This window comes from Muscardinus avellanarius (assembly GCF_963383645.1).
Source record: "Muscardinus avellanarius genome assembly, chromosome: 13".
Taxonomy (NCBI): Eukaryota; Metazoa; Chordata; class Mammalia; order Rodentia; family Gliridae; genus Muscardinus; species Muscardinus avellanarius.
Window position 1 is genome coordinate 79,731,148 of NC_137799.1, and position 68,895 is coordinate 79,800,042.

Consider the following 68,895-nt stretch of genomic DNA (forward strand, 5'->3'; position numbering starts at 1 on the left):
TCCATTTTACCTTGTGTAATACAAATCTGCATGGCATAGTATATTTCTGAAAAAAGCAATAGACATTATTAAGAAAATAGACACTATTTCTAAATTTTGTTAGGAATAAGAAGGCACCACGATTTGAGGTTGTGTCCTGTCATCACGGATAGTTGATTTCGAGTTGTTTATTTCAGTATTTGTTCTTATTAAATTTTTTTCCGGGTGATATCAGGTAAGACCATTATTGTGGCTTACGGACCACAAACAAGACACATTCATAGTAATATTTCATCATAGAGAGATCATTCACAGTATACGTTGACAATACAGATTCTTTTTCCACCTGCAACAATAATCAATGACAGTAATAATGACCATCATGATAATAGTAGTAGTACAAAAGAGCATATAGAACTCTTATTTCTTTTACACTTACCCTCCCATCCCTTTCTACTTTCTCCACAGCCTAGTCTATTTGTCATCTATCACAAGACTTTACCAAAGCTAATATTTTAATGATTAACTAACATTTACTGAAAACCTATTTTGCCAGAGATTATAGATTTACCATTATACACCATTATCCCTAAGCTTCTAATCCTGACAATTATGTACTACTATGTAATTCATTTTCTAGATAAGAAAACAGGAAGTAACCAAAAGTAAAGCCTGTAACTGTCAAACATCTACATTCTTGTTTAAGGTTTTGAAAGTTAAACTTCATTTCATTCTGTACTTACCTCTACCTGGAATCCATATTGCAGAACGACATTTTTAATATCTTCATAGCTCAATTCTATGGAAAGTTCATTTGCCAAATTTTCAAAGTGGTACAGCAGGGGACCTATGGTTTAAAAAGACCATGAATTAATTTTTTTGTGTGTGTGGTGCTGGGGATGGAACCTAGGGGCATTCTACCTCTGAGTCACACCCCAGCCCAATTTTTTATTCTTATTTTTAAACAGGGTCTCAATAAGTTGCCGAGGGCCTCACTAAGTGGCTGAGGCTGTCCAAGAACCTAGATACTCCTGTCTCAGCCTCTCAAGTACAGGATTACAAGTGTGTGCCAACACGCCCTGCTGAATGAATTACTTGAAAATAAGCATGCGCTAATAGCTATGTTAGGCTGAATTCCAAGTTAAGTAACTTGAGCACTGGATGAAGCAAGAAGAAAAAGAACCATTAGTTTGATAAAGAAATTTTATCTAAATCTCTGAACCGCTGGCCCACTAACATCTGAAAGCTAGGACCTGCTCAAGAGGACTGGGTCCCTTTGTGTGTATCTGACGGCCAATGTGATTATCTACATCGCGGCCTTCACCTGCACTCTCAGTTACTGAGGGAGTAGCTGGATCAGACAATATTAAATCCCCACATTTAAAAGTAGACTGTTAAACGGGTGTGGTGGTGCATGCTTGTAATCCCAGCATTCAGGAGGCTGAGACCAGAGGATCTTGGTTCATGGACAGCCTCAGCCACTTAGTAAGGCCCTTCACAACTCAGTGAGACCCTGTTTCAAAAATAAAAAGACTAAAATAGCCAGGCATGGTGGCGCACACTTGTAATCCCCGCGCTTGGGAGGCCGAGACAGGAGGATCGCACAGGTTCGAAGCCAGCCATGCTGGCTTAAGGAACCCTGTTTCCAAATAAAAAATATAAAATAGGTGTGTAAAATATAAAATATAAAATATAAAATAGGAAGTGTAGCCTGGAGGTAGAAGGGGTTCCAGGAACCCCAATACCACCACCAAAAAATAAAACCAAAAAACAACCCCAAAACTGATAGGTCTGGGGCTGTCACTCGGAGGTCAAATGCCCCTGGGTTCCATCCCCAGTACCACACAAAAGTTAAAACGACCTCTACTTCAATTGCTAACACAAATTATTTGAAAATTTAATCTGTTTCCTTGCACTTTCCTTGATGCATGCAGTAGAATACTACATAGTTTTACATCTGATACTTCATTAGGAACGTTTTCCTATTTTGTTCATCTTTTTTTTCTTTTCTTTTCTTTCTTTCTTTCTTTTTTTTTTTTTTTTTGTGTGGTGCTAGGGATTGAACCCAGGGGCATTCTACCTCCAAGCTACATCTAAGTTGCAGAGGGCCTCACTAAGTAGCTGAGGCTGCACAAGGACCCGGATCTTCCTGTGTCAGCTTCCCAAGTACTGGGATTATAAGTGTGCGCCAACACGCCTGGCTTTTGTTCATCTTTTCTTGGAAATGGTTTTGCCATGTGGCTGTCCTATGACTATTGATTCCACTGCCCTTAAAAATGAAGGTTCAGTCTAAGTTTTTGCTAAATACGTTTTTCATTAATCAGCCTTTATAGTCCTTTATTTTCCTCGGACAGACTTCTAATGATATTAACTTAACAAATATGTATAACAGTGAATGCAATTATGTAACAAGCCAGAGGGGAATATTTTAGGTTTTCTGGGCTACATATATCACTTATCTATATTTTCCTCCTAACTCTTTAAAAGTGTAAAAAACATTCATGGTTGGTAGGGCCATATAAAAATAATACATAAGGCCAAATCTGTAGCACAGATAGAACCATTCCTGTAAAGGCTCACTAGCTTTCCCTTAACCTGGAGGGTGCTAAAAATGACCTCAAATTCCCCTAATTAAACATTATATAGGATAATTTTTTACTTTTGTTTTTTGATGGTACTGGTGATGCAACCCTTGCAAAGCCTCATGCCAGGCAAGTGCACTATCACTGAGCTGTACTCCCAACCAAAGATTGTTTCTGTCTGCCTTTGAGACAAGCTTTCTGTACCAAGTTGGACCCCTCCTGGTCTGAAATTTAGGATCATTCTGCCTCAGTTTCAAGTGTAGCTTGGACTATAGGTTTGTACACTGTACCTGGTTTGCATTTTGTAAATCAATAACCCTCCCAACACTTTTTTAATGAAATTTGGATAATATTTTTCTAATTTTATTACCAGTATCGTTTGTCAGTATTGGAAGATAGACAGCAGTTAGGTTTCTCCTTATACCTGAATATACTGACAGCATAATCTAGGTATGCAGAGTAAAAACCAACCCAAGGGGCTGATACACTCCGAGTTTATATTTATAGAGAAAATTAGGTACCCAAATCTACTAGTTGAAGTCAAAACCATGGCAATGTTATGAGTTTACCAATATAGATAAATTTCATCACATCTCATGGCAGCCCATCTCCTCTGGCACCTGAACATTACTTTGTTCCCTCTTTTAAAATTGAATATTACATTAATTCACACACACATAACAGCCACTAAATATCCACTGTTTGCCTGGCTCTGTATTGAGTGACAAGCAAGCATTTGATCGTTGGTCTCAGCAAGCTCAGAGATGAAAGGGCATGGGGAACAGAGACATAAAAGAGAAGATCAGTAAAGACACTGTGCATAATCCTCAACAATTCAGGTTATCAATGCTAGATTGTGTGTGTGTGTGTGTGTGTGTATGTGTGTGTGTGGTACTGGGGGTGGAACCCAGGGGCTTTCTACCTCTGGGCTATACTCCTAGACCTAGCCTATACTTTATTTGGAATCAGGGTCTCACTAAGCAGCTGAGGCTGGCTTCGAACCTGTGTGATCCTCCTGTCTTAGCCTCCCAAACGCAGGGATTACAAGCATGCGCCACCATGCTCAGCACAATGCTAGATTTTTATGCAGAGAATCTGAGCAACACAGGTGTGCATGTTGGACTCTGGTGAAACAAGAGAATTGAAAGGCACATGGAAGGCCGCATACAACTCAAATCCCTAAGAAAGCTACTAGTATAGTAATCCAGGAAACAGGACTTATAACCCTAATCCAGGCAAGCACAATGAAGCTGGAGCAATGGTTCTCAACTGGGGCACACCTCCCCCAGGAGTACATTTTCCAATGTTAAACACATTTCGGGTTGTCATAACTGAGGTGCTATTGGAAGCTAGTAGATAGAGGCCAAGGATGCTGTTAGCCACCTTACAATGTATAGGACAGATCCCCCTGCAGCCCCATTGAAAGATAATTCAGCCTTGATTGTCAGCAGTGTCACAATGGAGAAGCTGCGATAGAAAGAGGTTTAAGAGATAAGACTTTTAGTCGAGCGTGGTGGGGCACACTTGTAATCCCCATGCTTGGGAGGCTGAGATGGGAGGATCGCACAGGTTCAAAGCCAGCCTCAGCTACTTAGTGAGGCTCTCAGCAACTTAGTGAGACCCTGTTTTCAAAGAAAATATAAAATAGGTCTGGGAGTATAACCCAGAGGTAGAAAGCCTCTGGGTTCCACCCAAAATAAATAAATAAATAAATAAATAAATAAATAAATAAATAAATAAGACATTTAGACAGACTGGATGAAGACAGAGAGGAAGAGGAGTGCTAAGGACTGAACATTTGCTAACCTGAACCTGCTGCCCCCAGTTCATATGTGGAAGCCCTAATCCCTAGTGAGGTTGTACTTGGAGTTAGGATCTTTAAGGAAATAATTAAATGAAGTCATAAAAGTGAGGCTGTGACCATTAGAATTGTTTCCTTGTAAGAAGAGACAGCAGAGAACTACCTTGTGCTTTCTCCTTCCCCCATGCCCTATCAAAGAGAGGTGATAAAAGACATCACAGCAGCAAGAAGGCAGCAGCCTGCAATCAAAGGGGAGCGCCCTCACAACACATCAACCCCGGTGGCACCTCAATCATGGAATTCGTTTCCAGAGAGGCCTGAGGATAAACTTCTGCTGTATAAATTGCCAACCTGTAGTATCTTATTATGGCAGCCCAAGCTAGTGAAAGGCAAAGAAGCCAGGTGAGGTGATACATGCCTCTAAATCTAGTACTTGGGAGGCTGAAATAGGAGGAATACAAGTTTGAGGACAACCTCAGCAAATACTGCTTCTCAAGTTACCTATCAAGACTGTTTCAACATAAAAACTTAAAAAAAAAAAATGGGTGTGGGGGTACAGCTTATTGGTCAAGTGTCACAGGGTACCAGCCCCAGTACCAAGGGGCTTTTTACCTTCGGGCTATACTCCCATACCTATATTTTATTTGGAAACAGGGTCTCATTAAGTTGCTGAGAGCCTCACTAAGTAGCTGAGGCTGGCTTCGAACCTGCGCGATCCTCCTGTCTCAGCCTCCCAAGCGCAGGGATTACAAGTGTGTGCCACCATGCCAGGAAATACACTTTTTTTTTTTTTTTGCCTAAATAAAATATATTTCTATTCTTTTTTAACTTAAGGTATTCAGAAAAGTTTTTATACCTACTCCTTTTCTCAGAATGTGAATGTACTGGGGAGAAGGATTCCATGGGAGAAAAATCTTTCCCCAAATACTTCACTAAGAAAAATCAAAGACCACAATACTTTCTTCCTAACAGAACTGTCTCCATGGAGTGGGAAATGGAGAAGATAAAGGAATGAATCCCCAGTCATCACATTAAACATTAGCATGCTCTTAGGAATGTATGATGCTGTGAGACTGATTGACTGAACACACAATGGCTTCCACTTCTCCGGAGAAACCACCACCCCCGTGTGATCTAGAGAAAACCATGGGCATTTAAAAGATGCACAGCATAATTCTAACTCTCATGAACATTTGGTACTGTGAAGTTCCCAACTGTAAGAAGTACGAATACTCAAATTAATGTGTAAAATATTAATAAATACTGAAACACTTACCAAGATTTATCCAAATTCCACCCGGCTTGAGTATTTTCCATATTGTATCAATATAATCAATAACATTGTGGGCTGTGTCTATGAAAAAACAGGTGGCAATACAGTCCCAGGTATCTAATAAAAAACAAATCAAATCACTGCATTTGTTATTTTGTCTTTTCTTTTAATTCAGTTTCTGCTTACAGAGTATTAATATTTCACTTAACTCAGAGATACAGAAACTAAATTATTATTGTTTTTCTCAGTATTGAAAATTGTACCCAGGACCTTGTGGTAGAGCTATATCTCCAGCCCTTTACATATTTATATTTTGAGACTCATCTGGCTAAATTGCCTAGGCTGGTCTCAAACTTGGAATCTTCCTGCCTCTGCCTCCCATGTTTCTGAGATTATAGGTATATACCACTGTGCCTAGACAAAACCTAAACTCCTTTGGTAAACAATATATAACCAAGGTAACCAAATAAACTGTCATGTAAGATACTCTGTAGCTGATAAAGGCTTTATCAATAAATTATATTCCTAGCATCACCACCAAATATTAAACTCTTTTAGTCAACACTATATATTATAAAAGTAACCAAATTATCAGTCATGAGAGATACTCTTGCTCATAAAGGCTTTATCAATAATTTGATAGTCATTTTGAAAATCACTTGTGATAACACATCACTACCAAATGATATTAATAACTTTTATCTCTCCCCTCCCCTCCCTTCTCCCTCTGCCTCTCTTTCCTTCTCTCTTTCCTTCCTTCCTTCCTTTTGTGGTGCTAGGGATCAAAACCAGGGACTTGTACATGCTAGGAAATACTCTACCACTGAGTCATACCCAACCCTGGCTTTCACCTAAAATCTACTCCAACCTCTAGCAAAATAATAGGCATTACATTTTAAATTCTATTTAAACCAGTGCTAACCAGTGCCACTTTAGAAAGCAGCAGACACCTACTGCCAATTTGAGAACTAAATGACATCAAAACACCCACCATAACTTGGGATAATCATCAAAGAAAAGGAGGGCCAGAAGCAGTAAGAGGGTCGGCACTGTGCAGAAAACACTATCTCCCTCTTGGAGGCTGTGCCCTGGCACAGGGAGAGGGCTGGACTAAAGGTGATGTCAATACTAGTGCTTGTGCAGCAAAGGCACCTGGCCCCAGCAAAGGCACCTGCATCCTTTGCTCTCCAGCTCTGCTCCAAAGAGAGCCACCTGTATTTGCTTAAGTGAAGCTTTCCATTATTTCACTCCTGTTTTGAAACTAGTTTACTCCTTAACTTTTACCCAACAGCTAACATTTTCCATCTCCCCTTTTCCAATAGATATTTTTTTTTTCTATATTGTTACTCCCTTGCTCCAATGGCTTCCTGTCTGAGAAAAAGTCTCCACTGTGGCAGACAAGTACATCTCACCAACCCTCTGTCCCCACCCCAGCAGATCCTGAGGCAGAAACACTCTACTCCCCAAGCCTCTTCCCTCGCCATCCCTTCCGCAAGCTTCCTCTAGAGTCCTGAATGCCTTACTCTTCAACCTTAAGGTTATCTGCTTGATATTCCTTTATTTTGTTTTGTTTTTAGTTTCTGCTCTTAGAAAGGCCTTCCCTGATGTGTCTAGATAAATCAGCAGCCCCTCTCAAGTCACCTGTATCCCCTGTACCCTACTTTCCTTTTCCTCACAATATATTTAATCATTTTTGTTTCTCTTCTAGAGTCTTTTTCTTCTGTGGACAGGGACTTTTGCCTTCATTATACACGTGAACTTTGTTTACTTGTTTATACTAACGGACACAAAACTAAATTTCTTGATTATAGATATATTTCTTTATATTTCCTATTATTATACCTTGTGTAGGGCCTTGAAAATATTCTAAATTGTTACTGACTTACACTTTATATTCTACCATCTGAATGACCACAACATTGGCTCCATTGGAGTTTAGAATAAAAGACAAACCCTTTAAAATGCTTGCTCTGAACTTACTGGATTCTGAATAAATCTCCTGAAAATCTCCTGCTGTCATAGAAAAGTTAGAACCAGGAGGAAGACTGTGGGGGTCAACGTCAGGGAAAAAGATGGGTCGAATCTGATCAGCTGATCTCCGGTTATTGCTAAACTGATGGATCCAGGGGTAAAGTTTATATTTATTAATTTCAGAACATCTGCAAAATAGGAGCATAAAATTCAGTATTAACTAAATATTTTTAACCAGAAAAATCTACTTTGAACACTAAGATATAGGTTTGAGTGAAGCTCATTAGAATTTAACAATGTAAACACTATGCCCCACTCAATTATCTGAAAATGTACAGATGTAGATGAGCAACCAATTATGGATTAAAAGACAAAAAAACTAAACTCAGAGATATAAAGGTGTTATTCACTCATTTATAAAAATGTATTTTTAAAATCCAAATACAAGTAAAAATAGCCCAACTAGTTTTTAAGAAAGAGTACTGGTGCTATAGATTTTAAGTATTGTGTACAATTTTGTCCCCCAGCACTAACCGCCTAAAACTCACTCTGCCACCTGAGAAGACATTGATTTAAACGAGGCAGCTACTGGTTTTTCTCTAACATGTCTTCTGGCTTTAATAACAACTCTTTCCCACTCTCTTCTCAGAGAGGGCACAAGTTCTCAGAGGTCTTACCAACTCAGCCACATGAGCATACCTGGCCATTTTTTAAGAACCAGATTAAGAAAAACAGTCACGACTGGCACTTTAATAAACTCTTATTCCACTAAGGAAACAAAGGAATGATGTTGTGCAGGAATAACAAGCAACCGTTCCTTCCCGGGGCATGCTCAGTCCTGAAGACCCTACAAAGCCATTCCCGCTTGGGAGGATGCCCAGTCACTTTCTAAAAACGCATTTACTCATTCAGTTTCAAGACTGTGTTAACTTATAAGCAACTGGTTAAAATAGTAACTTGTATAAGCATTTTGAATTTAACATAAATATGTATGCTCTACACCATAATCAAACTCTATATATTTATCTTCAAATTCAGAATTGTTTAAAAAATAGGTAGGTCAATCTGATTCTGAGAAATTACTATTTCCAGCAAAAAATAAATTAAATACCTGTTGAGTACAAAGTTGGAAGAAAAGAGCATAAAAAAACTCCATTCATTTCCTTGACAAGCATAACCTAGCATAGCTATTTCCCAGGCCAGTCTTCCTAGTCCAGCACCAGGTACCAGAATATTTACTTTAGAAGGATCCCTGAAATGAAATAAGGCAATTATGTCCAACCCCTCAAAGAAAAGTAAAAAGAAAAGAAAGACAAAATCCACATTAATGACTAAAAACTTAATTATTCAAGGATAAGCTCACAGTTTAGGGCTCTCATTTCTTACAAGTTGAATAAAACTCTGCTTTCTTAAAATTGAAAAATACTCCAAAATATAAATTTTTAAAAAAATAAGAGATCTAAGGACTTATAATATGTGACAAAAACTATCTTTCAGAAAGAAAGGAATCGTCTTATAACTGAAGACATGAAGGTACTCATATTCCTAACAGTTAGCTGTCTCCTGAACTATCTAAGGAAGAGAGATTATTACAAAGTGATCTCAATTATACATGAGTGTGAACAAAATTATTTCATCATGATACAGTAAAACAAAACATAACTTCTAAATTCTATAGGTAATATAATGATTTATGTAATTATGCACATTAAATATATTTCGATCTTAACGTGTCCAGTGTATCTTCAACAGATGGAACAGAAAGTGGGAAGGGGAGATTTTTCACAATTAAATGGGAAGCGGCCTTGTAACTGGGCATACACGATACAAATATATCACTCCAAACCAGAATGCACAACCAAACTGCTCTTTACGTGCTAGCACCACACTGCCGCCAGACATTTCTTTTGCTGGAACATCTGTCATTTCATTTACAAACCAGAAAAGACCTTATCAAAACAAGGCCTTTTCTCGGGAATTCTGGCAAATCAATATACTCTTGAAAAAAGTAAAATGGTAGTCTTACAAGAAACCAAAGGAACAAGTGTATCATGTCAATTAAAAAGGAATTTCACGATTGCACTTTCTATGTTTGGTTCATAAATCAAATCCAATTCCCAAACCTACTCCTACTTATAATTCCACCTTTTATCTGTGTGGTCTTTAAGTCTGACATGCACAAATAGCGGGTTTTTTGTTTTGTTCTGCTTTTTAGTACTAAGGGATTGAACCCAACAATAGCATTCAACCTCCCCGCTACACCCCCAGCCCCCTTTTAGAAGGTCTAAGTTGCCAAGGCTGGCCTCACATCTGCAATCCTCCATTTTAGCATCCCTAGTACTGGGATTATAGGCGAATGACACTGCCCCCGCCAGCACCAGGGTATTTTATTAGTAGCCCATATAATACTTTTTGTATATCCCACTCTGAAAAGAAATAAACAGCCCTAAGGAGGCTTTTGAATATTCAGATCTATAAACAGCACCATGGGAATTTGCCCAGGGTCATTAGTCTTATATAATCATAATAGAATGCTTCCCCCCCTCATTTTAGCTTATATAGTATGTGTGTGTGCGCACGTGCATGCATACACATATGCATGTACCTTAATTTTAATGAAGAGAATGAATACATGCTCTAATTTTTTTTCCGGTCTGCTTTATCCGTCATATGTTTTATACACACATAGATGTATGTGAAATTTTAAAAACTCCTAGCCGGGCGTGGTGGCGCACGCTTGTAATCCCAGTGCTTGGGAGGCTGAGACAGGAGGATCGCATGGGTTCAAAGCCAGCCTCAGCTACTTAGTGAGGCTCTCAGAAACTTAGTGAGACCCTGTTTCCAAATAAAATATAAAATAGGTCTGGGAGTGTAGCCCAGAGGTAGAAAGCCTCTGGGTTCCACCTCCAGTACCACAAAAAAAAAAAAAAAAAAAAAAAACCTCCTAGATTTTTAGGACTCAGTACTGCTTCTTGTGGAAGAACTCACCACATCGACTACCTGCCTAGGCCTCGTTCTCATTTTCTACTCTACCAGATCCACCAAAGCCTTACTACTCTCCAATTACCTCGTTATCTTCTTAGCTCCTGTTTTCTCAATCAAAACACATGCATCTTGCTCCAACTTCTGAGTGGCTGTTCTCAGCTTAAGAGTTAAAAAGATATGGCTGGGTATGTAGTTCAGAGGTACAGCACTTGCCTAGCATAGATAAGGCCCTGGGTTCAATTTCCAGTACCACAATACAAACAACAAAAACCCAAAGTAATGCAAAGAAAAGTAAAAAGAAAATAAATCTATAATCTTCATTAAAAATCACTAGTAATCAATTTCTGAATAGTTGATGAACCAACTACCACACAGAAATTAGAAATCACATTAACCTTAAGGGAAAATTATGTAATAATTTTAATATATTTGTTACTCATGAAAAGTTAACTTTATGAACGCTATTATCAAAATTTTCACAGAATTCCATAGCACTCTACCCCTACCTTGTGGCAGAAATATATTAACAGCACTGTTAAATGGCTATCAGCCAGACACCATGGTTCATGCCTATAATCCCATATTTGGGAGGCTGAGACAGGAGAATTACAGATTGGAAGCCAGCCTCAGCAACTAGTGAGACCCTGTTTAAAAAAAAGGGGGGGGGGTTAGGGATGTGAAAAGGGGGGTTAGGAAGTAGAATGCTCCTAGGTTCAGGTTTCTTATTATCCAGCCATTGGATATAGAATATATCAAGGCACTACCTTAAGAATTACCTGACTACTATGATCTAAAAATTATTTGGATTATGATAAAAAGGATTCCAATGGCACATAAGGAGATATATTAAAACAAACCATCTCGAACTAAAAGAAAAAAAGAACTAAGCAAGAAACAGATGAGAGAATTTTCCCCAAAACCTTATTCTTAAATTGATTTCAAATTTCTTTTTTTTTTTTTTTTTTTTTTGGTGGTACTGGGGGTGGAACCCAGGGCTTTCTACTTCTAGGCTATACTCCCAGACCTATTTTATATTTTATTTGGCAACAGGGTCTCACTAAGTTGCTGAGAGCCTCACTAAGTAGCTGAGGCTGGCTTCGAACCCATGCGATCCTCCTGTCTCAGCCTCCTAAGCGTGGGGATTACAAGTGTGCGCCACCACGCCCGGCTGATTTCAAATTTCTTTATATAAGGAATAGTAACAACAAAATGGAGAGTTCCTCTCTAATTATGTGTATGAAATTCAGGCACTCTAGCAATTCCTGCTATGAATCTCGAAGATGACGAGGGCATTTCTATGAAGGTATTTCTGTGGGAAAAAATAAATGGAGATTTGAATATACACCTTAGGTGGGCATGGTGGCACATGCCTGTAATCCCGGTACTTGGGAAGTTGAGGCAGGAAAATTGCAGATTTGAAGCCAGCCTCAGCAATTTTGTGAGGATGTCAGTAATTTAGTGAAACCCTGTTTCCAAATAAAAAATAAGAGGGGCTGGGAGAGTGGCTCAGAGGTAGAATGCTCCGAGGTTCATTCTCCAGCACCACAATAATAACCTAAGTACAGACCTTAATGATGAGTTCATTTAAAACCAGGCTGAAACTTCAAAAGCCAGGCAGAGAGGCATACAGTATATGGCTCAGAAACCGAATGCTGCCTACTTAAGATTCTCAGCAAAAAGAAGTAAACAAGTTAATACAGTTCAAACATGGTAATGCAGTACAAATATGACGCCTTTAATAAATAGGGAATCTTTCAGCAGTTACTTCAAGAAGAGAATGAAGAAAAGGCATATCCATAAGGATGGAAGAACACGATGTATATGTCTGAGGTCATGGATTGTGTCTGTAGCGCCCCAAGTTTCTTACCAATAGCGAACGTTGTTCTTTTGTTTCCCCATTACTGGGATAAAACTCAGGGGTGCTCAGAGTTTGAGCTATCACTGAACTACATCCCCAGTCCCTTTTAAGACAAGGGTCTTAGTCTCAATCTGGCCTCAAACGTAAAATCCTCCTGCCTCAGCCTCCCAAATTTCTGGGATTACAGGTATGGGCCAACCCTCTTGGCTAAATATTGTTTTGTTTTTTTGGCAGGTCTGGGGATGGAACCCAGGGGCATTTGACCACCAAGTTATATCCCCTGTCCTATTTTTTTTATTCTTTATTTTGAAACAGGGTCTCACTAAGTAGCTGAGGCTGTCCACGAACCGCGATCCTCCAGTCTCAGCCTCCCAAATGCTGGGATTCTAAGCGTGCACCACCAGCCCGGCCTAAACACTGTTCTTGATACAGGTTTACTTTATATACAGAATGACCTTTATAATTAGAATAGATTAGAAAACACCAACATCAAAAACATCAACACACTTGTGATACCAAAATTTGGGAGGCTGAAACCAGACCACAGATAGCCTCAGCTACTTAGTGAGGCCCTTTGCAACTCAATGACACCCTGTTTCAAAATATAGAATAAAAAATGGGGCATGGGGTGTAGCTAGAAGGTCAAATGCCTCTGGGTTCCATTCCAAGACCCGCAAAACAAAACAAAACAAAAAAACAAACAAAAAAAAAAGCAAAGAAACACCAACATCAAATACTGTTTTGTTCTATCAAGATGGTGACACTTAGCTGGGCATGGTGGCGCACACTTGTAATCCCAGCATTTGGGAGGCTGAGACTGGAGGATCGTGGCTTGCGGACAGCCTCAGTCACTTAGTGAGGCCCTTTGAAACTTAGACCCTGTTTCAAAAATGTAAAGAGTAAAAACTGGGGACAAGGGTGTAGCTCTGAGGTCAAATGCCTCTGGGTTCAATGCCCAGACCTGGGGGGGGAAAAATGATGACACTTGGCTGCCCCCTGGTGGTAAGAATATACGCATTTTTAAGCACCCAAAGTGGGTTTTGTGAATCACAGCTACCACCTACCTGTGACTACTACGAAAACACCTAAAATGTACAAATTGAGATGTGTTGTAAGTGAAAAATAAAAGATTTTAAAGAGTTGATATACAAAGATATTAAAATATATTTCAGGCTGGGCGTGATGGCGCACACTTGTAATCCCAGCATTTGGAAGGCTGGGACAGAAGGATCACAGTTCTTGGACAGCTTCTGCTAGTGAGGCCCTTTGCAACTCAGTGAGATCCCATTTCAAAATAAAGAATAAAAATAGGGCTGGGGGTGGAGCTCAAAGGTAGAATGCCCCTGGGTTCCACATCCCCTGTACCGAAAAAAAAAAAAAAAAATATATATATATATATATATATATATATATATCATTAATAATCTTTTACATTGATTATATGTTGAAATAACAGGATATATTGTGATAAGTACATTATTAATTTCACTTATTTCTATTACATCTTTTAATGTAGCTACCAGAAAATATAAAATTACATACGTGCCTTGCACTTGTGGGCTGCATTATGCTTCTGTTGAATAGTGGGGATCTGTATTCCACTGAGCTCTGGCTAGCTCAGTGACAGATCACAGGCATGCTCAAGGCCCTGCTTCAATCAGTCCCCAGCACTGCCGCCCCTACCCCATTACACTTAGCAAAACACAACTGTGAAATGGTACTGTGACCGTTAAAAAAAACTCTAAAACTAGCTAGGGGTGGTGGTGCACGCTTGTAATCCCCACACTTGGGAAAACAAACAAACAACAAAAAACCCTCTAAAACCATGTCAAAGGGGTGTTTTGTCTTGGGTGTCACTGTGCCCAGGTCTTGAATCCCAGGCCCAAGTGATTTTTCCTCAGCCTCCCTTGTAGCTGGGATTACTGGCATGTATCTTGGCACCTAGGTCCTAACAATGTAGTATTTTGTTTTGTTTTTGGAAGCTCAAGAACTGAGGTCCTCATGCGTGTGTGCACTCTACCGCTGACCCCTATACTGTATTAGTGTGTGTGTGTATGTGTGTGTGTGTGTGTGTGTGTGTGTGTGGTACTGGAGGTGGAACCCAGAGGCTTTCTACCTCTGGGCTATACTCCCAGACCTATTTTTTTAATATTTTATTTGGAAACAGGGTCTCACTAAGTTGCTGAGAGCTTCACTAAGTAGCTGAGGCTGGCTTGAAATCTGTGCGATCCTCCTGTCTCAGCCTCCAAGTGTGGGGATTACAAGCGTGCACCACCACGCCCGGCTTTCTATACTGTATTTTTAAGGGATAAACATTTAGTCAGTTTAACAATGCAAGTTGATAAAAACAAAGGAAATGCATGTTAGTGGTTATTACAAAAGAAGTGGAACGTGGTGCTCTGAATAAGCTTCTTTCAAAAAATAAATCTGAAGCAGGGTGTGGAGGAACACACTTGCAATCCCAGCATTTGGAAGGCTGAGACAGGAGGTTTGTAGTTCGAGGGCAGCCTCAGCTACTTAGTGAGGCCCTTTGCAACTCAGTGAGACCCTGTTTCAAAATACAAAATAAAAAATTGCCGGGCGTGGTGGCGCAAACTTGTAATCCCCGCTCTTGGGAGGCTGAGACAGGAGGATTGTGCAGGTTCAAAGCCAGCCTCAGCTGACTTAAGAGACCCTGTTTCCAAATAAAATATAAAATAGGGCTGGGAGTGTAGCCCAGAGGTAGAAGGCCCCTGGGTTCCATCCCCAGTACCACCAAAAAAAAAAAAAAAGGGCTGGGGGTGTAGCTTGGAGGCAGAATGCCCTTGGGTTCCATCCCCAATACCACAAATAAATAATCTGAAGAAAATATGGTAAAATGTCAAGGTTCACTAGAGCTAGGTATTGGAACTGCTATTATACATCACTGAAAGTTAGTTATAAATCAGTAGTCTATTGCCTTCAAAACTACAGTCCCAACTTACCTCTTTACCGGTTCCCAAAAAAGAACTTATTTCAGGGCAACTTCTAGGACCTTCTCATCTTAGTCTTTAGAGCCTCTGCATACTTACAGAAGCTCAGTTTAAATTATTATCATTTTAATATAAATTTCTACCTCACCTATCATCCCCAAATATCCCAGGCACCCTTAAAACTCACTCCTCTGTGCCATCAGTGCTCCTTCATATACCTGCTCAAGTTATTTATTATTTATTTATTTTGCGGGTCCGAGGGTGGAACCCAGGGGCATTCAACCTCCAAGCTACACCCTCTGCCCTATTTTTTATTCTTTATTTTGAAACTGGGTCTCACTGAGTTGCAGAGAGCCTCACTAGGTAGCTGAGGCTGTCTGGAACCACGATCCTCGGGTCTCAGCCTCCCGAATGCTGGGATTACAAGCGTGCGCCACCACGCCAGGTTTACCTGCTCAACTTAATACCAAGTTCTTTGCTTTGTTTCTTTCATCTAATGCATGCATAAATCAGCAACTGTGTCCTGTAGGCCAGTCACTTGTTTTTGAAAATAAGATTTTATCGGAACATGACCATTCCACTACCTAAGCACCGGTTTTTGTTTATTTTTTGTTTTTCTTTTGTCATATTGTGTGTGTGATGAGGATCAAATCTAAAACCTCATACATGTGAGGCTAACACTCCATCACTGAGGATTCTCCACCCTTTATAAAAATTTTGAGAGAGGGTCTAAAAGTTGCCCAGGCTGGCCTCAGACTTGTCATCCTCCTAAGTAGCTGAGCTCATAGGCACACACTACGGAGCTCATTTAAGTACTATTTATGGTAGCATTTCCTGGCAACAGAGCACACTACCTGCACAACCTAAAATATGTATTATATGATGCTTTAAAAAGTTAGCCAACCTCCCATCTAATGCACCTTAAGCCTCTAGTCCTAGAAGAAAACAGAGCTTTCTTAATTCCACTACATGATGGTACTATAATTTACCAAAGCGCAATTAAAGACATTTAGATCATTGCTAATCTTTTGCTCTTATGTTAAAACTAATGCCATTGGCATCAATTTCCACATGTGTAGAATAGCTTTACTGAAAATGAACTACAAGAATGAAAACAGCACTTGCATCTTGACAAGTATTTGCTGAAGTGCCACCACAATGGCTTTTAATAATCTAATCTTCCACCAGCAACATGTTTACCTACATCTTCCCTAGAAGTTATCTTTCCAATCTTCACAATAAAGTATGTTAACAATGCCTTCTTAATGTGTTTTCATTTGCATTTTCTTGTGTGATTGAATGTCTTGCATTTTTTTCTGTGAAGTATTTATTGTTTTTCTACTGGGTTTTTAGTGTTGAATTGTTTTATCACTGGGTTTATTATCCTAGATTTATTAACAATTGAAAATTTGATCTAAAAAATACTTGTTTTCAGCTATGACTTTTAGGATGAGGGAGACATCTACTTTCAGCCTCTAAAATAATACTGCATTGCTTGCTTGGCAGTTTATACTTCCTCTATTTTTCTCTTTCCAAAAGGGTTCCTTTAAGCTGGGCGTGGTGACAGGAGGACCCAGGCTTGCAGACAGCCTCAGCTACTTAGTGAGGCCCTTTACAACTCATGTGAGACCCTGTTTCAAAGTAAGGAATAAAAAATAGGGCTGGGGGTAGAGCTTGAAGGTAAAATGCCCCTGGGTTCCATCCCTAGTACCACACACACAAAAAAAGAAAGGGTTCCATTTAGCTAACAGAATCCTCTCATAAATTATAATTTACATTCTTTATTTTAATCTAAGTAGAAAAAAAAATTAAAGCTCAGAATATTTTTTCCCTTAATGTTCAACTATGTAAAAGAAAAAAATTATTCAAGTCAACAGAGTATATTAGTGCTTCTTCTTGAGTACAAGGAAATGCCAAAACATAACAGAAACAAAATAGAACACCAAATTCTTTTGTTTCTATCTTTTTTGATACTGGAGATTGAACCCAGAGGTATTCTGCCTCTGAGCTATATCCTCAGCCCCCCCCCTTTTTTTTGCGGGTGTGGGGTTGGAACCCAGGGGCATTCGACCTCCAAGCTATACCCCCTGCCCTATTTTTTATTCTTTATTTTGAAACCAGGTCTCATTGAGTTGCACAGGGCCTCACTAAGTAGCTGAGGCTGTCTGCGAACTGTGATCCTTCGGTCTCAGCCTCCGGAATGGTCTCAGCCTCCGGAATGCTGGGATTACAAGCGTGCGCCACCACGCCTGGCTTCCTTTTTTTTTTTTTTTTTTTTTTTTAATTTTGAAACAGATTCTCACACTAAGTTGGTGAGGCTAACCTCAAACTGGTGATCCTTCTATCTCAGCCTCTCAAGTACCAGGATTATAGGTATGCACCACCATTGCCAGCTTCCAAATTCTTCTAATAAAGAATGGGCCAGCCGGGCGTGGTGGCGCATGATTGTAATCCCCCCCTCCCCACATGATTGTAATCCATCTCCTTGTTTGGGAGGCGAAGACAAGAAGATCACGAAGGTTCAAAGCCAACCTTGCTGGCTTAAGAGACCCTGTTTCCAAATAAAAATTAGGTCTGGGAATATAGCCCAGAGGTAGAAGGGTTCCAAACCCCAGTACCACCAAAAAAAAAAAAAAAAAAAAGGGGGGGGGCCAATAAAATTAAGATCTAAAAAAAAATTGTCAAAACTTTCAGGATTCATAAGAAAATGTGATTCATAATCACATGTGTTGATAACTCTCTCCAGACAAGCCAGGTACATAAGAGTCTATCTTTCCTTAGCATTTTATAGCATTAAATTCTTAAATGATTAGATACTTCAAAACTTGATACTATTTTGACTAATTCATTATTTTCAATGGGCAGAGTTCAAAATTAATTTTAAAAACAAACCAGAAGCTAATAACCACTGAAATACTTGGCATACAACACAATATATAGAGCATTTCCGTAACAAATAGACCCGAAGTCTTTGACTTCAAAGTTGCATGTACTTTTAAACTAGGCATATTAAAAATAGTAATAAACTGGAAAAACTAAAAGCAAGTATGTTTTCATAAGAAAAACTATCTTAAGATCACAAATATAGTTATATACATAATATGTATACATTATCTTTCATAGACGGGTCAGTTAGAAAAAGCCTTTGTGGGGCATGGTGGGACACATCTATAACTGCAGCAACTCAGGAGCCTGAGACAGGAGGATTCTGAAATCCAGGCCAGTCCAGGCAATTTAGCAAGACCTTGTCTCAAAAATAAAGCGGGCTTGAGTCCCCAGTACCAGATAACAGAAGAAAAGGGGCGGGGGGAGGCAAGGAAATAGCCTTTATTGAAATTTTAAAAAGATCAGAACACAGTCAAAAGGCTGGTTGACATAAATCTGAGTCAAATCCAGCCTGAGTATAAAAACGTCAAATTCCCATCTGTTCACTGTGGCACAAAGAATGTATCTGAGACCCAAAGTTGCCCAGGATTTATCAGAACCAGGCTAGACCTACTCTTTTTTTTTTTTTTGCAGGTCTGGTAGTGGAACCCAGAGGCATTCGACCTCTGAGCTACACCCCCTGCCCTATTTTTTTATTATTTTGAAACAGGATCCCACTAAGTTACAGAGGGCCTCACTAAGCAACTGAGGGTGTCCAGGAACCACGATCCTCTGATCCTCCGTCTCAGCCTTCTGAATGCTGGGATTACAAGCCTGTGCCAACACGCCTAGCTAATCTTATCTACTCTTAAGAAAGACATTTAAATCAAACAAGTACAACAAATGATGTAAAAAGAAATATGTAATTTTCACACTGGGATGGCAAAATTATATATTTTACTAGTGTGCTTCATTTAAAGTTTATGTACTCCCTCTCTACTTTTATGACAGTACTTTCAGAAATGGGAATTGGGTGGGTGGGAGGGAAACATCCCTTGAAATCTTTTAGATTTAGAATTCTGTGAACCGTTTTACCTATTAAAAAAAAAAGTTTAATTATTCTTTTATTTTGAAAATAATGGCCAGGTGTGGTGGTACATGCTTGTAATCCCTGCGCTTGGGAGGCTGAGACAGGAGGATCACACAGGTTTGAAGCCAGCCTCAGTTACTTAGGCTCTCAGCAACTTAGTGAGACTCTGTTTCCAAATAAAATATAAAATAGGTCTGGGAGTATACCCCGGAGGTAGAAAGCCCCTGAGTTCCAATCCCAGTACCACCAAATAAATAAATAAATAAAATAAAATTATGCCTTAGAGCCAGATGTGGTAGTGGACACCTATAATCCCAGCCCTTGGGGAGGCTGAGACAGGAGGATCCCACAGGTTCGAAGCCAGCCTCAGCTACTGAGTGAGGCTCTCAGCAACCTAGTGAGACCCTGTTTCCAAATAAAGTATAAAATAGGTCTGGGAGTATAGCCCAGAGGTAGAAAAGCCCCTGGGTTCCACCCCCAGTACCACAAAAAATAAAATAAAACCTAAGGAAAAATAATTTAACAGAAGAGAGTATATCATAACTATAGTAAATAACAGCCAGGCATGGTGGCACACAGTTTTTAAACCCAGTACTTGGGAGGCTATGACAGAAGAATCTCAGCTTTGTGGCCAGCCTCTGCAATGTGAGGCCCTCTGCAACTTCATGAGATCTTGTTTTGAAATAAATAGGGCTGGAGGAATAGTTCAGGTTAGGAATGCCCAGGGTTCAATTCTCTACCCCCCACACATAAAAGCTATATGATACTTAATGTACTACCACTGATTTTAAAAAACTATGAATATAGGAACTATGAGTAGGGCGCAGTGGTAGAGTACTTGTGAAGCATGTATGAGGCCCTGGATTGATTCCCACCAAGCTCCTCACAAAAATAACCTTTACTAGAATTTACTAAGCAAGAATAGCATTTAAGAACTGTGTACTTCTTATTATAAATTAAGCCATGAATTTCAAAACAATTCTTACTGAGGAAGATATCTTACAGAAAAGCATTAAAAGCAGATTGTCGTCAGCATCATATTTCATGGGCAAAAAGGCAATGATCACTCCTCACAAAGAGAATTCCTGGACCAGGTGGGTTCATGAGTAAATTCCACCAAATATTACAGAAGAATCAACACCAATCCTTCTCAATTTCAGAAAACTGAAGCAAGAACGTGTACTAATTTATTCTATGAGGTTGGTATTGCCTGATATCAAAATCAGATTAAAATCATAAGAAAAGAAAATTACAGGTCAATATTGCTTATAAAAATAAATGTAAAAATTCTAAATAATAGCAAATAAAAATCAACAAATTAAGCCAGGTGTGGTGGCGCATGCTTGTAATCCCAGTATTCGGGAGGCTGAGACCAGAGGATTGATTGGGGTTCATGAACAGCCTCAGCTACTTAGTGAGGGTCCTCTGCAACTCAGTGAGACCTGGTTTCAAAATAAAGAATAAAAATTAGGGCTGGGGGTGCAGCTTAGAGGTAGACTGCCTCTGAGTTCCATCTACAGTACCACACACACACAAAAAAAATCGACAAATTAAAAAAAAAAAAGATTAACCATAAACAAGTGGGATTTATTGGGTGATAGGGTGATACAAGGGTGGTTTAACATAACAAAATCAAGTAATGTAAGATGTCACTTTAAAAAAGTGGAAAAAAGCGGGACGTGGTGGTGCCCGCTTGTAATCCCCGTGCTTGGGAGACGGAGACAGGAGGATTGCGCAGGTTCGAAGCCAGCCATGTGCGCTGGCTTAGGACACCGTGTTTCCAAATAAAAATGTAAAAATAGGTCTGGGAGTGTAGCCTGGAGGTAGAAGGGCTTCCGGGAATGCCAGTACCACCAACAAAACAAAACAAAACAAAACAAACAAACAAACAAAATGAAAATCAATCAGGATAGAAGAAATTGTCCTACCTAGGCTGAGGTCAGCCTCAGCAAATAGTGAGACATTCAGCAACCTAGCAAGATCCTGTTTCAAAATAAAAAAAGTTTAGCCGGGCGTGGTGACGCACACTTGTAATCCCCGCGCTTGGGAGGTGGAGACAGGAGGATCGCGCAGGTTCGAAGCCAGCCTTGCTGACTTAGGAGACCCTGTTTCCAAATAAAATATTAAAAAATAGGTCTGGGAGTGTAGCCCAGAGGTAGAAGGGTTTCCAGGAACCCCAGTACCACCAAAGAACAACAACAAACACACACACACACACACAAAAAAAAAAAAAAAAAACAGGGTTGGGGGTAGCTCAGAGGTACAACACTCCTTGATTCAACCCCCAATACCCCCAACACACAAAGTAGTACTTGGACTCTCAACGCATAAAAGTATAGTCACCTTTTCAGCAGTTGACGAACTATTGTGTCCAAAGGAACAAAAACATTTTTTCTCAGCCAGGATAAGAGAAAATCCTTGCAAACACCATATTCAACAAGGGAGTAATACATGCAAAATAAAAAAAATCAAAATCAATGATCCCACTGTATGGAAGGCTGAATTCCAGGAAGGGACAGGAGAATGGCAGGTTCAAGATGAGCCTCAGCAATTTAGGAGAGATTTTGGAACCTAGTGAAACCCTGTTTCAAAACAAGAAATAAAATAAGCTGAGGGTGTAGCTCCTAGAGGTAGAATGTTTCTGGGTTCAATTTCCAGTACAAAGAAAAAAGCACTACAAGCATCCAGTCTCTTTACTAATACTGAATATAAAATGTAAAAACAAATCTGTGAACACAAAAAACTATAAATAAAAAGCTTGTCAAAGAGTATCATAAGCCCGGCATGGTGGCGCAGGCTTGTAAATCCCACGCTTGGGAGGCAGAGACAGGAGAATTGCACAGGTTCAAAGCTAGCCTTGCTGGCTTCAGAGACCCTGTTTCCAAATAAAAAATATAAAAAACAGGTGTCTGAGAGTGTAGCCCGGAGGTAGGAGGTTTCCAGAAACCCCAGTACCACCACCAAAAAAAAAAAAAGAGTATCACAGCCGGGCGTGGTGGCACACCCTTGTAATCCCAGCATTCGGGAGGCTGAGACTGGAGGATCATGGTTTGTGGACAGCCTCAGCTACTCAATGAGGCTCTTTGCAACCCAGTGAGACCCTGTTTCAAAATATAAAATAAAAAATAGGGCCGGGTGTGGTGGCGCACGCTTATAATCCCCACGCTTGGGAGGTGGAGACAGGAGAATCATACAGGTTCGAAGCTAGCCCTGCTGGCTTAAGAGACCCTGTTTCCAAATAGGTCTGGGAGTGTACCCCAAAGGTAGAAAGAAGGGTTTCCAGGAACCCCAGTACCATTAAAAAAAAAAAAAGGGCTGGGGGTGTAGCTCAGAGGTAGAATGCCCCTGGGTTATATCCCCAGTATTGGAAAAAAAAAAAAATACTATAAGCCAGATGTGGCAGAGAATGCCTTTAATCCCAACAACTCAAGACAGGAAGATTACAATTCAAGGCTGGCCTGAACAATTTAGGGAGGCCCTGTCTCAAAATAAAAGCGCGTGTGTGTAATACCCCTGGGTTCCATCACTAATACCCCACACAGAATATTCTTATCATAAATATTTCTAGTGGTTCAAGTATTTGAATTTGCCTAGCTTCTTAAATACTATGAATAAACTTCTTTCTAAATTATGTCTACAAGGCACAATATTTTAAAAAGGCAGTAAGTCATTAGCTGTACTACTTCTGAATCTTATACCTCAGTTTTTAAACACAGAAACATGAAAATATTTTATTTTCAGTTCTGGTAACATGGCCAGAATTATAAACTCAACTATGCTTCCAATGTTCCTTACTTACTCAACTATTTCTAAGTCTCACACCACTTCACTATAAATTTGAAAAATTATTTTAAAAAATCAGAAATCAATAGTGCCTTAATTATCATTAACAATAAAATAAAAGTAATGAAAACTAAGTGATATATAAATCACAAATATATAATGAGTCTATTACTCCTTCAACTGCTTATTCAGAAAGAAATTATAGCACAACATGTCAAAAATATTACTGACCACAAGCAGATATACTGTGGGTGATTTATTTAACTAAAAATAATCTACATACCATACAGGTATTCAAACAAAGTGAATTAGCAGCCATTACATGTTAAAAGCTGACTAATCAACAAAATGCCTTATTTCTACCCTTAACAGGTGACAAATACCAATACATTAATGGGTTCCTGTGGACACAATAGCTCATCAACTGCTCATCAATAGCTCATCAACTGTCAATGTTTGAAACATTGACAGTCCAAGTACTTTTCTGTGTGTGTGTGTGGTCCTGGGGATTGAATCAAAGCACATTCTACCTCTGAGTCACACCCCAATCCTTTTTTTTTTTAAACAAGGTCTTGCTAGGTTGCTGAGTCTCACTATTTGCTGAGGCTGTCCTCAAACCTGAGGACAAGTAATAGGATTACAAGCCTTCCAAGTACTGGGATTACAGGCAGGCACCATTTCGCCCAGCTCCAAGTACTTACTTCTTAATGTTGTAAAAATTTTATTACTCTGCTTCAGGAAGATGCTAAAGTCAATGTGCATGAAATAAAAGGTGAAATGCATATGAAATTTCAGAAACTATTTCCTTTCCTAGAAAATGACAATATTTTTACATATTTCTAGGTGCAAAGTTTATGGGCAAAATTTTCTTAATAACTGAAGCAGCTAATACATGCAAGCATATCAGAAATTTGAGGAAAAACTATTTGCTCAGTCTCTCACACTAGTGGCCTGAAAGATGATGGAAAATGCCTTTTTTTCCTGGCCGTTAATATGATGTACTTTGTTTCTGCTATTCATGTGCATGTCATGTCTGGCATTCAATTAAAAAATTATTAAACAAACTGGGTGTAGTGGCACATGCCTGTACTCCCAGTACTTGGGAGGCTGAAACAGGAGGATCACAGGTTCTTGAACAGCCTCAGCCACACAGTGAGACTCTTAGGAATCTAGAGATCCTTTTTCAAAACAAAAAATAAAAAGGGCTGGGGATATAACTTGGAGGTAAAAAGCTCCTGGGGTGACTCCTCTGGACCACACTCACACAATTAAAATGAATGAATGAACATATGAATAAAGGAACGGAGACATGCAAGAAAATGCTATGAGAATAAGCGTTCAAGAGAACATAAAAGAGTTGGGCATTGGCATAGTAAGAAAAAAGAGCTATCTGAAATGTAAGTGAGAGTATTATCAAACAGTTTAAAACATATATATGTTTAAATGGAGTTCCAGAAAAGATGACAGTAACATTTAGGCCAAGTGTGGTGGTACACACCTGTAATCTTATACTTGGGAGACTGAGAAAGATCATGGGTTTTTGAGTCCTTACATCAAATTAAAAAATAAAAAAAGGGCTGGGGTATAACTGAAAGAAAGAATGTCTTAGTTTCATTATAAAACAAAGAGAATATTTCAGGGTGGGGAAATAATGTAAAAAGACAATAGCAAACAATTTCTGAACTGATGCAGATCTACCCAAAACAAACACCAAGGAGCACGACTAACTCCAAGTAGGAGAAGTACAAAGAAAACTACATCTACGGTACTTCAGACTCAAACCACTGAAAAAGAGGTGTGGGAGAGCACAAACTGAAAAACAGTGGGGAGAACGAGAGTAACTGCTTACAGGGTATGGGGTTTCATTTTGGGTTGATGAAAATACTCTAACTGGAGAGGTGACAGATGCATAATACTATAATGCCACAAGGAATTTTTGTGACTATGTGTGGTGCTGGAGATTGAACCCAGGAGCATTCTACCTCTGGGCTACATCCTCAGCCCTATTTTTTATTTGGAAACAAAGTTGCTGAAGCTGACTTTGAACCTGTAACCCTGTCTCAGTCCCAAAACGCACCACCAAGCTTGGCTAAAAAGAACTGTTTTTGTTGGTGTTTTAACCCAGATACCTCTCTACTACTCTGCCATTCTACCGTGGAACTATACCCAGTCTTGAATTGCTTACTCTGTTTTAGTATTTTTAATTCTTTTTTTTTTTTTTTTTTTTTTTGCGGTACTGGGGATGGAACCCAGGGACATTCTACCTCCAAGTTCCACCCCCAGCCCTATTTTTATTCTTTATTTTGAAACAGGGTCTCACTGAGTTGCAAAGGACCTCACTAAGTAGTTGAGGCTGTCCGCGAACCCTGATTCTCCTGTCTCAGTCTCCTGAATGCTGGGATTACAATCGTGCTCCACCACCCCAGGCATGAATTGCTTTTTTTTTTTTTTTTTTTTTGCGGGTTTGGGGATGGAACCCAGGGGCATTTGACCTCCAAGTTATACCCCTGCCCTATTTTTTTATTCTTTATTTTTTTGAAATAGGGTCTCACTAAGTTGCAGAAGACCTAACTAAGTAGCTGAGGCTGTCCGCGAACTGCGATCCTCTGGTCTCAGCCTCCCGAATGCTGGGATTACAAGCGTGTGCCACCACACCCGGCTGAATTGCTTACTTTAAAATACTTTCATTATATGTATTTCATCTCAATTAAAAAAATAGAGAAAAGTCATGAATATATAATGCTCAAAACAAAAAAAAGTCTTTTAACATACAAAGATGTTTGTCTTCACTCCTGTAAGAGAAATGTATTTTTTTTCCCCAACTGTGGTTGGAACCTGGGGCTGTGGGTGTAGCTCGAGTTCTACATTTGAGCTACACCCACAGCCCCAGTGTGTGTGTGTGTGTGTGTGTGTGTGTGTGTGTGTGTGTGTGTGTGTGTTAGTTATTGGGGATGGAACCCAGGGGCATTCTAACTCCGAGCTACATCCTCAGCCCTATTTTTTATTCTTTATTTTGAAACAGGGTCTCACTGAGTTGCAAAGGGCCTCCCTTAGTAGTAGCAGAGGCTGTCTGTGAACTATGAGCCTACTTACTGTCTCAGCCTCCCAAATGGGATTACAAGCGTGCACCACCACGCCTGGCTCCCTATTTTTCATTCTTTACTTTGAAGCAGGTCTCACTGAGTTGCAAAGCACCTAAGTAGCTGAGGCTGTCTGCAAACCTGGATCCTGCTGTCTCAGCTGCCCAAATGCTGGGATTACAAGTGTGCGTCACCACACCCAACTGACAAATGCATTTTAAAATTATGCCAAGATTCAATTTTATACCCATCAACACTGGTAAAAGTTCAAAAGTTTAATATTTCTCAGGGCTATTAGTAAACATGCACTTTCATATGTTGCTATTAGAATGGCAAAATTTAAAACTCTTAAACGGAAATGTGCTAGTAATGTGGCAGAAGAATCTAACATGCCACCCCCAACTCCCCACGTCCTGCTGTCCATTCCTTTAAATACGTCACTTCCTTTTGAGGGATGTGGGACCCGTGACTTGCTGGTAAACAACACAGTATAGGAAAGGTGAGGAGATACTGCCCCTGGACTGCACGGATCTGTACAGAGCTTGACATGGAGGCTCACCCTGCTGGCTAGAAGAACTTAGTGGCTATGTTAGTAAAGTCTACAAGACGAGGGACCACAGCTGCCTCTAGGAGATAAACCAGGTTTCTAGCTGTCAGCCAGGGAGAAGCCAGGGCCTATCGTCCTACAGCCACACCGAAGAAAATGGAACAGCATGAGGGACCCTGAAAGCAGGTGTTTCCCCAGTCCAGCCTCCAGGTAAGAACACAACCCAGAAGATACTGGAATGCGGCCGTGTAAAGCCCTCCACAGCAGACCCAGGTTAGCCACCACTCCTGACCAGAGGAACTGAAATAACTGTGTCCTATTTTAAAAAGTTATGTTTGTCATAATTTGTTACATAGCTATAAGATAGCTAGAACACTACAAGCTATACACCCATTTTCTTCTGGATTTAGCAATCTCATTTCTGAAGATTTAAAAATATGCCACCAACAATATGAATACACATAAGATTACTAATTGTAGCATTATTTTTAATTGCAAGATATTGCCAAAGGTAGCAGATTATTTGAATAAACTATGGTACACCTAAATAAGAGTTACTCTGCATCTATTAAAAAAGAAAAGACAGGAAGATTTCCTTAGACTGAAATGTAGATAAAGTACAAAATAAGATATATAGCATGCTATTTTTTTTGCATATGATGCAAGGGGTAATTTAAACAAACAAACATGTTTTTTTTTGGGGGGGGGCAGAAAACAATGATACTAATTACTGAGCATGGGATGTAGAATGGCAAGAATGGAAGGAAAAGGGGATGGAATGGCAGTTCCTTCTGATTATCACTTGTTGGTTTTGTGTTGTCTAGTTGATCATCCATGAGTCAAAAAATAAAAAGTAAATCAATAAGGATGGAAGAAAACACAACAAACCTAGAACTAAAAGTAAACAAACAAACCTAAACATACTGAGTCTCAAAATAAAAGAAATATTTGGAGGGAATGGAGGCTAACGACCAAATTCTGAAGAATATTTTTACTATCTACATTTAGTCTAGGGGGAAAGCGGCTAGCAAATCCTGAACTCTGAGGAGGTTCCTTTTTCATGGTGGTATGTATGTAGCAATGGTAAAAACACGGTGTGTGCATTGTAGCAAATGTGTGAATGCACTGATGTTATTGGAAGCTAGGGTTCTCACTGAGGAAAGAGGCAGACAGATACAGAGATGGGGAAACAGAGGGGACACGCTTGGAGCTGCAAATGGCATCACTTATCAGTATAAATTCATGATGTGTGCATTTGAGTATGTGTACCTGTCCACTGGAAGGTCTTGAAACAAATGAAATCTTAGCAATAATGAACTGAGCTGGGCATGGTGGCACACGCTTGTTATCCCAGCACTTGGGAGACTGAGACCGGAGGATCGTGGTTCGCGGACAGCCTCAGCTACTTAGTGAAGCCCTCCGCAACTCAGTGAGACCTTGTTTCAAAATAAAGAATAAAAAATTGGGCAGGGGGTTTAGCTCAGAGGTCAAATGCCTCTAGATTCCATCCCCAGACTCGCCAAAAAATAAAAAATAAAAAAAATAAAGAACTGGCTTAATGTCAGATTTTGGTTTTTATATACCATTAGAATCAGATCCTTAGAGAAAGGGCGCTTTTTTTTTTTTTGGTATTAAACCCAGTGGCATTCCACCTCTGAACTATACCCTCAGTCCTTTTTATTTTAAAACAGTGTCTCACTACATTGCTGAAGCTGGCCTCAAACCTATGATACTACTGTCTCAGCCTCTCAAATACTGGGATCAAAGGCAAACACCATCATACCTGGCAGAAATAGCCAATGCTGTCACTAAAGTCCAGAAAATACAAGACAGGCCTGAAATATCTTATTGTTCCCTCTCCCCCCAAAATAAAATATTGGGGCATGACAGAAATACAAAAGAGTGAACTCAGAGGAATGCCTGCTGGCCACATCTGAGGCAATTTGAACAACAAAATAAAAAACACAAAGTAATGAATTATAATCCACAGAATACAACAGTTCTTGGTGAGAAATAAATGTACAGGAGGAAAAGAAAGGCTCTTTCTGACAGTACAATGAAGACTGCTAAATGTAAAGTTATGAAATTACCATTTCACAACCAGCACAGCATAGATTGGTCTATGCAAAAATTACCTAAGGAGAGCTGGGTGTGGTGGCACACACCAGCAATCCCAATACTGGGGAGGCTAAAACAAGATTGCAGGTTCACTGCCAGCCTCAGCAACTTAATGAGACACTTAGCAGCAACTTAGCAAGACCTCGTTTCAAAATAAAACATAAAAAATAGGAACATAAAAAATAGGGCTGGGGTGAAGCTCAGAGGTAGAATGCTCCTGGGTTCGCTCCTTCATATCTCTCTCTCTCTCTCTCTCTCTCTCTCTCTCTCTCTCTCTCTCTCTCTCTCTCTCTCTGTCTGTGTCTGTCTGTCTGTCTGTCTCTCTCTCTCTCTCTCTCTCTCTCTCTCTCTCTCTCACACACACACACACACACACACACACACACACACACACTAAATAAAAAATAAAAATTCGATCTAGTCTTACCAGAAACTTAGCTGAGAGAAATCACAACACTTTAAACAAGTAATACTATATGTCTCTGAATGTGAAATCTTTGAAAAAAAGAAAAGCACTTAATAAAATATAAAGCATGCTATCTTCTGTGTATGAAAAGGATACTTAAATAAATATTAAATAATATCTAAATATTCTTCAAAAATGCCAATATCCTGAAAGCCAAGGAACTGTTTCAAATGAAAGAATAAAACTAACAGTTAGATGTAATACAATATTCCAGACTAGATTGTAGATTGGATGGAAAAATAAATGTTATAAAAAACATTACCAGGATAACTTATAAACTTTGAATATACACTGTTAGATTCCATAAAAGTGTTTCAAGTTAAATTTCCTCAATTTGACAACTGCAAGAGAATATCCTTTCTGTCAGAAATAAACTCAGAGGTAGAGTGCCCCGAGTTCAACCCCCAGTACCACAATAAATAAATAAAAGAAAATTTCAGGCATTAAGCAGTAAAAAAGCTTAGTGTATGCAAACTAATCTTTCAAATGGCTTAGATAATAACTATGTGTATGTGTGGTTTTTAGATGTACATATAAGGCAGTGGAGGAAGGAAGGAGGTAGAAATCATAAAAATGTGGTAAGATCCTAAAAATTAACAAACGTAAGTAAAGAGTACATGGCACAATTCATGCAACTTAGCTGTAATTTTGAAGTTATTTCACAATAAAAAGCTACAAGAAAAAAGATTCACAGGAGGATTGCAGTTTGTGGACAGCCTCAGCTACTTAGTGAGGCCCTTTGCAATTTAGTGAAATCCTGTTTCAAAATAAAGAATAAAAAATAGGGCTGGAGGTGTAGCTTGGAGGTAGAATCATCTGGGTTCTATCTCTGGTATGAAAAAAAAAAGTTGTCAATCAACAAGGAAGAAGATGAAGAAAAGAAGCCTCTCTACAGAAATACTTAAATGAGAGACTAACTGCATCCAGCAGCTCTCTCCAAGGTATAGACTTTCTATAGAGGTTACAGAGGTTCTAATCTTGGAATCAATGGACCCAAAAGGGTGTGCATGTAATAGCTGAGTCTACGAGGGAATGGTAAAACAATACATCTTAACCTTAATCCTTGTATTTTTTTCAATTATGAATGCAAGCAACAAACAATAGTAATTTAGTAGTACCTGTGACTTTATCAACAGAAATCCTATTTATTTTCACTTCATACCAGTTGCTGATGTTTAAGATAATGCATACACTATTCAGTATTTTCATATTACAATAATTAAACTTGCTGTTACACTGTGTTTAATATAAAAATACTGTACTGTAAAATTTAAATGTAAAAAGCATGTCTTTTGATAACATCATTTCAAAGTAAATGGTTTATTTGTAACCTCATGCATTTTATTCTATTCATTTACAAATGCTATCCTTAAAAGCAGACATTGGACTTCAGACTACTCAAGAGTTCATGGCACAAAAAAGGAAAGAACGTCTCTTGCTGTACAATTATGTCATAAGGACAAGAACTTAAAGTTTGTTGCTTTTTGCTTTGCAAAAAAGTTTTACAGCAAATTATAAAAAGATGCACATCAGTGACAGTGATTTTTTTATTTGGTTCTTTATAAATAATTTCCCATAACTATTACAGAAATTATTTAAAATGTGAACTGCAACCTCACACAAAGCATCCAATAACAAACACAACACACACATGCAAACCATGAAGGCACAGAGCAACTATAAAAATGAACTGAAACTGTGAAATGTCTTTTAGAGAAAGTAAGTGCTTACACATCTTAAAGAATTCATTAAAAACAAGGTACTATTTACCATTTCTCTTTTGGAAAGTTTTTTAAAATCTCTTTAATGATTGGCTGGTAGCAGGCATCCCTTTCTGCTTTCCCAGTTTCACTCCAGTCTCTCACAAACTGTTTCAATGTGGATTTTAACTTATCCATGTCAAATGTAGATGCTGGCATAATCTTTCCATTCCCCTGTTTAAAAAACAGAACTCAAGTTAGTTTTGGAGAGTTGATTTTGAATATGGGTAAATGAGCATGCTACTAAGGGGCTATGTGGGTGGTTTAGTGGATAAATCACTAGCCTCTCACCTCAATGGGGTTCAAGTGCAGCTTGAGATCCTAAAGGAAAAGAATTTGGTGGTCTCACTTCTACCCTCAACAGCTTAAGGTTCATTAATCATAAAACCACCATATAATTAAGCAGTCTTTACTCAGGAGAGGACCAGAACTGAGCTGCTATGGAGAGCGAACATCCTATCCTCTAAGAGAGGGAAGAAAGTCCCTCCAGGTCATTGGTGGGGCAGCATGGAGAGGCTCACACTGGAGTGGCCCAACTGTATCTAGCCTGTGGATACAAAAAAAGGACTTCAGTTTCTATTACTGCCAGTCCCTTGAGATTTAAGTGAAAATAATTTCCTAAAGTCAAAAGTTAAAAGACCAACAGTTAAAAGACACTGAAAAAGTAAATAAGCTTAGCAAGGGAAATTACTTTTACATAGAAAAGTCATTTATAAAAATTAAAGTCACTAACATTTTATGCCAGAATATTTAAAACAGTATGTCAAAAACGCACCAAAACGCCAATAATTATCTTAGTATTTTTTAGAAAACCAAACAAAATCAGTCAACAAATCCAATCTCTGCCATACTGTTCTATTAAGCCAAATCAAATGACTCGACAGACCAGCGAAAGCTGTCTCTAAGTAGAGCAAATGGCCTGTGCAGGATTATAAAACTGAAATCCTGAAGACAGCCTAAAGACTTCAAAATACAGAGGTTAAATCTTAAAAGCAAATAGAATAAACTTTCACATACATCTTCTCCATATTCTTTATTTTCAAACATATGTATGCAATCATTCACAATGGTCAGTAGTATTTCTTGATTATGATCAATGCATTTCCGGATCTTGTCCAAGTGAAGAAGAAACTGAGGAAGTAGTTTCTGTTGATTATCTGGTAGTGATCGAAACTGTCTTTCTGTTCGGTTCACTCGCTCATGCATGCTGGTGCTAAAACAGAAAAGGCGTTGTTTTAAATTGGCAAAAGAGTTCTCATCAGAGGCCAACCTATTTTAAGAATGTCATTCTATATAATTATTCCCTTATTGCATTGGATACAATCTTGTGGCTTAAGGGATATCAATTTAGAAAGTCCTTTCTGTCTTTAGTTTATTAAAATCCTGAGAGCAAAAAAAAAGACAAATGATTTGTATACAATAAAAGTAAATATCTCTACCAATTAAAAGATAAAAAGAAGAAACAGAGGATTAATGTATAATACTTTTTATGATTTCTTTTTGTGTGTGTGGTACTAGGAATTGAACCCTGGGGCATTCTACCTCTAAGCTACATGCCCAGTCCTATTTTTTATTTTTATTTTTAAATAGAATCTCAGTAGGTGGATTAAGTCACTACAGGTTGAGGCTGTCCTTGAACCTGCAATCCTCCTTTGTCAGCCTCCCAAGTATAGGGATTACAGGCATGCGCCACCACGCCCAGCTATGAGCTCAATTTCTAAACTTAAAATTCTTGGCAAAACCATACGAATGTCTTAGATGTCTCCATCATTAAATAGTGAAATAATTTAGAATAGGCTCAGGATGTAATTCAGTGGTAGAACACATACATGCCTAGCAATGCACAAGTAATTCAGAATATACACAAATTGTGTTGTGAAACAAAATCAACCAAGTTAATTTTGAAAAACAAATAAGGTCTTATATACTACAAAAGTATTAAGCAAACAAAAAAACTAAAACTCCACAGGTTTCAAATGATAATATTCACAATTTGTATTCCCAAACATCCCAAATAAGTCTCATGGTCACTTTGGGACTACTTATTTATGAAACCAAAAAAGAGAACCTCATTTTGTCTAAGTATGAATTCACAATGAAATGCCATTTTTACATCAAAGCTGATGGGCAAAATTTAAAAGCCTAACTCTATCAAATGTCAATTAAAATATAGAGTAATTGGGACATTTATACACTAATGGTAGGTGCATAAATTAATAGAACCACTCCTGAAAATATTTCAGCATTTCCTGATAGTATTTGCCTTATGATAGAAAAATTATATTCCTAGACATATATCCAAGAAACTTGCAAATGGACACCATGAAACATAACCAAACATAACCAATCTTTACCACAGTACTCTTAGAAATAACAGAAAAAAATCTAGAAGCAACCCAAAGCTCCATCATCAGTAAATTAAATGAAAAATTACATTACAGTTATACAATAAAATGCAGTGAAACAAAGTACAGCTCACAGAGTAATATGGATAAAACTGAGAAATATTTGTCAAAAAAGCAAGTTCAAGAATACATAATGTACAATTTTATTTTATATAAAGCTAAACAATATATTGTTTAGGAATTGCACCTTTGTGGAAAAAACTATAAGGAAAGCAAGGGAAGTCAAGAAAGTCAGGACTGCTCTTTTCTTTGATGGGAAAAGGGATAGAATAGTGTTTTAAAAAAGAAAACAAAAAGTAAAACTGAGGGTTAGGTTCATGGATATTCACTGTATTATTCCTTACATTTTACATACACACATACGTGCGTGTGTGTCTTTTAAAATGTCTTTTACTCAAAAATGATGCCTTTTTCATTTGTTTACCTAAATCTTTTGCTCTATTCATACAATTTTCTCATTTTTATCTTCTTATGCCAAAGTATTCTCTAATTTCTGAACAGTAATAAAGAAGTTCAGAAGTTTTTGACAAAACTAGAATGTTTTCAGGAGCCTGTATGTGGTAGGGAGGACAGACACTTAGGGTAATATGAAGAGATCAATCAAGTTGTCAGTACTGCACCAAAATTTTTCCCCCTCTGGAGATAGTATATCAAATATTTAACATAGATTGGTCTGAAAATTCTCTATAAAATCCTATGAGATAGGTACTATTAAACTCCTCTGTCGGCTGGGCGTGGTGGCGCATGCTTGTAATCCCAGCATTCTGGAGGCTGAGACCAGAGGATCATAGTTCACGGACAGCCTCAGCTACTTAGTGAGGCCCTCTGCAACTCAGTGAGACCCGGTTTCAAAATAAAGAATAAAAAATAGGGCAGGGGATGTAGCTCGGAGGTCAAATGCCCCTGGATTCCATCCCCAGACCTGAAAAAAAAAAAAAAGCCTCCTCTGACTACTCCACAGAATTTCACTGAAAAAATGCAACAAATTGCTGCATGCAAAACATTTAGTTGTAGGAAAACACAGTAAGTCTATTAAAAAAAAAAAAAAAAAAAGAAGACATAGCTGGGCGTTGTGGCTCACGCTCGTAATCCCTGTGCTTGGGAGGCAGAGACAGGAGGATCGCGCAGGTTCGAAGCCAGCCGCACACGCTGGCTTAGGAGACCCTGTTTCCAAATAAAAAAATGTAAAAAATACGTCTGGGAGTGTAGCCCGGAGGTAGAAGGGCTTCCAGGAACCCAAGTACCACCAAAAAAAAAAAAAAAAAAAGAAAAAGAGAGACATATAATTTACATATGTTCACAGTAAAAATATGAAAATGCAGAAAAGAAAAAAAACATTCTGGGAAAGAAGCCTAATAACAGCTTCTAGATGGAAATGTATTTGTCATATTTCTTTCTGGTTGTTTTTGTGTGTTTGTTTTGTTTTTTTCCTTTTTGGTACTGGAGATTTAACTCAGTAACATTCTACCTCTGAGCTATATCCCTAGCCCTGTTTGATTTTTTATTTTTATTTTCATTTTTGAAGATTTAAAGAAGTTTATTAAAAGAAATACAGAGGATAGGTACAGCTCCATACCAGACTAGCATGGAGGGGTGACTCGAATGAATACACCCTGATTTTTTATTTTAAAACGGGGTCTCAATACATTGCTAAGGGTCTTGGTCAACTGCTGAAACTGGCCCAAACCTGTCTCCAAAGTACTGGCATTACAAGAGTGTGCCACCAAGACAATAACCTTTTTTGGAAAAACATGATTAATGAATTTTAATTGGGTATATTTATGGGGGTAAAGAGTGATGTTATTTGTGCTCAAAGTGGAATGATTAAGCCATGCTACTCTAATATATCTGCCACCTCATATTACCGTTTACTCCTCCTGTCTGAAGAAACATTGCATTCTCTGACCAGTATTCTCCAAACCCACTTAGTCTGTGGTAACCACCATTCTCTCTATTCCTGTAAAATTGTTGTGGGTTCCATATATAAGTGAGAGCATGAGGTATCTGTCTTTCCATTTCTGGCTTATTTCATCTATCACCTTTCTATTCAAAACTAGGTACACGGAGCAGATTACTTGGAAATGGTTAGGAATGCAGAATCTCAGGCCTTACCCAAGAAGGAGTTGGAATGTACCTTTTAGTCAAAACCCACAGGTGATTCCTATGCATATCAGAGTTCACAGACAAGATTATATAATCCTTTATCCTTATCAAAAGAATTTTCCCAGATTAGAAAAAAGTTCTGAAATACAACATGACTACAATGGCTATTAAGCAACCAAGATTTACTAAGCTATTCCCCAGCTATCAGGTATCTAGATTCTTTCACTTGTCTCAATGAAGAACTTTTGTGTCAAAATCTGCCTATATTTGCTGTGGTTTGATGTCCTAACCAAAATGCATGTTGAAATTTAACCCCATTGTAAGGTATAAAGAGGGTAAAAACTTAATCCAATTATAGTATTTGGAGGTGGGCCCTTTGGGAGGTCATTAAGGCTAAATGAGGCCATAATGGTGGAGCCCTAATCCAATGGGATTGTAGCTATGTAAGAAATGGAGTAGAGACTTGAGCTACAATGCTTAGTTCCTCCCACTCTACACTGCCTCCAGCCAGCTCTGTGGACTGACTCCCTGCCAGCAAGAAAGGCCTCACCAGGAATGAGCACATGATCATGGACCTGCGACAATGTGAACCAAATATGCCTCTTTTCCATATAACTTACTCAGCCTGAGTTACCCAGTTATAGCCAACAGAAAATGAAGAGAATATTTTAGAAAAAAAAAAAAACAAAAACAAAAACATAAACTTCCCAAAGTAGAAATACCAGTTCTGAAAGAATAAGTATTTTTAAGATTCCTTATATAAAATGATTTTCAGAAAGATTGTATCCATTTACATTCCTATGTAAAATGGGCTTAGTAAATTGGACTAACAACAGAGCTCCAAAATTTAAAATTCACACCAGACATGGTAATCCCAGTACTTGGGAGGCTGAGACAGGAGGACTGCGCAGTTTCAAAGCCAACCTCAGCTACTTAGTGGGGTTCTCAGCAACTTAATGAGACTCTGTTTCCAAATAAAATATAAAAAATAGGTTTGGGAGTGTAGCATGGAGGTAGAAAGCTCCTGGGTTACATTCCCAGTACCACACACACATAAAAAATTAAAATTCATCCTCCCTAGTATTCTTCAGCAACAAAATTCCCTACCTACCTCCCTCTTACCACATATCAAAAGGCATAACCAGGGCTGGGGATGTAGCTCAGTGGTACAGTGCTTGCTTAGCATGCACAAGGCCCTATTCAATCCCCAGTACCACACATAACCCAACTGTGCACATCCCCATCAAACTTGTACTTTTTAATACACCTAACACCGATGAAAGGCACAACATAAATCAACTCCTCAGAGACAAGGGAATCATCATTACCAAATCCCTCTTCTCTTAGCCCCACCATCAAAGAGCACAGGGTACTTTTTTTTTTTATTCTACTTCACAAAGTTACACAAAAATTATTACACTTCTAATACTTTACCAAAGGCCCCAAATGTCCCCTAAAGATTACTGAGAGGCCTGCTATTTAGGAAAACTGTTTCCTGATGTGTGCTGTCCCTAACATTCCTCCTCTCCACTCCCACCCCAACTTCTAATTTGATAATTCTTCTAAAATACAAGTCTCATCTTTGTCACTACTGAATCTCTGTGTTTCAGCATGTGTAAAAAGTAATCAATAAATGTTCAGTTATACTTCCAAGGCGCCACTTTCAGTTCTCCATGGAGACTACTTAATTCTACAGTTGCAGGGGAGTGGAGGGGAGTTATGCTGTCCATCACTGGTACACAAGTGATGCAACCAAAAGAGCAAGATGAGATGCAGCACAATCTTCACTCCTGATTACCTGATGGTGTGCAAAGCTGAGAGTAACATATACCAGGGACCCATTTAAAACAGGCTGTGTCTGGGCTAAACATGTAGCTCAGTGGTGAAGTACATGCTTTAGTACACATGAGACTCTGGGTGGCATCCTAATCAAAAGTAAGATCATAGTCTAACCCTTACTGTATTATTAAAATTGGGGCTAAGCCAGGCATGGTGGCACAACGCTTGTAATCCCCGCGCTTGGGAGGCTGAGACAGGAGGATCGCGCAGGTTCGAAGCCAGCCTCAGCTGGCTTAAGAGACCCTGTCTCCAAATAAAATATAAAATAGGTCTAGGAGTGTAGCCCAGAGGTAGAAGGACCCTGGGTTCCATCCCCAGTACCATGAAAAATTAAAATAAAATTGGGGCTAATCCCACCATCTTGGAAAGGCTTATTTTGTCTTCTTTGTAGCCCCTTACTGAAACACAGCCATGCTTCCTTACAAGGGCAGAGTTGAACAGCTGGAAAGAGCCTGCATGGCCCTGAGAGCCTAAAACACTTACTGCAGGGCCTCTGAAGAAACTTCTATCTACCATGCTTTAAAGGAATGTTTACAAATATCACACTCCTTGATCTGAACTAAGCAACAGAAGGCCATATCCATGAATCAGATATTTCTTGCCCTTATGACTTGTAGTCTAAATCTCCTATAGATTCACTAGGAGAAAGAAGTTAAAACCAAACCCTCCAAAATGTGGAAGTAACTGCTATGGGTCTATAATTAGATTGTCCATTAGAACTCATTTCAAGGACAAAAAGGCTTGCATCTACCCAGTCCCATAAAGTAGACACTAACTTGAACTGAGTACTTGAAATGTGGCTAATGAGACTGAGCAAATGAATTTTAAATGTTATAAAATTTTAATAGATTAAGCTTAAGCTTGGATGTGATTAGTGACTACAATACTGGACAGTGCAGGTCTAGAAGACCATAAAATGCTGAAATCCAGAGTGATTTTTGTTACACAGTGTTTTCCGTACCCCTTATCTCAGATATTTTTAAAAACATATTTTTGGTGTTATACTATTTTTATCCAGGTATCTGGACTTCCAGAGAGCACATGCAAAGGAAAAGAACTTAAAAATGAAATTTCCTCAATCCTACATTAAGTTACAAAAGAGAGGAATGTAGGAAATAGTATCACAACCACTAGTACATGGACACTGCTCCCTTTTCTGTATTTGGCCACACTTAAGGCTAGTCCTAGATCAAAATCCCCTCCCCATCAAGACCTATCCAATACCCAGTAATAAATATAATTCTAAATTGATTCTAATATATCAAAACTGGGTACAATTACATTTATCTAGTCTACTATATTCCCAAGGTGCTTCCCAATATTCTTTCTAGATTTTTCAATAGTAAAATGTACCATACTTTTCTGACTCAGCTATCTTATGTCAGCTGCTTCCCCTCACTGTACGGTTCTTCTAAGCACAATTCTTGGATCAAAATCAGTTCTCTGGTGTTCTGCTTTTCTCCCTTGGTTACTAATAAATCTGGAGAAATAACCCAACTACTAATTCCCTTTTGGGCTCCCAAAGTAATGCAGCCTATGGGTCCTACTCTCGGGTTTGTCTAGTAAATTATTTTATCAAGATCTCTGAACTTCAAAAACTTCTGTCAACAGCCAGACAGGTGTGGTGGTACACCCCTGTAATCCTAGCACTTGGAAGGTTGAGAGAGGAGAATCTCCGGTTTGAGGCCGGTTTTACCCACTTAGCAAGAACCTGTTTCAAAATTAAAAACGGCTGAGCGTGTAGCTCAGCTGTAAAGCCCAGTGCTTTGCTGACTCAAGGCCCAGGGTTCAACTCGAAGCATGACCCCACCACAAATGTATCAGATCCTAAACAACTTTTAGTTAGCACACTTCTAAACTCAGCACAGGTAATAAACCAGTGTAACCATCTGCTAGAAATTGAGACTATTTGGGTATAAGTTCTTTGCTACTATGTTTTACTTGGTAAAAACAGTGTTTCAACAATGTTTGCCTGGCACTGGTGACATAAAAAAGGCTCGGTCACTGCCCTTGAGGAGGTCACAGTAAAATAACAGGTTTATATACATTAACTACAATACAAACGTGATGAACATTAAAAAAAAGTTTGCGGCCTGGAGTGTTGGAACGCACTTCTGATTCCAGCATTTGGCGGGCTGAGATAGAATCAAAGGTTCAAGGGCAGACTTAGCTAGTTCGTGAGGCTCTCAACAACTTAGCGGAACCCTGTTTCCAAAACAAAACAAACAAAAAAAACCCGATATAACAGAACTTGGGGTGTAGCTCGGAAGTAAAATACCCTTGGGATCAATCCCGAGCATTCCACAAAAGTTTGCAGAAGCACAGCAGGACACCATGTAGGGTTTACCTCACAGGACCTATCTGTCCGTTCCAGCTCAAGATAGCTACTAGTGGACTCTCTTATCACTACATGAATAAGAGTATTATTTCTTTTAGATAGAAATAATACTGTGGGTCTCGTTCAGATCTTGGAGTTATAATTGTGCGACTAAGCTATCTTAACATTTATCTAGAAGAAAAGTTATTTAGGGATATATTATGAATGAGGAACATGCAGGTTCTCCCACCAAGCCTAGAAGAATTCCGTACAGATTCGCAGAATAAAAGAACATAAAGCTGTTTTTACACTACCTTATCTTCCTTACTAAACTGGCATATTTTGGAATATCGAGACCTTTGCCCACCAACTGGTGACTGGGAGACACCGCTCAGTCGCTCATTACAAAAGTGCAGGGACGCTCACAAGCACCGAAGGGGCGAAGTGGCAATGTGCTCTTAGAAGAACTGGCTAGTGTGGGGAGGCGGCTTCTCCGGTACAGCACGTGTCGGCGAGCTCGGGCTCTCCGCGTGTTCAGTTTGGAAGGCAAGGAGCGCAAAAACCAATCGCGCCCAGCACTGGACGACTTTATCACCATCCTCTTCCATCTGAAACTGCCGTCAGAGCGCTTCTCCTGCATCCCAAAGCCAGCCAGCCCTGGAAGGCGGGACGGCGGCACGCGCCCGGGTCCGGCGGCGCGGGCGGAGGCTCGCGGGCGGGGGCCGCCGCGGGCTCCTTACCCGTAGTAGCGGAAGGCATTAATGATCTTCCAGAAGTGCTCGCGCTCCAGCCGCTCCTCCTCCTCCTCCGTGATGCGCGCGGCGGGCGCCGCCGAAACCGCCGCGGCCGAGCCCAAGCGCCCGGCGGAGAACTGCACTTCCACCTCCTCGCCGCGGCCGCCGCCCTCGGGCAGCTGCGAGGCGGGCGGTGGAGGGCGCCGCCGCCGCTGCATCGCCGCCGCGGCCCTCGGCCTGGCCCGCTTGCGTCTCGCCGCGACTGAGAGCGTGGCGGCGGCCGCCCGGCCCCCCTCTAGACGGCGCCCGCCGCGGACATGCCCCCAGCTCGCGGCTCGCTCCGCCCCCGCCGCCCTCAGGCTTCCCTCCGCGCCCGGCGCCGCCAGGACTCCCGAACGCCCGGAACCTGCGCGCATGCGCCTGCGAGGCCGCGGCGAGGGCCGGGCCGCCCGCGCTCATTAGCGGCCGGCCCGGCGACGGCGCGCTGACGTCACGGCGGCGCCTCCGGGGGCGGGGCCTCGAGCCAGGTGGGGGAGGGGGGCTCCTGGCCGGGGCGGGGCTGGCACCGCGGGCACCTGTGAGCAGCCGCGTGCACGGGCCTGAAGAACCTGTGTGCGCCGGGTCCTGGGATAGGAGCGGGAACTCGGGCCAAGACCCAGCAAAGCGGAGGAGAGCTCAAAGAAAAAGTCCGAGTTTGATGCATTCGTTTAGGACTTTTAATTTCAGAAACTCTGAATGGAAGGTCTTGCATTCTCTTAAGTTTTAATTTGCCTCCGAAATGAATTTCTATTAACTACATAAAGATGGGGATTAGCACAATCATCTTTCCATGATTCCTTTCCTCTAGGAAAATTCCAACCCAGCAACATGCAACGCCCGCACCTGTAATCCCAACTACTGCGGAGGCTGAGGTAGAAGGATCAGATTCCAGGCCAGCCTGACAAACATAGACCCCCCCCCCTCAAAAAACAAAACAAATTCGACAGACCCTGTTTCAAACAATAAAATGGGGCTGGGGAGTATAGCTCAGCGGTAGGGCGCCCTGGGATCAGTCCCCAGGACCACAGAATGAATGAATGAATGAATGAATGAATGAATGAATGAATGAATAATAACAGGTACAGAAGTCCTAATCCTGGGCTGAATGGTGATGGTAGCAGGTGAGGGAAATGCAGAAAACTAATTCTCTGCAGTATCAGTGTTTGGCAATATCATAACATCGACCAGCATCTAACAGTGACCCTTAGAAATCCTAGACCCAACTTAACCTCTTCCTCTTCTCTGCCTACATTCCTTTACTTTCCCCCTCATTTATCTCAAAACTCGATGCTAAAATGACTGTCCTAACCTGCACTTAAGGTTATTTTTAGGAAATAACTCACTCCATTTAATTTAATCCACTACCTAGCGAATCAGTTACAAAATAATAGTACAAAAATATTGGCTTATTCAGAAGAGTTAACTATGCCCAGGGATCACAAAGTCTTTACTAAAAAGATATATTATTGAAAATAAAGTGGCTTAAGGAGGGCATGGTGGCACACACCTATAATCCCTGTACTTGGGAGGTTGAGAAGCAGGTTTGAGGCCAGCCTCAGCAATTTAACAAGACACTCAGCAAATTGGTGAGACACTGTTGAAAATTTAAAAAGAGCTGGGAGCGTAACTGGGAAGTAGAATGCCCCGTTTTCAACCCATAGTAGCAAAAAGAAAACACATTCACACACACAAGAAAAAGAAAATGTGGTTTCATATTTTCATGATTTAAACTAATAATTGAACTGAAGGCAATGCTAAAAACAATATTCTCTTTTATGCTGTTACATTTTATTTTTATTTTATTTTATTTTATTGGTGGTACTGGGAATGGAACCCAGGGTCCTTCTACCTCTGGGCTACACCCCCAGACCTATTTTATATTTTATTTGGAAACAGGGTCTCTTAAACCAGCTGAGGCTGGCTTCGAACCTGTGCCATCTTCCTGTCTCCGCCTCCCAAGCGCTGGGATTACAAGCATGCGCCACCACGCCTGGCTACATTTTAAAATAATATTTCTCTAAAACTTCAGTCTATCTCTTAATAGTACGAAGAGATAGACTACTACATGGTTCAGAACTCTAAAGGAACATGGGAGGGATTATACCTATGCTCCCTCTCCTGACACAACCCATGAATTCCTTGCCTGTTCTCCCATATTTTCTACCTAGTACCTATTTTTCTTAGAGATTAGTGTTTGGAAGCCATGTACAAATTATCATAATATTAACCATTACTAGGACTGTTTTCATTAGCATAGACAAATTGTACATGTTACGATTTGTGAAGTGTATTGACAGAGGCCAGAATGACTTGATAATCGAGGATGGATAATCTCTTAAATGTTTCTCAATCCTGGTAAATATAGTAAATATTTCAAATTAATTTCATATGCAGAGGCTTGCTTGACAGTTATAATTTGGAAAGTCTAAGGATGTGTGTGTGTGTGTGTGTGTGTGTGTGTGTGTGTGTGTGTGTTTTATTTTTGTTTTGTGGAACTGGAAGGTTGAACCCAAGGGCATTCTACTTCTGAGCTATACCCTAAGTCCTATTTTTATTTTTTATTTTGAAATTGGTCTCACTAAATTGCTAAGGCTGGCTTCAAACCTGTGATCCTCCTTTCTCAGGCCCTAAGTGCTGGGATTACAGGCGTGTGCCATCTTGTCCTGCTAGGATCTGTGTTAAGGTCTTCAACTTCAAATACAATTGTGATTTTACAGATGCAGAAACAAATATTAAGTGACCGTAGCGGGGCCACTCAGGAAGTCACTAGTACTGCACCCATCTGTTTCGATCGAACAGTATATACATAGCTCCTGGGCATACTACCTGCTAGCTACACTCCTAGCCCTTTTTATTTTTTTATTTTGAAACAGAGTCTCACTAAGTTGCTGAGTGTTTCCCTAAATTTTTAAGGCTGGCTTCAAACCTGCCTTCCACATTGTCTCAGCCTCCCAAACACGGGGATGACAGGCATGCACCACTGTACCAGGCTTCATACCTGTATCCTTTCTGTGTTGTCGCCTATGTTTTTATACTTTCTTACACTGAGCTGAAGACAACTAGAAGCTAGTGGAAGTATTGTCTTCTCCTTTTCACTTTGTTACTTAGTAACCCTATGGCCTGAAAGTTACTTGAAGCCTCTATTCATTATTTCTAAAAGTAGACATAATATTACCTTTCTTATAGGTTCATGGGAAGAAATGGATGAGGTAAAAAGTGAAAAATAAGCTGGGGATGATGGCCCAGTGCTGGAGAGGCTGAGGCAAGAGGGTCGTAGGTTCAACACCAGCCTCAGCAGTGTAGCTAGACTCTCAGCAACCTAGAAAGATCCTGTTTCAAAACAAAATTTAAAAAGGGTTGGGAATGTAGCTCTGAGCTAGAATGCCTCTGGATTTAATCCATAGGAAAGAAAAGAATTGAAAAGAAAAAAAAAGAAAAGAAAGGAAAGAGCCTAATATGTTGGCTCAGTAAATGTTAGTTTTCTATTCTCTTTTCAGCTCCCCTCCTCCTCCTCCTCCTCCTTCTGTGTGTGTGTGTGGGGGGGGGAGATTGAGCTCAGGGGCATTCTACTTCTTAGCTACACCCCCAGCCCTATTGTTAAAATTATTTATATTTTGAAACAGGTCTCCCTAGGTTGATTAGAGCCTCACCACTTGCAGAGGCTGTCCTCAAACCTGCCATCCTCCTGTCTCAGCCTTCCAAGCACTGAGATTATAGGTGTGCGCCATCATACCCAGCTATTTCAGACCTTCAAAATACATTTTAGTCTTGATTTTTGCTTTTTGGTACTAGGGATTGAACTCTGAGTCATACTACCTCTGAGCCATATCCCTGACCTTTTTAAATGTTAAAATAAGGTCTCACTGAGCTGCTGAGGGCCTCATTAAGCTGCTGAGGCTGATCTTGAACCTGTGAGCCTCCTGTCTCCGCCTCCCAAGTATTGGGATTTCAGGTCTGCACCGCCACACCCAGCTTTTGTTTTTAAATACTTTTCTTAGAATTTCTTTACCTAACTTCCTTGTAATAACTTTCCCCTATAGACATCTTTTGCAAACCATGGAACCACTTGGGCTAAAAGTTTTGGAAAGTTTTTATCAGGAAGTCAGTTTATCTACAGAAATAGCTGAAAAAGCACCATCATGCTGACTTTCATTATTCTGAAGAACTGTTAAATAATTAAAGCTTATACATTCACCTGGGCACAGTGGGCATATATGCCAGGTTTGAGGCTAGCCTCAGCAATTTAGCAAGACCCTCACCAACTTCGTGAGAATCTATTTCAAAATAAAATGGCTGGGGTTGTAGCTCAGAGGTAGAATGCCTGTGGGTTCAATCACCAGTATCACCCCCCATACACATACATACACACACACACACACACACACACACACACACACACACACACACAGCATAGAAACTAGTCTACATGCCCCTACACACAAATTAACACGTATCTCACCAGTGTATTCTGAATAAGGTAGATGGATTATATGAATGTCAACCTAGTGATTATAATACTGTACTTGAGAGAAACTAGATGAAGGGGATAAATGATTTCTATGAATTATTTCTCACAATTTCATACGAATCCAAAGTGATTTCAAAATAAAAATGTTGCTATTATTTGACTTTAGTGCTAGGGACAGAACCAGGCTCTGTAACTGAGCTAGACTCCCAGCTGTTTTTTGTTTTGTTCTGTTTTGCTTTTGGTGCGCTGGGGTTGAATCCAAGGGCATTCTGCCTCTGAGCTACATCCTCAGCCCTATTTTATTGCTGAGGGCCTCACTAAGTTTCTAAGGCTGGCCTAGAACCTGCAATCCTCCTGTCTCAGCCTCTCACACACAGGAATTATACCTGTTCTCCACCACTCCTAGCCTCAGTTCTTATTTATTTATTTGTTTATTTACTTGTTTATTTACCTGTTTATTTATTTATTGTGGTACTGGGGGTGGAACCCAGAGGCTATACTCCCAGACCTATTTTATACTTTATTTGGAAACAGGGTCTCACTAAGTTGCTGAGAGCCTCACTAAGTAGCTGAGGCTGGCTTCGAACCTGTGTGATCCTCCTGTCTCAGCCTCCCAGGCTCTGGGATCACAAGCGTGGGCCACCACGCCCGGCTGGCCTCATAAATTACATAAATTTGTAATTTCTACTTTATTCATGCAGGTTCATTATTACATTTAAACCCTGAAGTTTCTAAGTAAATTAAACACTTTTCCCATTTTTAAAAGACTTGAATTATGAAAAAATATCAAAGAATATTAGAAACAATAATAGAAGGAAATCTGTTATACTTAACTCTTCACCCAGTTTCAACAAATGTCTACAGTTTCTTAATCTTGTTACCAATGTCACCTTGTTTGTTCATTAACCTTCGTAGAGGTATTTCAGAGCAATTCCCATACAGTATGTTATTTTCCCCATTTTTCATTGTGCAGCTCTAAGAATTTTTTTTAAAGATAACCACGTAGAAAGGCATGATGGCACATGATCTCAGCACTTGGGAAGATGAGACAGGAGGATCCCAGATTTACAACCAGTCTCAGCAACTTAGGGAGGGCCTATGAAACTTAGTGAGACCCTGTTTCAAAATAAAATAATAAAATAGGGCTGGAGGTGTAGCTCAGAGGTAGAATGCCCCTGGATTCCATTCCCATACCACAATAAATAAATAAATAAATAAATAAATAAATAAATAAATACATAAAGATAACCATCATGCCATTATTATAATTATTACTTTTGTGTGTATGGTTCTGGGGATAGAATCAGGGACATTCTACCTCCTAGCTATAACCCCAGCCCTATTTTATTTTATTTTTATTTAGAAACAGAGTCTCACTAGGTTGATATGAATATCACTACTTGTTGAAGCTGTCCTCAGACCTGCCATCCTCCCATCACAGCCTCCCAAGTACTGGGATTACAAGTGTGGTCTACCACACCCAGTTACCATTATTATTTTGTCAACAAAATTAGCAAGTTTCTTAATATTATCTTATATCCAGTTATTTAAATTTCCCCATTTGAGCTGGGTGTGGTGGCGCATGCTTGTAATCCCCGCGCTTGGAAGGCTGAGACAGGAGGATCGCACAGGTTTGAAGGCAGCCTCAGCTACTTAGTGAGGCTTTCAGCAACTTAGTGAGACCCTGTTTCCAAATAAAATATACAAAAAGGTCTGGGAGTATAGCCTGGAGGTAGAAAGCCTCTGAGTTCCACCCCCAGTACCACCTAAATAAATAAATAAATAAATTTTCCCATTTGTCCCCAAAATGACTTTATAGTTAGTTTTTTGTTTTTGTTTTTGTTTTTATTTGCAGTACTGGGAATTGACCCCAGGGGCATTTTACCTAAAAGCTACATCTGCAGCCCTATTTTTTATTCTTTATTTTAAAACATTATCTTACTAAGTTGAGAGGGCCTCATTAAGTAGCTAAGGCTGGCCAGGAACCTGCGATCCTTCTGTCTCAACCTGCCAAGTACTGGGATTATAAGCATGGGCCACCATGCCCAGCTTCATTTGTTTCTTTTGAGAAACTAGATCATTTGACAGCCCTTGATTTGACAGAAGAACAGCCCACGTTTGGATCTGGCTAATGGCTGCCTTGTGAAGTCATGTCTGGCTTCTTTTACTCACTTTTGTGTTTTACAGATTTGCCCATGTAGTTATTCATAGCTATACTTTATTTTCATAGTAGGAGGGCTTTCTTGGATGAATATGTTATCATTTTTTTAATTAGAAGGCATCTTATCTTTTCATATATATTCAGTTCCCTTAACTTTTTTTTATACTAGAATTAAACCCAGGGACATTCTACTTCTAAGCTACTATACCCCAAGCCATTTTACATTTATGTATGTATGTACGTATGTATGTATGTATGTATGTGTGTATTTATTTATTTATTTATTTGTGTGGAACTGGGGATGGAACCCAGGGCATTCAACCTTCAAGCTACATCCCCAGCTCCATTTTTTATTCTTTATTTTGAAAGAGGGTCCCACTAAGTTGCAGAAAGCCTCACTAAGTCACTGACACTGTCCATGAACCGTGATCCTCTGGTCTCAGCCTCCTGAATGCTGGGATTACAAGTGTGTACCCTCACGCCCGGCCCATTTTTAATTTCTCGCTAAATTGCTGAGGCTGTCCTTGAATCTGTGCTCCTCTTGTCTCAGCCTACAAGTAGTGGGATTAAAAGCTTGTACCAGCCGGGCGTGGTGGCGCACGCTTGTAATCCCCATGTTTGGGAGGCTGAGACAGGAGGATCGCATGGGTTCGAAGCCAGCCTCAGCTACTTAGTGAGGCTCTCAGCAACCTAGTGAGACCCTGTTTCCAAATAAAGTACAAAATAGGTCTGGGAGTATAGCCCGGAGGTAGAAAAGCCCCTGGGTTCCATCCCCAGTACCACAAAAAAAAAAAAAAAAAAAAAGCTTGTGCCACCACGCCTGGCTTTTTTGTTATTCTTCAAAGCCCTTTGCACGGCTGGAATTGCAGTATTTATGTGGCATATAATGGGTGTTTTGCTTAACTGAGGGTACAAATTGAGTGTTTTATACATACTACAATTTGTACACAGTGAGTACTTAATTCAAGGTCAATTTTCTTAACTTTAATTTCCTTTTTTGTGTGTGTGAAAATAGGGATTGAACTCAGGTGCATTCTTATCTCCGAGGTACACCTCCAGCCATATATATATATATATATATATATATATATATATATATATATATATTTTTTTTTTTTGTGTGTGTGTGTGTGGTACTGGGGGTGGAACCCAGAGGCTTTCTACCTCTGGGCTATACTCTCAGACCCATTTTTATATTTTATTTGGAAACAGGGTCTCGCTAAGTTGCTGAGAGCGTCACTAAGTACCTGAGGCTGGCTTTGAACCTGTGTGATCCTCCTGTCTCAGCCTCCCAAGCACGGGGATTACAAGCGTGCGCCATCACGCCCAGCTCCAGCCCTATATTTATTCTTTATTTTAAACAGGGTCTCACTAAGTAGCTGAGGCTGGCTGTGAACCTGCGATCCTCCTGTCTCACTTCCCAAGTACTGGGATTAAAAGCAAGTGCCATCATACCCAGCTTCAATTTTCTTCTTAATATTTGTTAGACTTTATTTTATCACTAAGATTCTTTTGGAAACTACTTGACCTGGGTCATGATTTTTAGTTGTAGACAAAAGAATCCTCTCTAGTTAAAGCAGAAAATTGTTTTTTGGGAGGAAATCAGTTACAAAAAAAATTTCCAGGAAGATCTGGGAACCAGGCTTGAATGACACTCAGGAATTATGCAGTCATACCTATTATTTCAAAGAAAAGTTTTTAATAACCACCAGTTCAATCACTGCCCACCACACATTCATTACAACATTAATCCCAGACAGTAAAACCTGCACTGTGATTACCTGGGAGAGCCAACCGCGTCTGAGTGAGGTCCAGCTTCAATATATGTTGCTGCAGACTACCTGCGCTCACTCCATCTCGCAAGTTAGAATATTAAAAAAAAAAAAAAAAAAGAGTCTGGAGATGGAGTTGTTAGCTTTCTACCTTCTAAAGTAGAGGGAGGCATAAGGTGTACTCAGTGGGTTAATCCACAGTAAGGCCAGAGTGAGTGCTAATGCAGCACTAATTCACACTGTAGGCTACACAGTGTAGGTGTGATCAGTGACACACACGAGCCAAGGACACCCAAGGACAGAGGGGAGTACAGCCTAGGAGAAAAACACCTGCCCGGACATATGTTGACCATGTACACCAAAGTATATGACCTTGGGCACGTCATGTAACCTACTGAGATGACTCAGAGTCCTCATCTATAAAATGAAATGATGGAACTATTTTTTTTTTTTTTTTGACGGGGCTGGTACTGGGTATTGAACTCAGAGACATTCTACCTCTGAGCTACATCCTGTTTTTATTTTTACTTTTGAAACAGGTCTCACTAAGTTGCTGAAAATCTCGCCAAATTGCTGAGACTGACCTTGAACCTGCAATCCTCCCGTCTCAGCCTCCCAAAAATTGGGGTTGCAGGCATGATAAAATAAAGTCCTTTAACAAATATTAAGAAGAAAATTGAAGCTGGGTGTGATGGCACTTGCTTTTAATTCCAGTACTTGGGAAGTGAGACAGGAGTATTGCAGGTTCACAGCCAGCCTCAGCTACTTAGTGAGACCCTGCTTAAAATAAAGAATAAGCCAGGCGTGGTGGCACACGCTTGTAATTGACACGCTTGGGAGGCTGAGACAGGAGGATGGCGTAGGTTCAAAGCCAGCCGCTTGCTCTGGCTTAAGAGACCCTGTTTCCAAATAAAAATATAAAAATAGGTCTGGCAGTGTAGCCCGGAGGTAGAAGGGCTTCCAGGAACCCCAGTACCACAAAATAAATAAATAAATAAATAAATAAATAAATAAATAAATAAATAAATAGATTAAAGAATAAAAATAGGGCTGGAGGTGTAGCTCGGAGGTAGAATGCACCTTGACACAATGGGACTATTCTTAAAAGATCCTTTTCGGCCACAAGTAGTGGTATATACCTGTGATCCCAGTACTTGGGAGGCTGAGATAGGAAGACTGCAGGTTTGAGACCAGCCTCAGTAATTTAGTGAGGCTCTCAGTGACTTAGTGAGACAGTTTCAAAATGAAAAATACAAGAGAAGCTGGGCATGGTGGCACATGCCTTTAATCTCAGTACTTGGGAGGCTGAGACAGGAGGAGTGCAGGTTTGTGACCAGTTTCAGTAATTTAGTGAGGTCCACAATGAACTCAGGCCCTGTTTCAAAATAAAATATAAAAGAGGGCTGAAGGTGCAGCTCAGAAATAGAATGCCCCTGGGTTCAACCCCCTGTATCAGAAAAAAGGAGAACAATAATAATGAGGAGGAGGACAAGAAGGAGGAGGAAGAGGAGAAGAAGGTTGAGTGTATAGCTAAGAGGTAGAATGCCACTGGGTTCATTCCCCAGTAACACACATGCACATGCATGCGTGTGTATACACGCACACACACACACTACATATATTTATATAAAATATCTTTCTTCCTCTAATAGTCTTATTTAAATATATATGATATTTAATATATATCTAATATATATAACATATATATTTAATATATATGATCTGTATTGGTGGTACTAGGGTTCCTGGAAGCCCTTCTACCTCCGGGCTACACTCTCAGACCTATTTCTACATTTTTATGTGGAAACAGAGTCTCCTTTTTTTTTTTTGGTGGTACTGGGAGTGGAACCCAAGGTCTTTCTGCCTCCAGGCTATACTCCCAGACCTATTTTATATTTTATTTGGAAACAGGGTCTCACTAAGTAGCTGAGGCTGGCTTCGAACCTGTGCGATCTTCCTGTCTCAGCCTCCCAAGCACAGGGATTACAAGCATGCGCCACCACACCTGGCAACAGGGTCTCCTAAGCCAGTGCGTGCAGCTAGCTTCAAACCTGCGTGATCTTCCTGTCTCTGCCTCCCAAGTGCAGGGATTACAAGCGTGTGCCACCACGCCCAGCCTTTTTTTTTTTTTTTTTTTTTTTGGTGGTACTAGGGGTGGAACCCAGAGGCTTTCTACTTCCGGGCTATACTCCCAGACCCATTTTATATTTTATTTGGAAACAAGGTCTCACTAAGTTGCTGAGAGCTGTTCTGCCTTACTTCAAGTGTTTTGTTTTAAGTTAGGTTTTAGTCTGAATTAATAGTCCTCTTCTGTGAGCCCCTGCAAACCCCTGAACATCTATGGTTCGTCAGGCAATTTAAACATAGAAGTTATAAATTTCAAAAATGTCTAGGATATTATAGCTTAGTTAAAAATATCGTTCCCAAGCCTGCTCTCCCTCATTTCCTCTATTTAACTAACAGTTAAAAGACAGTCCAGGCAAGAAACCCCGAATGTCCTTGGGAGAGATGAGATGAAAACAGCAGCCGACTCACACATCCCCATTATTTCTATCCTCAACATCTGGGTAAACATACCATAAGAGGAGGGACCCCGTTTCCATGTCAGTGGTGTGCTTTATGGTTGCTTTTCAAGTATACAAGTTGTAAATATCAAGAATGTCCAGGATGAGATAATGACTAATGACCTTGTAACATGATGCTATATAAGGAAGGGGTTAACAAAAGACGGGGACCTTGTCATTATCTGCTGAGCAGAGGTGCTTGGGTCCAGGTTTGAACCTGTTAATAGAGTGTGGCTTTTCTGACAAACAATTGGCTATGGACAGTTATTCTCGCTCGCTATACAACAAGAACCTCACTAAGTAGCTGAGGCTGGCTTCGAACCTGCGCGATCCTCCTGTCTCAGCCTCCCAAGCGTGGGGATTACAAGTGTGCATCACCACGCCCGGCTTTAAAGATAATTTAAGAGACAGAGTGGGAAGATGGCGGCAGCCACAGTCACAGTGGCGACCATGGCCGCAGCAACAATAGCTGGCAGCAGCCAAATAGGACAGGTATTCCTTTGAGAAACCCCGGACATCAGATTTTGGTTTAATATGTGATCGGGACAATATATAGAGACATTTATAGCCATGACTTCCTAACTAAGTATAAAAAAGAAGAGATGGACCAATATGGTGGAGATGGTGGTGGCAGAGGCAGCCAGTATTTGGAAGAGATAGATAAAACCAATCCAACCTGCCTTGAGCTATTGGAGAAACCCCCCCCCCCCCCCAAAGAAGACTGCTCCTGCCCCACCTGCTCAGGAATTCTGGACAACATACTATGTAAGAAAAATGCTCAGGAGGAGGGCTAAGATGGCAGCAGCAGCAATGGCCAGTATCAGGGAGAGGCAGGTAGATTCCTTCTAATCCACCCTGAACTTTTGAGGAAATCTCCCCAAAAGTAGACCGCACCTACCCCACATGCTCAGGAACTCTGGACAACATACTATGTGAGAAAAATGTTGAGGGCACGTCAGATGGAGCCCCACATAGTCGGATCAGCCGGCACGACGCGTCCTGGGAGCCAAGAGCACTCCTGGCCGCCATGCTCCCCTGCGCAGCGCTGGGGCTGGGTGCACTTGGAGCAGCAGAACCCGCTCTCAGTGGTAAGCTGTTGGACTCCGCTCTTGGCGGGGAGAAAAAAACATATGGCTACTAAGTACTTGGGCCTCAAACTCCTGCCAAAGACATGTACTGTTTTCTTTTATTAAAAAATATTGAAGTGGGAGGAATATGGTGGCGGCTGAAGTTGCAGCTGCAGCGGCAACCACTGCTGTGGTGATGGTTAGCAGCGGCTGAATAGGATATGCATCTTCCTTAGAAACCCTGTGTTATCGTGAAATATGTTGTGGTGGAAGGGGAGAAATAATTCCCCCCGACAAAACCACAAAAAGATAAAAAGCACAGGTTCTTGTCCTGAGCTAAGAGTAAATACACATTAGCTCAGACTCTTGCTGAAGATTTAAAGAAGTTTATCAAAAAGATAGAAATAGGCCGGGCGTGGTGGGGCACGCTTGTAATCCCCGTGCTTGGGAGGCAGAGACAGGAGGATCGCGCAGGTTTGAAGCCAGCCGTGCGCTGGTTTAGGAGACCCTGTTTCCAAATTTAAAAAAAAAGTAAAAATAGGTCTGGGAGTGTAGCCCGGAAGTAGAAGGGCTTCCAGGAACCCCAGTACCACCAAAAAAAAAAAAAAAAGAAATACAGAAGATAGCCTGGTTCAAATGAATACACCCCCCCCCCAAGATACAGCACGTGGACTGGACTTTTTATATCCTTGACCTCCATCTTGTTTACGTAATTCTGACTAGTAAACGTCTCTGTAAGGTTCCTCCCCCAGCAAGGTGTGGCAAGGTGTGTCCTTTCATGAAGGTCGAGGTTGCCCCCCTTCTCCTATCCTTGCTAGATTATGTAGATCTGTCTTTAGAAAGAGGAAGCCCTAGCTCTCCTCTCCTATTGACTTGTTAATTACTTTTGTCTAAGTCAATTTACATTGGAATAGTTGCCTGCTTTTAGGCAGAAACCAAGTCCTTTCACAGATTTTTGAAATATAATAATCATAGCTTTCTCAAATCTTCCTAGGCCATTCCCAATACTGGTACATTAATACATTTTGAAAACTCTTCCCAATACTGGCACATCCTGGACAACAGATACTGATTTAATAGCTGATTGCGAAACACACAGAAACATTTCCAGTCATGACTTCCTATTTGAAATATAGGAGAGAGAGTGGAAAATGGCGGAATTACAGGCAAGACTGCAGCGCGGCGCCCACCACTGCAAGAAAAGTGATTTTTGGAGGGATATCCCAGAAGAGATCAGAAACAGACTGCTCCTGCTACATGTGCACAGGAATACTTAACAACAACATACTCTAGGAGAGACCAAGAAGGCGGCAGGCAGCCAGTATTCAGGAGAGGCAGACAGATCCAACCAAATCCACCTTGAATTTTTGAAGAAATCTCTCCAAAGTAAACTGTTCCTGTCCCACATGCTCAGGAACTCTCAACAACATACTATAAGAAAAAGTTTTGTGAAGATGAACCAAGATGGCGGTAGCAGTGGCAGCCAGTATTTGGGAGAGGCAGACAGATCCAATCCAATCTACCTTGAATTTTTGAAAATATCTCCCCAAAAGTAGACTGCTCTTGCCGCACATGTGCAGGAATTCTAGACAACATACTATGTAAGAAAAATATCCAGAGCAAGTCAAAGGGAGCCCCTCCCATATTGCTGGGCCAATTCACTGCACTGGGTGTCCCGGGAGACCTCAGCTCATGGCTGCTGCGCCCCTCTGCGCTGTGCTGGGGGCCAGGGTGTGCTTGGAGCAGTGGATCCTAAATCCATTGCTGCTAGGGAACTGGGCTCTCAGTTTCTGCAAATGACACGTGCTTTTTTCTCCTACTAATATATATAGGGAGGGAAAAATGGGAATCTCTGTAAACATCATGCCCACAGTGACAGGAACTATAGCCTGCAGGGCGGTGAGGCCGGGTCTGGAGCCAGTGGGCTGGGCCCGGAGCCTATTGTGTGGCAGGCCTGAAACTGGGTCCTGCTCCACAGCAAGTGGCCAAGCAGGTTTCTTCAACTGTGTGGCCAGGAAGCAGTATAGAATCTGCCACTGCCTCACCTAATCTCTCAGCAGATTTCCAGATCCAAGTGACCTCTATTTAAAAAAAAAAAAATTGGTTGTGAGTGGATCTTCCTGTCAAAGTTACTCACCTCCTGGCTTTCAGGTTTTCAGTAAGTGGGAATAAGTGTGGAGAAATAGAAGCTCTAATACATTGTTGATGGGATTGCAAGTTGGTGCAACCACTTTGGAGAACAGTATAGAAGATCCTCAGAAGAAGGAAAACGAACTTACCATATGATCCAGCAATACCACCTCTGGGTATCTACCAAAAAGAATGAAAACCAAAATACCAAACTAACGCATGAACAACCATGTTCATAGCTGCACAGTTCATCATTGGCAAACTGTGGAACCAGCCAAGTTGTCCTTCAATGGATGAGTGGATTTCAAAACTATGCGATATGTACACAATGGAATTTTGCCGGGTCTTAAAGGAGAACAAAATTATGGCATTTACAGTGAAATGTCACAAAAAATAAGAAATCAGATGCTTTTCTTAATGTTCAAAACATTAGGGAGAAACGGGTAACAGGAGGAACTCTAGATGAAGAAGGGACCCTATAGAGGAATAATGAAGATGACATATCTGAGGGGATAAGAGGGAGGATAAGGGAAACTCTTTAAAGCACATGATGTACTTAAACATATCAAAGTCAATCAGGAAGCCAAGCATGGGTAGGAGGGAGGGGGAGGGAAGGGGTAGGGGCTGATTGGGTGATGTGTGCATGTATATTTCCACAAGTTTTTTATCCCATTGAGACGTATGACTACAATGCACCAATAAAAATTTATTTAAACAATAATGATAGCCGGGCGTGGTGGCGCACGCTTGTAATCCCCGCACTTGGGAGGCTGAGACAGGAGGATCACACAGGTTCGAAGCCAGTCTCAGCTACTTAGTGATGCTCTCAGCAATTTAGTGACACCCTGTTTCCAAATAAGATATAAAAAAATTGGTTTGGGAGTATAGGCCAGAGGTAGAAAGCCTCTGGGTTCCACCCCCAGTACCACCAAAACAAACAAACAAACAAACAAACCCAAAAAACAAAAAACAAAACAAAACAACAATAATGATAATATAAAAGATAATATCCTTTGATTTCAGAAGTTTTTTTCCTTCAGAAAAATATCCTGTGAGTCAAAAATATTTATATCTGCAATTTTCTATATTTAGTTGGTTATTTTTTGCCCTCAGTTTGTCTATTACATTATTTCCTCAACCAGCTGCCTATCCAGCCCACTTTTCTAGATACCCTTTCCAGAGCTGATCTTTCCAACAGGTGTGCAGTGATGAACGTGATTTGAAAAGAAGGAAGCTGTAGGCTCTGCTGCCCGGGCAGGAAGCCATAACTTGTTTTCTACATTAGGTAAAATACTTAATGAAACATCTCTTGATTTTTCCAGTCCAACACAGTTACTGCCTTTGTTATTCTCAATGATATTTCATAAGAAAGGGTTGTAAATAAAAGCTTTAAGTCACCTCATCATTAGTCTGGAGTATATTTTTATTAGTCTCACATTCCCCAGATAGATACCTCATTGACGTGGTTAGTAATTATGTATTATGTCGGATACCCTTTTAACTGCTCTGTCTACTTAGAGTGTTTTTTGGAGGTGGGGAGCCCATCTGCTTGGTTCATGCCTGTAGCCCTCGCATCTAGCACAGCGTCTCACATGTGAAAATTTTCTATGCCCATTTTGCAGAACGAATAAGTGAATTGACAAATGCCAGATACTGCACTAAACATTACAATATGTCAGTGCCCATAACATAATATTTATAATAGTGTCATCATCTTTTTAAAAAACATATGAATACTATAGTTTAGAGACTTTATATAACTCTATTAAAGTCATATCGCTATTGCTAGGGCCTGGATCTGGAACATGCCTCCAAAGCTCCTGCACTGAAGGCTTGGTCCCCAGGGCATCAATGCTCAGAGGTAGAGCTTTGGGGAAGTGATTGGTCATGAGGGCCCTGATCTCATCAGTGGATTTATCTATTGATAGGTCTATAATTTTCTTTTTTGTGTGTGTGGGTCTGGAGATGGAACTCAGGGGCATTCAACCTCCGAGCCACACCCTCTGCTCTATTTTTTATTCTTTATTTTGAAACAGGGTCTCACTGAGTTGCAGAGGGCCTTACTAAGTAGCTGAGGCTGGCCGCAAACCGTGATCCTCCTGTTTCAGCCTCCCAAATGTTGGGATTATACGCATGCATCACCACACCTGGCTCATTAGGTCTGTAATTGAATGGACTATTGAGAAATGTGGAAACTGTAGAAGATAGGGCCTCTCTGGAGGAAGTAGGCCATGGGGCAGGGGAGGGGTGTGCTATGGAATTCTGGCTCTTTTCCTGGCCTTGTCTCTTCCTCTCTTTTTGCTCCCTGGTTGCCAATAGGTGAGCAGGTCTACTATACCACATGTTCTCTGCCATGAAGTCCTGCCTCACCAAAAGCCCAAAGTATGGGGCCATGTGACCATGGACTTCCTGAAGCCAGGAGCCAAAATATATCTTTCCTCCTTGTAAGCTGTTCATGTCAGGCATTTTTTCATAGCAACAGAAAGCTAACACCTTTCAAACAAACAAACAAACAAAAATTTAAAAGCCAGGCTGAGTGGTGTACCCTTGTAATCCTAATACTTGGGAGGCTGAAATAGAAGGATCACAAGATCAAAGATAGCCCTCAGCAATCTAGCAAGAACTTACTTCACAAACATAAAATGGCAAAGTCCAGATTTGGAAGCAGGTATTCAAAGTACATATTGCTTCTATTAATGTTGGTCTTATCTATGTTAAAATAAATCTCATAAATCCCTTTTACTTTTGGAAATTTAATAATTTGTGAACGATTGTTATTTACAGAGATTTAACACTGTAGGTGGGTAAGAAAAGTTTCTTATTGATCAAAAATGAAAGACTAGGCTTCCCACATAATAAATTTATGAAGACAAATTATTTATGTTTAAATTATTATGTCAAGAAAGGCGCAAACTACTATTAATTTAGGACCTCACAGAAAAATGGGTGAGAAGTTTCCTTGGCTCAGTACCAGGGTCCCCTTAAAATCATCTCCATTACTCTATCATTTGAGTTTATCCTTAGAATTTCATGTTGAATCTGCTCTTCACGTGCACTGACTTTGGTGCATAACTAGGTAGCTTTGCCTTTAGTTTTTTGTTCTAGTAACTGGATCTAGGATAAGAAAGTCATAATTTAGTCTTAAAATAATGTGATTACTCTATTATGAACTCACAAGAACCAGTATATAGTTACAATCTCTATATGCACATTATTTTAATGACCTCAATGTACTGGTATTGGGAAGAGGGTTTAAAATGTATTAATGTGTCAATACTGGGAAAGATGTCCAATCTTGAAATATGTCTTCTTTACTAAGAAAGCCAGGGTTAGCTAACATGTCCTTGCATTCCTAAGAACAATTTAACACATTTTGGGGGAGAAGACGAAAGGTAAAAGCTTGTGTCTGGAGACAGAGATGACTCCCTCTCAGGCCATAAATCTGGGCCTGTGTTTGGAGACAGAGATGTCTCCCCCTTTAGGCCATAAATTCGGCTGGAGAGATAACAGAAGCAGAGCGGGGTAGAGATAAGGGGTAACATGATCTCCAAAAATCAGAGGGACCTGCTGGACTTAGGATAAAAACTCAGTAAACTGGAGTTCGTTGGCATTTTCATTCGAATTGCCCCCCTGTGCCCCGCTCCGGCACAGGGCTGTAACTATTTCTATATTTCTATCTTTTTAATAAACTTCTTTAAATCTTCAGCAGCTGTCCAAGCGATGAATACTTATTCTTAGCTTAGGACGAGAATCCACGGTTTTTCTATTTGTCTGTCTGTATAGTGTGTGTGTGTGGGGGGGGATTACTTCTCCACACACATACCACGCACCTCCTCCCCTCAACCTATCCCCTGCAACACTCAATAGGTATTCTCAAATTTGAAATGAAAATTTTATGTCTATTGTTACTTTTTGTAGTTAAAAAGCAAAGGAAGTCAGGTGTGTGGCACGTGCCTGCAATCCTAGTACTTGAGAAGCTGAGACAGGAAGATTGCTAAATTGCTAAGGGCAGCCTTAGCAATTTAGCAAGACCCTAAGCAACCTAGTGAGATCCTATTTCAAACAAAACAAAACAAAACAAAAAAAATCCAGGCAGAGTGGTGTACCCCTGTAATCTGAATACTTGGGAGGCTGAGATAGAAGGATCACAAGTTCAAGGACAGCCTCCGCAATATAGTAAGACTTTCAGCAATCTAGCAAGACCTTATTTCACAAACATAAAATAAAAAGGGGTGGGGTGTAGCTCAGAGGTAGAATGTTCCTGTTCAGTTCCCAGTACCAAAAAATAAGAATGCCCTTGGGTTCATTCTTCAGTAACCACAACACACACACACACACACACACACACATACAGACAGAGAAAGAGAAAGAAAGAGAGAGGGAGAATACAAGCACAAAGAGAGCATAGTGGCTCAATATCCCTTTTAATCAGAAACTCACTCTTTTGATAACTCATGGTCTAGCCGTAGAGTGCCCTCTGGAAGAGCTCACGCATTGATGTTCAGCGGTGATAAAAATGAATCATGATGCTTCTATCACGATTATCCACCTTAATAAATCCATTGTAATGAATTTATTGGGTGGTAACCTAGACAGGTAGGATGTGGCTGGAGGAGGCAGGTCATTGGGGTGTGGTCCTGGGATGATATATGTTGACAGATCCCCTTCTCTCTCTGCTCCACACACCATGCCCTGAGCCCCGCAGATGTAACCCAACCTAGCATGGACTGAAACCTCTGAAATCTCAGAACTGTGAGCAAATAGTTCTTCTTTCCTCTTAGTTGCTTTCATAAGGCATTTAGGGTAACAACAATGAGAATGCTGAAATGATAACTAACCCACTAACCCACTATTAATCCACTTGTGAGGGCAGAGGACCTAATCAGCTCTTAAAGGTCTCACCTCTCCGCTTCCCTTTCTCTCTCTCTCTCTCTCTCTCTCTCTCTCTCTCTCTCTCTCTCTCTCTCTCTCTCTCTCTCTCTCTCATTGTTTTGAGGCAGGACCTCACTATATTTCTCAGGCTAGCCTTGAACTCATGCTTCCGCTGCCTCAGCTTCAATGTCCCACTTGTTAATTCCACTGTTACCTTGTGTGTTTTTTGTTGTTGTTTTGTTTTTTGGTATTGGAGTTTGAACGCAGGGGCATTCTAGCTCTGAGCTACACTCCAGCCCTTTTTATTATTTTGAAGCAAGATCTCACTCAGTTTCTGAGGGACCTTGCTAAATTGTCTCCTGTCCCAGCCTCCCAGGTACTGAGATTACAGATGTGGGCCACCACCCTCAGCTCACTTTGGCAATTAAACATGAGCTTTAAAGGGAACACTAAACCCATAGCAATTGCTGGGTACAGTAGTGCATACCTGTAACCCCAGCCACTCCAGAGGCTGAACTGAGAGGATTGCAAAGCCAAAGTTGACCTGGGAAATTCAGGAAGACCTTGTCTCAAAAAAGCAAAAAGAGAGTCCCGTGTGGTGGCATACACTTGTAATCCCAGCATTTGGGAGGTTGAGATAGGAGAATTGCAGTTTGCGGCTGGCCTCAGCTATTTAGTGAGGTCCTTTGCAACTCAGTGAGACCCTGATTCAAAATAAAGAATAAAAACAAATAGGGCTGGGGGTGTAGCTTGGAAGTAGAACACCTCTGGGTTCCATCCGCAGTACTGCAAAAAAAAAAAAAAAAAAAAGAAAGAAAGAAAGGTAGAGTGTAACACAGTGTTAAAGTACCTCTCTGCCTAACCCCCAGTACCAGAAACAAACAAAAAACCAAAAATCATAGTCTTTACCAAAAGGTAAAATTGATTCTGGACAGGAAAATAAAAAGACCTTTGGCCTCTTGGGGAGTCAGCATGAGCAGGGTGGAGAGAAAGGCATAGACTAGTCTGATTATGACCCACACAAAGAAATAGGAGATAACATATATCAGTAATCCAGGTGGCATGAAATTATTAGGAACTTTAGAAGCCAGACAGAAGAGTATGGATGGGTCAGCAAGCGATGGCAATTCACTTCAGATTCTGAACCCCACAGTGATACGATGAGAGTAGCATTATAGAACAGTGACTCAGGCAAGAGCCGGGGTAAACTACTGTCAGGAAGACCAGATGAGAAGATCCTGAAATAATCCTGAAATGGCAGGATAAATATCTATGTTAGGTATCACAGTAGAGAGAAAAAACCAACTGAGGTTGGTTGAGATCCGGAAAACATTTTCAAAGGAAAGACACAATTCAGTACAGGGGATGAATGAAGGAAAGAATCAAAAGAGATGCCAATGCTGTAGCTAGAGTTGTCAAAGGATTACTAAAGGAAATTTACAAGGAGTGGGTGTCTCCTTCTCCCACAGGCCCCTGCTCCACAAGCCTGCCCGCTCACCCTCGATTTGCTTTCTGTTAAATAGCTATCAGACTTGATGAAGACTTTAGAGGTTTTAAGTACTGAAAGATCAATGTCTCTCACCTCCTTCCCATATCTGAGTCTAATGTTCACAGGAGTGTAAGAAAGTCTACCAGTCATGATTTCTGACACAGTGCTTTGGTGATAATTGCAAATAAAGCGTTTTCAATTTTTTTCCAATTAGAAATTTACTTGCTGATTCCTTAATTCTTGTTTAATCTTTGTCATTCAGCAAAATTTGGTTAACAATGCCATTATTTTTCACACACAGAGTTGGAAACACATATTTCAAGACTGTAAGTGTACGCATTCATTTATTTTGGTATTGAGGATTGATTTCAGGGGTATTCTGCCTCCAAGCCACACCCCCAGCCCCTTTTTATTTTATTTTGAATTAGGGTCTCAGTAGGTTGCTGAGAGTCTAAGTGGTGAGCACTTAGTGCTGACCCTGTCCTTAAGCCTGTGTCCTCCTATCTCAGTTTTCCAAGTACTGAGGTTGTAGTTGTGTGCCACCATGCCCAAATTATTTGATTTTTAAAGCAATTTATAAAATGATGCCTGAATACAGATGAAATTTTTATTTTTTTGTTTATTTATTTATTGGTGGTACTGGGGTTCCTGGAAACCCTTCTACCTCTGGGCTACACTCCCAGACACCTATTTCTTATATTTTTATTTGGAAACAGGGTCTCTCAAGCCAGTGAGGCTGGCCTCGAACCTATGCAATCCTCCTGTCTTCACCTCCCAAGCATGGGGATTACAAGTGCACCACGCCCGGTGAAATTTTATTTATAAGATTCAGCTGTTAAAAAATAAAAGTATAAGCTGGGTGTGGCAGTGCACACTTGTAATCCCAGTATTTGGGAGGCTGAGACAGGAAAGATCGTAGGTTCGCGGCTAGCCTCAGCAACTTGGTGAGGCCCTCCACAACTTAATGAGACCCTGTTTCAAAAATAAAGAATAAACTGGGCATGGTGGCACACATTTGTAATCTCAGCAATTGGGAGGCTGAGACAGGAGGATCGCGGTTTGCGGCCAGCCTTAGCTACTTAGTAAGGCCCTTTGTAACTCAGTGAAAACCTGTTTCAAAATTAAAAATAAAATAAATAGGACTGGGGATGTAGCTAAGAGGTAGAATGCCCCTGGGTTCCATTCCCAGCATCGCAAAAATAAATAAATAAAAGTATAGCTACCTAATCCTAGTAATTAAAACTACTTAGTAGGGATATTTATTATATATAGGAAGAAGAGAGAAAGAAGAAAGAAATGACAAGATAAAAAAAGTAGCAGGTGAAGATATTGGGGATAGGACTGATATTTGCCCTGAAGCCCAGAGATTTATCTTTCCTTTCCGGCTTTCCTTCTCTGGTTACTAGATCAGAAGGATTCTTCACTTTATAAGACTGGAGAGACTGGATGATTTGGTGGACAGCATGTATAGAGTGTGAGGATGAGGAAAGATGTAAAGTCTAAAATGAAAAAAGAAGCCGGGCGTGGTGGCACACCCTTATAATCTCAGCATTTGGGAAGCCAAGACAGGAGGATTGCGCAGGTTTGCAGCCAGCCTCAGCTACTTAGTGAGACCCCCTGCAACTCAGTAAGACCCTGTTTCAAAATAAAGAATAAAAAATAGGGCTGGAGGTGTTGCTCGGAGGTAAAATGCCCCTGGGTTCCATCCCCAGTACCACAAAATAAATAAATAAATAAATAAATAAATAAATAAATAAATAAAATGAAAAAAGAATGACTGGGGGTGGTGGCATGCTTCTGGAATCGCAGTACTTGGGAGGCTGAGAGAGGAGGACTGCAGGACAGTCTCCGAAAATAGTGAGACTCTCATCAACCTAGCAAGACCCTGTGTTAAAATTAAAATGAAATAGAGTTCAAAGGGGTGTGGCTGCAACATTTAAGGTCTCTGGATTGAAGCCACAGAAACACACACGCGCACGCGCACACACAAAAAAAATAAGAAGGAAAAAGAAAGCAGGAAACAGCTCACAACATCAAAAACTACTGATTAATGGATTAACACAAAATCAGACCAAGAGATAAATAAGTATAATAAGCCAAGAGTTGTCCTTGAATGTCTTATCACTGACTTTCCATTGCTACACAGTCTAGACTTTTTCTCTACATCTTTAAACAATAACAGCTAACATTGGGTCACCATGAATCCTATGCCAGATTACTATTTTCACTGTAAAGCATTTGCATTGTTAAAAATGTTATCTCTGAAGCAACTTTATAAAGTAAGTTTAGCATTATCTCTCTTTCACAGGCAAGACAACTCCGCCTCAAGACAGATAATGCTTTTAAGATCACACAGCTGGACTTGATTCTGATTCTGCTCTGTATGGAGGACATCAAAGCTCTGGCTTCCATTAATACATTATACTGTTTTCCAAATAAGCACTGACATTTCTTTTAGCAGGGTGACAATGTTCTGATCTGGGTTTTAATGCCAAAGAAGAAAGGGCAGATGGAAATTTGGAGGCCTTCTCTGCCACATCAGTAAGTGAGCACAGTCTCCCTCTTCCACTGGAGCAGATCATTGTGTCCTCAGCTGAGCAGATAAAAGTAACTAGCTTGTATTTAGGCACCGTATTTTCAAAAGAGCCAAACCTCATTTAGTACCATGGGATGCTCATACACTGTGTATTAGTGAGCTAATGGGAGGGGCTATAAAGCCGCACCTCCTCCCACCAGACCTGTCAGGCACAGTCTGTCTCCCTCCTTCCATCCCTTCCCCTCTCTCCACTAAGCCTACAGAGTTGGTTAGCACTTGATGCAATGTCTTAAGTGGCTTCATTTCTTGTTCTCTTTTCCAATCACCTTTTGAAATAATTTCAGACTTGAGGAAAGTTGCAAAAGTAGCACACGAGAGTCATCCTGTAAGAGGTTGTTGTAATCGGCAAGAGAGGAGATGAACAAAGGCTTCAAGCACAGGGACAAAGTCTGAATATGAGATTTCTGAGGTGAAATTAATGAGACTTGGGAGCAGTTTCCCTGAGTGAAGTGAAGAGAGAAAAGAACGGAAGATAATTACTAGGATCTTATATTAGGGAGATGGTTGGCTCCATTATTAACTAGTGGTCAAGATCTATGTAATTCAGACTTCCTGATATTAAAAAATAACAACCAAGTGGGGAAGCTGAGACAGGAGGAACAAAGGTTTGAGGACAGTCTCAGCAACTTAACGAGACCCTCAGAAACTTGGCAAGATCTTGTTTCAAGTAAGTAAAATAAAGTAAAATAAAATGGCTAGAGATACTAGCCATGAGACCGAGCCATCTTGGAAGCGAGTCCTCCAGCTCCAGTCAAGCCTTTAACCTGTCTGAAGCTCAGCTGACAGCTCGGTTTCAACTTCATGAGAAAGCCCGAGATAGAATCATCAGTCTGGCCACTCCGAGGAGATCGAATGCCCGTAGGTTCAGTTCCCATTACTACTAGTACTAGTACTACGACCTCTACTACGACTACTGCTCACTGGCTGGTATGTTGTTGTAAGCCTAGATATTTTTGAAAAAGATACAGAAAGAATGAAAAAAAGATGTTCATCAATTCCTTCTCCTTCTCTTCTCCTCTTCCTCCTTGTGTACTGGAGATCACAACCAAGGTCTCACGCATGCTAGGCAAGCTATGTCTCCACCCCATCCATTTACTATTGTTTCCAAGGTTCGGCTTCAGATATTTGGCATCTCTGCGCTGTGCCCACGAGTGAGGACTAGACAGAAGTGCCAGCGTCTCTTTATTGCCCTTGTCTTCTTTGGGTAAAAGAGAACTTTCATATGCACACGAAGAGAAATATTTGTTGAATGGAGTGTGAAAGAAGGAGTATGCCTGGGTTGGGGGTAGTAAGGATGGGTTGGCAACAGAAGGTGACGGGAAGAGTTAGTTGCAAATTGTTCCATATCAAGGAGTCTTTCATATAAATCATCTCTGGTCTTTACCCAGAATGGTGAAGCCTAGGTGGAAATTCAAGAGCAAAGTAGTGAAAACTAATCCTTCTTGCTTATCTCTGAGAGATAGAAAAAAGAACCCCCTTCCTCACTCCCATGAGTCACGGAACAAAGTAGAAAGTAGAGTTCATGCCAGTGAGGCATTATTTCCTGATAAATATTTATATCTCCCAATAAAAAAGATATTTTTAATTGTGGCTACACATCAGAATCATCTGTTGAGCATTTAAACAATACAGATGCACAGGATCCATCTCAGGTGATTGTGACACAGCAGGTGTCAGAAGTTCTTTGCTTGGGAGTGGCAGAAAAGCAATTCAAATCAGCCTCCGCCAGCAATTTGGAGTGAGCTGTGTATTAGTTATCTGATGCAGTGTAACAATCTACTTAAAACTTAGCAGTGGAATGACAGTCATCTTGCAGTTGCTGGGGCAGGATTTGGGGAGTGGCCAGGCTGATCCTGTCTCAGGCTTTCTCATGAAGTTGAAACCGAGGTGTCAGCTGGGCTTAAATCATGTAAAAGGCTTGACCAGAGCTGGAGGATTCGCTTCCAAGATGGCTCGGTCTCATGGCTGGTGAGCTGGCACTGGCTCTCGACAGGTGGCCCTACCACTCTGCCATCTGGCTTTTTGCACAGGACAGCTTGAGCATTCTAACAATAAGCTGGATGACTTTTTCCAGAGTGAACAATCCAAGAGAACAAAGCAAAGGCAGATTGATACAATTTTATGGTAAGAAGGTATCCTTGAGTAGGAGGACAGGGATGCTATTCATAGGCTGGATGATCTACTGTTGTGAGGGCCCAGGACAACCCTTACATAGTGTTTTAGGTCCCAGAGAAAATATACTCTATGTTTATCGTACCTACTCATTTTTTATAGGGTGAAAATAATTAAAATGAGCATCAAGAGAAGCTTTGAAAGAGAAAATAGTAATTAAAAAACCCCTAATGGTTATGGGTGACTCACCTCTCACCATGGTGACAGGCTGGGATCTAATAATCATTTAATGTCTTTAATAACTCCAGAACCCTTTAGAGCGTCTCAGATGATTTTGTAACATGTTATTTGATCATAAGAATAGTGTTAGGATCGTAGGATGGAGTCAAGAGAGTTGGGATTGAAAGATGGAGCTAATAATAGTGAACAACCCACCAGGTGCCAGGCATTCGACTGGCTGCTTTAAATCAACTTTCATCAAATGCCATGGGGTAGAAATGAATAATTTCAGTTTTTCAGGAAGCGTCTCTTTCTCAAGCGTGGAGAGGTTAACCAACATGTCTGCGGTCAACACAGGAGCTGGAACAAGAACCCAGGTTTCTTATGGACTTGTGCATTTTCTACCTCTGCTTCTGCCTCCTGCACACGCTGCGCTTAGCTTCCTCTTCCGGCAGCAGGGCACTCCCCAAAGACAGAGGACCCTGCAGGTCCAGGCCCAGACTTATTATGGTCTAAGTGGATTTTTTCTTTTTCTCTTATTTTTTACTTCCTTTTCTTCCTCCTCTTCCTCTTCCTCTTCCTCCTCCTCTTCTTTCTCTTCCTTCTCTTATTCCTCCTCCACTTCCTCCTCCTCTACCTCCTCTTCTTCATGTTTCACATCATGTCTTTTGGAAAGGAAAAATGAGAAAAGAAGAAGGATTATTAGACCAAAAGAGGGACCTAGTTCACCATTTATACTGAAATAAACCAAATAAGCCTGGTTCTAAAGCTGACCACCCGAGTGGCCCCAAAGGATATCTTGCCACCTCCTTTGCTGTTGTCAAGTGGAACGGCCCCTTAAGGTTGACCTAATTTTCAGGGGTGTGGCGGGATAGGTAGCATGAAAGATATTTGTATTTCTTTATGTGTTCAAATGAAAAAGAAAAAAGATTTTCAGACACTATACATCTCTGTTACTAATGCCTCAAACACTCACTCCCTTTCTTTCTTTCTTTCTTTCTTTCTTTCTTTCTTTCTTTCTTTCTTTCTTTCTTTCTTTCTGGGCCTCACTAAGTAGCTGAGGCTGTCCACGAACCGCAATCCTCTGGTCTCAGCCTCCAGAATGCTGGGATTACAAGCGTGCGCCACCATGCCCGGCTCAGACTTTCTAATCACTCTTACAACTTAAAAATATGCCTGAATGTGACTTGAATCTAGGTTTCCAACTGCAAGCAGTAAACATTACTTCATGCTGTTTGTGATTTCCTAAAAGCACTAACAACACTGGAGATTATCTAAATTGGTGTCAGGTTCTTAGATTTTTTTTTTTTTTTTTTTTGGTGGTACTGGAAATGGCACCCAGGGACTTTCTACCTCCAGGCTATACTCCCAGACCTATTTTATATTTTATTTGGAAACAGGGTCTCTTAAGCCAGCTGAGGCTGACTTCAAGCCTGCGCGATCCTCCTGTTTCAGCCTCCCAAGCGCGGGGATTACAAGTGTGCGCCACCACGCCTGGCTCGGTTCTTAGATTTTGAACTATGAAGCTCCTTCATACTATACAAACTGGCTGGCCAAGAACAGTGTAGGTATAATTGAAAGGTAATGAGAAAACAGCAAGCCGGGTCACAGAATTTTGGACAAGCTTATAATATGGTATAACATGGAGATTAAGAGTTCACTATTTTAGCCACAAAGACTTGGGTTCAAGCTGTGTGTGGTGGCAAATGCTAGTAATCCCAGTACTTGGGAGGCTGAGACAGGAGGATTGCAGGTTTGCGGCCAGCCTTAGCTACTTGTGAGGCCCTTCTGCAACTTAGTAAGACCCTATTTCAAAATAAAGAATAAAACATAGGGCTGGGGGTGTGGCTCAGGGGTGGAACTACCCTAGGTTCAATCCTCAGTAATAAAAAATTAAATAAAATAAAAAATAAAAAGATTTGGTTTCAAGGGAACCCAGGCATCAAGAGAAGCTTTGAAAGAGAAAACTACTAATTAAAATGAGCATCAGGAACCCAGTATGTGCAAACAAGGTGAATCTGGAAAGTCCTTTTACCAAAATTTCATACTTATGTGAATGTCATAAAGATTTAATAAATATGTAAAAAGTATCATCAAAATTACTTTTCAAAAAGTTAAAAATATGGCTCTCATATATGCATATATAAAGTAAGCATATCTTGAAGATTCATTTGATATTTCATGAAAGAACTGGCAAGATGTCATAAGACTGGTTTGAAGAGAATTGAAGATGGTAAAGCAATTGTGGTCGCTGAAAAGAAAGTGCCTGAATAAGATTATTTCGATAGGAACCCGATGAATGTATAGAGCAATAAAACGGTTAACTTTTAGGATTATGGTTTCCAACAGAAAGAAAGCCTTCCTATCTCCACTGGACAAATTCAGTTTGTATCACTATAAGCAGTTGTTCTCAGGGGAGGGTAATTTTGTCTTCAGGGGACATTTGGCAGTGTCTGAAGATAATTTTAGCTTTCACAGCTACTTGGAATGCCAATTGGCAAATCCTGGTTAGAGAAGAGGGATGGTACTAAATATTCTTCACTGTGTAGGACAGTTGCACACAAAAGATTGATCTAGCCCGTGACAACAGTGCTGAGGTTTCTACAAGTTAACTTTTACCCTTATAAGATTTAAGATATTCCAATCAAGAGAAAATGCCAGCTGGTCATGGTGGTGCACACCTATAATCCCAGTACTTAGGAGGCTGAGACAGGAGGATTGCAGGTTCAAGGTCATTCTTAGCAATTTAGCTAGCGAGGCCCTCAGTAGCTTATCAAGACACTGTTTCAAAGCAAAAAATAAAATAAGGGTAGGGGTATAGCTCAGAGGTAGAATGACCCTGGGTTCCACCCCCAGTACCACACACAGAAAAGAAAGCAAGAAAGCAAGCAAGCAAGAA

General features: G+C 40.5%; 1 protein-coding gene across 2 annotated transcripts; it reads right to left on the reverse strand.

Annotated features, from left to right (window-relative positions):
- Positions 1 to 223: 223 nt before the first annotated feature.
- Positions 224 to 40,920, reverse strand: CARNMT1 (carnosine N-methyltransferase 1; the record flags this gene model as incomplete). Of its 2 annotated transcripts, XM_080709198.1 has the most annotated exons (8): positions 224 to 325; positions 723 to 826; positions 5,639 to 5,752; positions 7,616 to 7,794; positions 8,718 to 8,858; positions 31,120 to 31,283; positions 32,127 to 32,322; positions 40,514 to 40,920. In XM_080709198.1, the coding sequence occupies 8 exons, from the start codon at positions 40,723 to 40,725 to the stop codon at positions 224 to 226; spliced, it is 1,212 nt and encodes a 403-aa protein (XP_080565324.1). The 2 variants fall into 2 exon arrangements, with proteins under 2 accessions (XP_080565324.1, XP_080565323.1); XM_080709197.1 differs by lacking the exon at positions 723 to 826 and having other exon boundaries at positions 285 to 325; positions 40,514 to 40,725.
- Between the last annotated feature and the right edge of the window lie 27,975 nt (positions 40,921 to 68,895).